At 41.4% G+C, this 72,089-nt stretch overlaps 3 protein-coding genes across 4 annotated transcripts in view; 1 reads left to right on the top strand and 2 right to left on the bottom strand.

Annotated features, from left to right (window-relative positions):
• Positions 1-15,591: 15,591 nt before the first annotated feature.
• Positions 15,592-43,429, bottom strand: golim4a (golgi integral membrane protein 4a). Its single transcript, XM_030765076.1, has 16 exons — positions 42,801-43,429; positions 35,060-35,134; positions 34,431-34,480; positions 33,921-33,974; positions 30,839-30,989; positions 30,355-30,437; positions 29,840-29,923; positions 28,312-28,479; positions 27,691-27,918; positions 26,943-27,205; positions 24,705-24,781; positions 24,166-24,239; positions 19,477-19,659; positions 19,101-19,169; positions 18,858-18,941; positions 15,592-18,100 (listed from the first exon to the last, which is right to left on the bottom strand). Exons 1-16 carry the CDS (start codon positions 43,105-43,107, stop codon positions 17,954-17,956), a joined length of 2,097 nt encoding a protein of 698 aa, XP_030620936.1. The 5' UTR covers positions 43,108-43,429; the 3' UTR covers positions 15,592-17,953.
• A 2,973-nt stretch (positions 43,430-46,402) lies between these two features.
• LOC115804720 (lysosomal amino acid transporter 1 homolog) lies at positions 46,403-53,700 on the bottom strand. Its single transcript, XM_030765227.1, has 7 exons — positions 53,588-53,700; positions 49,802-49,984; positions 49,452-49,581; positions 49,034-49,121; positions 47,658-47,803; positions 46,916-47,104; positions 46,403-46,512 (listed from the first exon to the last, which is right to left on the bottom strand). The coding sequence occupies exons 1-7, from the start codon at positions 53,698-53,700 to the stop codon at positions 46,405-46,407; spliced, it is 957 nt and encodes a 318-aa protein (XP_030621087.1). The 3' UTR covers positions 46,403-46,404.
• A 13,322-nt stretch (positions 53,701-67,022) lies between these two features.
• The window catches only part of veph1 (ventricular zone expressed PH domain-containing 1), a 59,522-nt gene continuing 54,455 nt past the window's right edge, over positions 67,023-72,089 (top strand). For both annotated transcript variants that reach the window (XM_030766519.1, XM_030766517.1), the window contains exons 1-3: positions 67,023-67,160; positions 68,222-68,440; positions 71,024-71,198. In XM_030766519.1, coding sequence (XP_030622379.1) covers positions 67,023-67,160; positions 68,222-68,440; positions 71,024-71,198 — 532 coding nt within the window. The remainder of the gene's footprint in view (positions 67,161-68,221; positions 68,441-71,023; positions 71,199-72,089) is intronic.

The following is a 72,089-nucleotide window of genomic DNA, read 5'->3' as shown; positions in this document are numbered from 1 at the left end:
GTGTTTACTTCTATAGCGATGTCGCTGATGTGTGTTTTATTTTGTATTTTATAGGACGAGATCGGGCGTGCTCAAGGTGGTATGGCCGTTAAATTAACCCAAATTGTTGCGAGTTTTCCATAGAATTTTAGCGCTGTGTTGTTGCTTGTCTGCAGGTCAATTTTGTTTTGCACACCATCATAACTAAACTTTATAAACTTTAAAAAAGGTTTTAAACGTCAACCACATCTTCACAAACCCAACTGTTGAATTTTAAAGGCCAGCCAAGCCATTTTACCAGAACCATGCTCTTTTTACCCATCTTTCTTTCTAAAATCCTCTCAACTTTCCCTACCAACATTCATTTTTTGCAAATCTTCTTCATAAAAGCACCCATCTACTATATCTACTATTTTTGTTTTCTCTGGTTACCTCTACAGGTTTCATCTCGATACTTCAATGATAACTGGTGTTGTAGAAGGTGATTAAATCTTGCAAAACATCTATATATCGCTTAGAATTGACGGCTGTTACATACCTCCACATTCTACCCTTAACTGATCTATGGAAACATTCAACAATGCTAGCTTTTTTTCCTCACTGCTTGTGGCAGAATGGTGAATCCTGTATTTGGCCATTACATCATGAAAATGTTTGTTAAATTCTTTTCCTCGGTCAGTCTGCAACTTTTGGGGGACTGCCTTCCTTCAGTATGGATTCGAACACCCTCGCCACCTCCAACCCTGTCTTGCTTTTTAAAACACGTGCCCATGCGTATTTGCTAAAAACATCTATAAAGTCAGCATATATTTGAAATTGTCATTTTCCCTTGAATATGTGGTCATATCCACTAGGACGGCTTGAAACAGTATGTCAATATTGTGTACTATCACTCTATTCCTCTTATAGTTGATGCGAACAGGTTTGTGAAGCGTATAAGCATCCTCTCTGCCTAACCAATCAGAAACTTGTTTGTCAGAAATGCGCACATCAGTGTCTTTGAACGCTGCCTCTTTTAAACAAGTTTTACCGCCAAAAGAACCAACGCTGGAGGGCCTGTAGTAAACAGATTTCAAAAGTTCTGTCATGATTACCTACTAACTGAATACCGGAACAAATAATGACAAAATGTTATGATTCATATCTTTTATTTTGAAAAAGAATACAAACTCAAAGTATTGATGTAGTCCAAAATTTAACACACAAAGTTTCTCTCAAGCCAAAAGTCAACTAATATTTCATCTACTTTACACACATTTACTGATTCATTTTTTGACAGTTTCATTACACAAACATCTGTTATTTTTGAACACAGACAAGTGATGTGTCCAATGTCAAAACCCCTTTGGCACGAGTCCACACTGCAGATCAACAAGTTTTTCCCTAATTTCCCTCAGTTTCTCAGAAATGTACTGCTCATCCTCAAATTTGTAGACAATAGCCTCCACAGGGCCGTGGATTTTTTGTGGGTGTAACTGTAGTCCGTATATATCCAAAAGACACGCAATGGCTTGTGGTAACTCAGACTTAAAGTTTCTCTTTTATTCCCACGACGTGTGATTGAAAAAGTAGGGATCAGGTTCAAAGAGGCACGAATGCCGTAACTGGCTTGGGTGGTTCACCTCACACCCCAAACAACAATCCCGCAACTTTACGTTAATGATGTGTTCTAGTCATGTATGTCAAATTCATTTTCAAGCCAAGCCAACGGCTGTCTTCAGGTTTTGCTGCTTCATTTACCTGTGACATGACTAGTCAGGACATGACTAGTCAGCAGATCAACAAGTCTTTGAGATGGGGTCCATCTCGGAGGTGTCGGTCTTTTTAATGCTTGTAGAGAATGGGCAGTGATTCCGAATGGACACAATCGCACCCAATGTCGGAGTCACACGTCTAAAAAGTTTTACTTTGATGTCTTGGTATCTGTCCATTGCATCACACCATTTGAACAACCTGTCTGTCTTCTTGAAAACAGCATGTAGAGCAGGCATGTCTTTCCAGAGAAACATAACTTTAAGGTCATGCATGATCCTCTCAACATCTATATCTTCACCCGCATTCACAGTCATGTATTCACATAAACATAATCATCAGGATCCTTTTCAAGGCGATTAGCAAATATGTAGTTGCTTTTTTGTGGTATCACGCTATTCCACGCCGCATTGTAGACACCGTCCAAACCAAAGACTTCAAGGTCTCTCCAAACTTTGTTTCTAAACAAACTCTAGTCTTTCGCAGGGAATGGTATGTGTATCGTGTCCTCTGTAAATGTTTCCCCAGATTCAACAGTGCATAGCTTCACAGAACGTGCAACTTTGTCGAAAACATATCCACTAACACGTCCATCAGACAACAGCCATTCGTATTTCACAGTTTCGTTCTGATTTTGAAGAAAATGAATCAAACTCTCGAATTTCTTCATCTTTTTTGCCGCAAAAGTCATTCTGTTACCTGCAATAGTAGCTGTAATAGTAGTGTGAGGCATCCTCTTTACACTCTTTGTTACTGTAGATGCAGACATTTATGATCTGCTAACTAGTTAGATTTAGTCGCACACACAATGATACGAACAAAATGCTGTTTCCTGATCAATCATATTTATAACCAGCAGGACTGGCCCACACAAGTCCTGACTTCCCGCCAACCACACGTGCCCTGTCAATCATGCCGGCTTAGGGAGGGAGGTTGTCAGTCACAGGATGGGGTCATAGATCACTAGGATACATATTACTCACCTACATACAACTGCCTTACCTTTGTTCTTTGTGAAGTCCTTGCCTTGCTCCTGCTGTGTTGCTGTGCCTGTTTTTCGGCCTGCTCTTTGCTCTATAAAAGCTGGTAACGTGCATGTGCATCCACTCCCTCATCCAATTTGTGACAAGTGCAGTATAATCACGTGTAATCTGGCTCTTATTGAAGACTAAAGAAATTTTGTTGCACAGGTTCAATAAACATGCATCATGCTGTGATCAAAGTGCAACAGAAACTTTCTGCTGTCACTGTTATGTGTCATCTATAAGCACAATCTACTTTCCTCCACTCATTCGCAAACCCTATATAAGAAAAAGAAAACCAATGTAACCTGTGCAACATGGTTAAACAACTGCCTGTCTGAATCTGTAATCATAAGGCCATAAGCATGCTACAGGGCTGTTATGTAACCACAGGCCAATAAGCCAGCGACTGGTTCCTCCAGCTGACAATGAACAGAAGCTATTTGCAATGATAGTGCAACCGTATTTGGCATCACCTCAAAAGCATTAATTGTTGAGCATATGAATAGACCGAGTACTCCTTAGCAGGAAAAACTTATGTAAAATTATTTACACTGAGCCCAGTGGGGTCATCTCATTTCTCCAGAGGCACTCTTAAAGGCAACACACCCCATTTTCAAACCAGATAAACTCTACATCTTATCCTTAACTCTCCTGGATATTTGTTTGTTACAATCTCTGCTCATCTCTTCCTCCTCCCTGAGAAGAATCATTCCCTTCCCCAATTATAGACTGGTCTGCTATTCCTCTCATTTCCCTCTCTTCTCTCACTGCCATTTCATTTAATTCCCTGAATACATCACAGATAGCTTCTGTATAGTTAAACATGCCTCTTTATAGAGTAGTCATGACTAGTGTCAGTGTTTCATATGTCCAGCCATTTCACTTTGTGAGGAACTGAATGTGGTGAGGTCAATATTGATTTACTAGTTTGTTATTTCTTCTGTATGAAGTTCAGTGTGAGAAGTTTTTGTTCATGTATGTTGTGACTGTCCTATAGTTTTCATTTAAAGCTCCTTTCATTCAACTACAAGTTCTCTCTGTACTCTGAATTTAATTTTAATAAAATGTTGACATTCATGTTTCTATATGCTCTGTGTGATAAATTTCCTAGTTTACCAAACCAAGTTCCTGGATGACCCATTTACCTTATTTTAATGCTACTACTTAGAGCATGTTTGCAAAATGAGTTATTTGGAGAACGTCTAGATTTTGTGTTGAGTGCTGAAGTATAAATAGTTATTCAGGGTAACTGCATCTTGACTAGATTCAGATTCTAGACACTGGAAATAATACTCAACAAAAGTATGAATTGAGAAACAAAAAAATAACCGTGCAGAATGTTTCCACTGAAAACCTAAAGTGGCTTCCACAGAATCAAACCGAGGTGGAGAGAGACAGCAAAGAACCATGGGAGAGGTGGGTTTTTATGCCCTTGGATAAACCAGGCCCAGGTGTGTCCCATCAGTGCTTATCTAACCTTGAGTTCTGCCTACCTTTCACAAGCAACAGTGGCTTGCAACATGAAAGTAGCTGGACCGCAAGTTACGCAACATGTCGTTTTCATGCAGGAGGCTATATTACCTGTACTGCAACGGATTAACCCAGTATCACAAATTTCATTACAGATGCAGGATATTGCAAAACATGAATGGTAATAATAAATCTGTAGTATTTTCCCTTAAATATGTTTTCATTATATTTTTTACTCATTCACAAATTAAGACATATTTATTCAACAGGTATTATTCAGAATTCAGATTCACCACCACTTACAATATTCACTTCTATTATGAGATCAGAAGTGTCACAGCATTTATCCTATTACTGTAGTATCTCTGATTTAACAGTGCTTAAATTTAAAGGTTTTGTACACAACTGAATGTGAGAACATTGAAGTGATAAAATACAACATTCATTCAACATAGGTTTTTATTTTTCATACAGATTTCAGAAAATGACTCATATTCAACTTTGAATTTATTTTGTGAAAAATAAATGAAACAGACACTAAACATTTTCCACCGAGGCTCAGAAACTTTTTTGGGACTGAAAGAGTTCCAGATTTATCCAGAATAGGAGCTACACAATTCCTGCGCACGTTCATGTTTGGTTTCCCACTGCACCATGTAGATGTAATTAGGAGTGAGAGACTCCTAAAAGTAAAAAGTCTGAATCTGTCTGAGCCACCTCAATTATTATGTTTTTTTTTCCCAATAATCCATTTTTTGTTTGTTTGTTTTCTACATTTTCCTGGCACCGCTTTGCACTATGGTGTAAACCAGCTGTATAAAAGGGCCACCAGCTGGGAAGCTATGCTTCAGAGACAATGCCTGGTTTGCTTGCTCCTTGCTCAGAGAAGTATAAGCAAACTCATGAAGATTTAGCCTGCACCTTAAACCATCTCACACTCCAATCATACAGTTATCACGTGACATCACCCTTTAAAAGTATCAGGTGTGCCTTTCTGTGTTTCCCTTTAAAAATTTGATCATTAATGCAATGTGCAAGTTCTGTGTTTTCTCTATCTCCAGCAGAAGCAACAAACAGGCTGATATGTACTTTGGTCTCTCTCCTCCAAAAAGCAATCCCATCTTTTGGACTCAAGGGTAACACAATGGCTTCACAGCTTGCAGTGCAATTTAAACATTGCTTTCAGAACACTGAGCAAAATTTACCTCTCACAGTAAGTGTGCTTTTGAGCCTTCGATTCAAAAACATTGTGTTTTGTGACAGTGGAAATGTGGAAACCATAAAATTGTGACTCATCAGTGAGATGCAAACCCTACACATGAGCTCTTGTCACGGACAGGCCTCTGTATGCAACAACTAGTGAACCTGCCTCTGTTGCTTCAACCACCACCTTCTCAGCAACTAATTCCTCTTCCATAGTAACAGACCTTTCAGTGACTTGAAAAGGCTGATTTAATTTCTGCACCTCGTTATTTTAAGTGTTTTGCTTGATAAAAACTATTCATCTGGTTTGGCACCTTATTTATTTTTATCAGTTCTTACCATGTGATGATTTATCCTGTATCCTACTAACAGTTCTTCTACTCATTAGTAGCATACTTCAGATCCATTTAGTCTACTTTTTACATTCAGAATGCTTCTATGCTATGTGCCTGCACTAATTTTCTTTAAGGAATTCAAGTTCCAAAAGGCGTGATGTCAGAGTGATCAATTGTGATCTGTGACGAAGACCATGCTGGCCTCTATACCTGTGGTTGCTCAGAGATTTCCTCTCCTTATCAGTCTGCTTTGCCATAGTTTATATTTATATAGACATGCTGGCACCAAAGTAACCTCGTCAGGAGCCGGAGTGTGAGAACTGGACATCAGCTATGAAGAGGAGGATCCCTTGACAGCTATATAACCACTGATTTTTTTTGCTAAAGGCTCTTATTCTTTATTCTGATTTTTTTCCTTTTATTTTTGTTCTGATTTTTTTCCCTCTCTCACACTCTTATTCTGATTTGTTCTCTCCTTCTCTCTCTCTCTCTCTCTCTCTCTCTCTCTCTCACTCTACCCACATTTTTCCCTGTTTTACTGTGTTCCCTGATGACACACATCTTCTTATATTTGGATCACAGGAAAACTTAGTCTCGGGTTACTTTCATATAAATTCTTACTGGCGAATTTGGGATAGACAGCAAGTGTCCTACAGACTTCAGCAAGAACACACAGGCCAGCCAATACAAACTTTAACACCCACATAACTGCTTTTCAGGGGAATCACACAGCAAACACTGCTGTGTATACTGAAATGCACAATTTCTTGGGAGAAAGAGTTATTCCAAGGAGACAGGAGCTTTTGCTTTTGTGGTAAAAGAAATGAGTGTATATTTCCAGTCCTTACCGAAATGGCAACGAGAGATATGAGAATTGTTGCCACTACGGCAGCTGTAGAAAAAAATGTTTACAGACGCTGGAGAGATACTTAGTTGGAGGCAAATCAGAATAAGTATGAAAATGTTAACGTGCTACGTTTAGTAAGCATCTAAAACTTAAATCAAGTGGAGCTAAAATGTCACAATCTTCAGAAAACTAAAGAGTGGAATGTTAACTGAAAATTTAAATGTAGGAATATTATCTGTTTTTTTGTTTGTTTGTTTGTTTGTTTGTTTTTTAGGAAACACTGCTGTTCGGAAGGCATCAGTAGTTGTGGAAAATGATAGCCATATTTTAACAAGTTTAAAAGTTCGTGTTAAGTTTGCTTGCATTTTTATTTCATTTTGCTCATATTTATTGTATAATACATTCTAATGGTGGAAAGCTTGTGTCATGTGATTCACATTTTAAATATAGGCCCGTTAATTATTATTGTTGTTTAAATCCTCATTTAAAAACATTCAGTTATTGTTAATAGTGTTACATAAAATACTTATATCGAAAGCGAATTCAAAAATTGTGGTACCGTCTATTCCCACGGCTGTTCACCTGAATACTAGCTAAAGGGAGTGTTAAGAGTGCTACCCACAGCATTTTCTGATTAGTCCTTCAAGTGCAACGAACTGACAAATGGGGAGCGGCTGTCATCGAGCGCAGTTAGAGTACTCACATGTGGGAATAAAAATTAGCAAAAATGCTTCGAGTAACCGGGAACTGTTCAGTCCTCCCCACGAATCACGGAGATAGAGGGTTTTTTTTCTGGGTGTCTGGTTAAGTAACTAACCACTCAGGTTACACTGTTGTAAAATTAAAAAAAAAAAAAAAAAAATCAAGATATTGCTGCACAATCTGCACATGGAACAAACCATGGGAGCTGGGCCCGGGTTGGCAGAGGGTGGAGTGCTTTGATGTATTCATTTCGATCAGTTATTCCTAGGTTAGGAAAAAATAACCTGTTCACGTGTCACGCATCACTGTATTTTCTTTCTTTCTTTGTTCATTTATTTCTTTATGCATTTCTTTCTTAATTTTACCACGTGCCACTACAATGAAATTCTTTGACAGCCTATTAGACGTCCCGTTGCTTAGCAACAAGTATACGCACTTACTGATCTCCCTCCTCAGGTTAGCTAAGCCAATGTCTCGCAGCCTCTTCTCAGTACCAATGTCACAACAGCAACAGTCCTGTCTCGCTTTTTAAAGAGAAAATCAGCTAGTTCCAATGGGAAACCATACTGTTTTCCCACTGAAGCGACACCTCCACCCCATGTTAAAGGCCAAAGGAATTCATAACTGCCTTAGGACATGTCAGAAAGGTAGGAAAAGGTTTTGTATGGCTTCTACAATGATTTAGGTAGGGCTGATTACTGTAATTCTGTCCGCTGACAATGACAGTAACCTTTTAAGAGAATAACCTCTCTGACACTGATGGATTTTTTTTTTTATTTTTATTTTTTAATGACTTGGTGGCGCAAATAGTCAGTTCAGCGTCTCTTGGATAAATGTTTCAGATTTCATATCTGCAGGTTAGCGCTGGGTCTTTCTCGGAATTTCAGGGTCGTTGTCTGGTGTCGGCTGCTGTCACACTCACAGATAGGACTCCCAGAAGAGCATTTACAGAAGACGCGGGAATGTATTTCATGTTATTATTTAGCATGCCTGCCGGCGGATAGAGAATCACAGGAGCATTTAAATCCGTAGCGATATCGCTTGCGCATCTATTATAAAGGAATGACACCTGCTCAAGTATCCCCGCTGTTATGGCGACGGCTTTAATCCGGTACAGAGTGCAGAGTTCACGGTAACCCAAAACGCGCCAGGGCAGGTCAGACTTTCAGCACACAGGATGTCGCCTCGTGTAGGGTTCGTGTTGCCTTCTGTAACTGTTCTGTAGACTTCACTATAGGCAAGAATCGTTTGTTGACCTTATTATCTCTCCTAATCATTTGTGAAAATGAAAAAGATGTTGATGACTTTTGATTAAACATTAAAACATACTGTATCAACTTCAAAAACAAGTCAGTAATGCACATACATAAACAAATTTATGATAGCATTATTCCATATTTTTAGTTTTTTCTTGTTCTTATGCTACCTTGTGGCTGCCTCTCTCCACATCTTGTCATTTAAAACACATCTCTCTCTTCAGTTCGTCAGGTGTGAACACAAGCAGTGGTAGCTTCCCCAAATCTCAGTCATCCCAGTATTCAGACCTCAGTGACACACACGCCCCTCTCTCCGTGGAACAGAGTCCAGATTCAGGCATTGTCGCCACTCCAGTGAGTGTCCTAAACTGTGTTTCTCTACCATCCACACTACCAGCCTTTTATGCATGTGTGTCTGCACATAACAAACCCACACACACCACTCTGTGTCTGGAAGAACACAGTCTTTACAATGTGTCCTTTAGTTCCTTTAGATGGTGGACTCACTTGCCCTGTTTTTTAATTTATTTTATTTTATTTTTTATTATTATTATTTTATTTCTTTCTCTCATCATAATTAAGGCCTTATGTTTGGGTAATGTTTGTGTCTGCTCATCAGTTAAATCAGGAACGGTAGCTTTTAGAAAGATAAAAATGACAAAATATGTGGACTAGAGTCACACATCCCTATGTGAAGTCACTCTGACACTCACAACCCTCATGAAGAAGAGGCAGTGAACTGTTTTAGAGAGGCAGTAAATAGGTCTGCTTGTTATCTGGAGCAAAGCTCTCTGGTGAGGTATTCTCATTATTTTTTCCATATGCTTATGCATACTGTTTTGTTTTATGGTTTCATTCTAGAGTTTGTTTATTCTAAGACACTGTCCCTGAAGGTAGTGCTACTGACCATAGCAGTAATACGCAGGTCATGTAGGACTTAAGCCATACTCAATGGAGAGCAAAGAGTCTCATCATGTTACCTGTCCTGAGGGAAGATTAGTGATAAAAATAAATGATAATGATGATAATGATGATGACGATAATGATAAAAATAATAATAATAATAATTAATAAAAAAAACTTCTTTAGATCGCCTGCATTTAATCCTATAGTGAACACACACACTAAGAGCAGTGGGCAGCCACAACTTTGCTCAAGGGCACAAACCCGCTTCTCTAACTTTTAGGCCATGGGCTGCCATAGTACATTCTACAGTGTTTTCATTGGGAAGACACTGTAAAACTGAAGTGGTGTTGGATAATCTGAGTGTAGTAATCTGGAGGGTTCTGTTCTGTTCTATTCTAGCTGCCATCCAGCCGGTTCCGGTTCACCTCGTGGCACCGGCTAGAGGAGCATGATGTCCGTGGAGATCAGCTTGCTTGCCCAAGGGTCAGAAAGGGTAAGGTCCTGACCTCAGTTTCAGTCCAGTTCTCCACAGTCACCAAGGGGAAATCCACTTAGACATAGTGAATAAAAGTGCATTTAATAGAGCATGTATGTTTAGTTATATTACATGAAAAACTCTTTCAACCAGACACAACAGGTGCTGAACACTGTGACCACATCTTTTAGATTTTTTTCTGGCCTTTTCATCTGAGTAACCATGCATCTTATCATAACAATCAAGTATGACCATAAATCTTGTCTTAAATGAAGAACACGACCAGGAATAACTGTGAGTGACATTAAACAGGGCCCTCAGAGGAGGAGCTCTCTCTGAGGGGAGATGAGGATTTCCACACAGATGGCAGGAGGAGGCAGTGGAGGAGGGCAGAGGAAGGCCAAACATGGAAAGAAAGAATGCAAGAGAACTGGGAGAACTGTGTGGTGAGTAATCTCTCATGGACACAGGCACTCAATAACAGAATACAGGATCACATAATGAGACCTTTTCAACTGCAGGAAGTTTTTTTCATAACTTTATCCTCTGTTCCACTGGAGAATCCTGGGCCAATATTGGTTCCTATGCTATAGTTCCTACCCTGGTTTTTACTTCCTACTTCAGATGAGGTACTTTTTGCTGGCCCAGGAACTATTAGTCTTGAGCTTGCAGTACCAGTCATTGCTGATTGGTAAAATGCCAGAGCTTGACAGAATGATCAGGGAGACCAACCACCATTTCCAAATACCAGCACTCAGACATAACAAACGTACCAAGTATCTATTCCCTGAAAACATACTAAGTGAGGCTTGCACTTCCTCATCAGCCCAATTGTCCACCACTTTTGTTGTTGTAGTTTCATTGCGTGCTGAAGTGATGTCCCAAAAGCAAGCAGAAACAAGCCTCTAATTAGAAAGTTAAAACTATAACTAGTAGGGCACTGGTCCAAGAAGAGTTCAGTGACAACAAGACAATGAGCCTCATTCACCAAAATCTTCCTATGTTTTTTCTTAACTTTGTTCTTGAGAAAGGTCCTAAGAAAAAGTCTACGTCAGATTCATGACATGTTCTTAAACTGCAGAACTTTTCGCATTTTTGTTCTAAGAATGATGAATCCCTTTGTCATCATAAATTGAAAACGTGTGCCAGTTGTTCCTAATTAGCATAGGTAGACGCCCCGCCAATCCCCATAAAAGGGCATGAGACTGCAGAGCCGTGTGCACACACAGAAATCTTTCGAAGCCTGTTTCAGCCACATTAAAAAAAAAAAAAGCATTGCTTAACTGTGACCTAGTTTCTCGGAATTCCGACTTTATCTCTCACAATTCCAACTTTATTTCTCGGAATTCAGACTTTTTTCCTCACAATTATGACTTTTTTCTCGCAATTCAGACTTTTGTGTTCTGACTTTGTTTCTCGTAAGTCTAAATTCTTTTCTAACAACCAACAAGTAGTTTGAGCCATTACTTCTTCTCCCACTTTAATGGTTCAGTGCAACGCGCATACAGTAGCACACAGGAGCCATGACTGCAATGGCTGCATCTGCTCTGTCCAGGTATTTTAATATTTATCCATATGTAAAAGTAAAACTGACTGATTCTCACACACCTGCTTTACAACCTGCCTGGTTTCAGATGGAATAACCCATCAGCAGTGTATGTAAAACTACTGCTCACTTATCACAGTCTCCATCAACTGTTATATTCTCATATTGGCCGTTTCTTCATTGTACAAAAGTCTGAATAAATATGCACCACACTCTGGAGTGTTACATGAAGTGTTAGTGTAGTGTCTATTTTAGAAGACCATAATGCTTTGTAAAATAATGAAAATAATTATTAAAAATATTATAAGTGATAAAAACATTATTGTAATTTAAATCTTATAATACTATACAACTGTAAAATTGAAGAAAATGAAATAAACAATTATTTTGCACAAACACGTCAGCACTCAAATGTGCGTAAGTGTGCTCTTGAGTGTGTGTAGATTCCATTCTTACCTAAGAACATATCCCAAATAAGAAAACATTGGTGAATGTCAGAAAACTACTTAAGTGTGTTTTAAGAACAAATTTCTTCTTAAGAACAGCTGATGAATGAGGCCCGATGTCTTCACACCTTGTTATGGCAAAAATTAAATTCAGTTGATGTCTATTTTTGCCTGGGCAACATCAGTAATGTATGTGATCATGTATCTGTTAGGAGCTGAATCTGTCCTACCAGGACCTGGGAGACCCATACCAATTGGAGAACTTCATGCGTATCCTGAGGCGGCTGATCCGTGTGGAGAGGCTGCAGCTGGTGGAGAATTCGCTGAGAGACCTGAGTTCTGTCCGACTGCCAAGGTGTTGACCATCGTCCTACTCTGAGAGGCAGAGAGGGCTATGGACAATGTTATTTGGAATTAGCCTAGATGAGAGGCTGTTGGGTGCTACTGTACATTAGATTAAAGGATGTTCAGGCCCATTCCCACTGCTGTGTGTGTAGTTCTGAGACAGTCAATGACTAGCTGATAGTGGTTTGCAGAAATAAGAGCAGGACCTCTGGGCTGGACTGCTTGAACTAGGAGCCCATGTGTTAGATGGGGAGGAATGATCTGGTATCGATGCTGAGCAGTAGCAGCCTAGCCATTAGCAGTGCATAAATTGTTCAGTGGCATCTTTTTGCCTTTTAAACTCTAGGGAACAATTGTGGTAGAGCTTAAGCAAATAGAAACATTTTTGGCTGCATTCAAGGCAATCAGCCATAAAGAGAAGGCATTCCTGTTCCTGTACATGTGCGTGTATTTAGAGGAACAAGGACACCGTGTTTGCTGATTAGACTCCCCTACATTTTTGTATTGTTTAAGCTTGAGAACACCATGTCTTGCTATCAAAGACTGTAAATCTTAACTTTAAACAAAAATTGAAAGAAACCCCTCCAAGTAAAACCCTTCAGAATATATATATATACACATACGTGTGTGTGTATGTGTGTGTGTGTGTGTGTGTGTGTGTGTATATATATATATATATATATATATATATATATATATATATACACACACATATATGTGTGTGTGTATATATGTGTATGTGTATATATATATATGTATCAAAAAGTATCTAAAATATGCTGAACCTCCGTTCCAGATGCAAAAGCCTAAATCTACACCGAAACCATTTGACGTCGATTCGACAGCTGCCAAAGGTCCCTGAGATCCAGCACTTGTGCCTGTCTGAGAACTCCATTTCTACACTGGGAGAACTGGCTTTACTGGGAGCTACACCTCTCCAGTCCCTAATTCTCAGACGCAACCCCTGTGAATTCCTACAGGACTATCGCTCACGGTAAGAGACATTTAAAAGCAGGGAGAGTGAAACCACGGGGGGGTCATTTAGACAAGGTCCATATGAAAATTGGTTTTTGCTGTGTTGTTTTTCTGTGTTGTGTTACATACATAATAACTCACTAAATTGTTTATGCTAATGGATTAGCAAAACAGCTTTATCACAGTAATAGAGTTACTGTCAAAAGAGTGAAGTGTTTAATTATCATAATGCCCAACAAGAACAGGCTGCCTGTCTCTATAGTAAAATGTAACTTTGAGTCCTTGACTTCCTCTGCAGGGTGTTCTCCTGTTTGCCAAAACTCAAAGTTCTGGATGGCATTCCAAAGCTTCCGGAAGATTCTGTGCCTCCCCAGATTCCAGCTTCATCCCGACTTTGTACCATATTGTGACATCAAGAGGGAGAGCGACTTCTCGAACAACACATTTGATATTTGATAAACTTCTGTACTGTATGCACCATGCATAGAGGTGTGATGGACACTGCTGTGCATTCATTATACATTTATACCACAAACTGAATGAAATCTTTTTGTTAGCAATCCCTCTGTCGTTTTTGAATAATATAACTATTTTTATGCAATGTCTCTATAAAGAGCATAGAGAAAGAACTGTCTAAATTTGAGTTGTCGTCCTGAAAATAAAGTGTATTTATTACAGTACATTTGTAACTCCAAAGACTGTTGCACTGATTTTGAACCATATACTTTTTGTACAGTCTCTCTGGCCTACTTTCTCCAAAGCCAAACTACACTCTGTCAGTCTGGTACACAACAAACAATATCGCACATTTATGACTACATTTCTGTTTTATCTAGGATTATTTTTTTCTCCTTAAATCTGCTTGAAGAATATAACCTACTGTTCTTTGTGTTCACTTCCAAAAGCCTACCTACTGGTTTTGGTTCATGTGGCGCCACGTCTGGAGCCCTAACTGTGACAAAGTCAGTGGGTCCTTGTCTGATAAGGTGAGGATTTGGACAAGCACACTAACATTGGCAAACCTGTGTGAAGATTCAGAAATATAAAATTCAAAGCAGAAGGAATGCATTTCAGTTCAGATGTGTATCTGTAAGTCTAGGATTGAGCCCTTAGAGACAAGGACACACTCTCTCCCTCACATACACACACACACACACACACATACACACACATGGATTCATAACCGCCGCTCTGCTCTGTGATACCTGGCTCATCTTTTCAACACTGTTTTATTAATTTATAAGCAGTTCAGTTTTTGTTGTAAATATGGTGTCGATTTCAATTCCACCGAAACCTGAGCTGACAGGGAGAGCTTGTGCACACACCAATGCAAACTAACAAAAAAAAAAAAAAAGAATTGGCAGACACAGACTGTTATAAACTTTATAAACTTTAACTAAAGCCATGGAGTACACAAAACTCCACTTACCTCTCTAAGCAGCTAGAACATAAACATTTAATAATATGGTAAACATTTCCAGTGTCACCACTGAAACATCCAGAAGTCAGTATGTGGCTAGTAATATTCCATTGTGTTTCATTAATTCATGTCCTAATCCCTGGGTCAGAGAACTATTAGATAATAATACATACAAAGACATTTCAGAGGTAAAATCTCACATCATTTGCATATGCTAACGTATTGCTGTGTGCAGAAACCAATGACTGTTGGCATTCCAAATACCAAATGTTGCATGAGTTGAAACAATTACAGTTTGTACTTGCCAAAAGTTCTTAGCAATACATCTGCATTTTACTGTTGGACCAGTTCAGTGGGTCAGCATTGAGTTACTACAATAATACTGACACATCTCTGACACAACACTAGACCTGTTAGTCTTCTAAGGCCTATGGCAAGGAGGTCTGGCTGAATATATGGCTTGGATAAGGATGTACTTTGATGTAATAGAAGGAAGAGTAGTAGTCCCTTTCCAGCTCTGGTTAAGGGATGATGGTGTGAGTGTGAAATGAGATGAGAGAGAGATAACAGGATACTAACACAACTACATGGGAAGAGAAGAATCTGTGGGATGGCATTAATATTTCCTCTCATTATAATTTCTTAAAATACTTGCAGACCCCTTAAGAGATCAAACAGGGGCACAGTAATTTACACCACTCCAAATATCACATCAGAGACTGTTCCCATGGTGACAGGCCTGTGTTTTCCTTAGCAGTGTTCACAGCAAACATCCAAATCTCACACATTTTTCCCCCTGTTTTTCTTGTGTTTTTCCTTTCTTTGCCTGTTCTAACTAATTTCCTCCAGTCGGTGAACGATTACATCAGCTTCCCACAAATAAACACATTTCAGATAGGAAACAAACAATTCCTTCACCAGTCTTTATTTGAACAGTCTGTTCAGTCCCATAAGATAAACACAACAGCAATATTAATCCCATTCTCATATCCCACAATCCTATACACTTTTACAATTCAGTGTTTAAGGAAAAATATGTACAAAAAAATCAGCACAGTTTTTCTTATACAATGTATTTTACAGTATTGAACATGTACCTGGAAGACAAAACAGCTCTGGGGTAGAAACTGAAAAATTTGCATTTTATAATATGATTGTTAAAGCTAAAAACATGTATTAAAAAAGTCTTCATGACAAAATAAATATAACAGTTTTGTAGTCAAATCAACATACATTCCAGAATTACACTCCTTTACACAACTGCTCTGTTAAAATTGTCTCATTTGGTGGTTGTCAACTTCTTGACCTAAAAATGAATTTTTACCTTTCCTGCACAACTGGTGACTGAATATACCTCCCCCACCACCACCACCACCATAAAAAAGGAGCAAAGAGATATGTAGTTTTTTACAATTACTTGTTTGTAAGAGTGCAATACTTCATCTCCCATCAGCCCATGCTTACATTCAGGCATAGACTGTTGGTAAGAACGAAAAAAAAAGACCTAAACCATGCTGTATAACCAGAGATCATTATGCATTTTATCTTTTTATTTATAACTTATGGGTCACATGTGAAGGCAAAGTTGGCTCTGGATGTGGCACACTGGTGTAGTTCAACTGGAAATCCTGTCCCCCCATAAGTTGAATGTTCCTGGCCAGTGGCCAGTAGCACAGTACAGGTTTGGGATCAAGTTTCCCTCAAAATCAGTCCATTCAGATACACAGAAACAAACTGAAATTCACAACATGAACTGAAAAGTGTCTGCGGTAAACGGTGGACAGGTCTAAAATCAACATGATGAAATCTGACTTTTGACTCTGACTTTAAAAGATGATGTGAACTTAAACAGGGAGGATGCTAAAACCTCGGCATTCAAAACAAGGGATGGGCTGTGGCCACGATCAAGGCTTAGCTGGCTAGAGGGAGGTAAGACATGAATACAAGACTAAATGAGTGGAATGGACAAATGGATGGATGAATGGAGTGACATTATATCTGGACTTTTAGAATGTCTGGTGAAATTCTCAGAAATAGTATCTCTGGTATCATAAATGTTCCAGGATAGGCTGAATAAAAAGCACAGAAGGCACTGACTAAGGCATAGATTTGAGAAAGAGATAAAGCCAATGAAACCTCTCTATTTTACTAAACAAACTCTTTCTGTTCAGTCACCATTTTAGATTCCAATAAGTTAGTCCACCTGTGCATTTACACCATACTGTAAAATTCCATGTTTGAGATGATGTCATTGGACTGAAATCAGAATACTGGAAATTATTCATATTACTGTGAATTGGTTATTATCAAGCCTAGGCCTGATGGTGGAGAAAAAAAAACACTTCACAAGGTCACAAGAAAGAAATTTCTGAGCTACAATCCCGAAAAAAATGACACCAGTAACACATGGTTATAGTTACGTTTTTTAAAGGCAGGGTTATTCTCTTGCGATAAACAAAAACTTGTAGGCTATCAGAGTAACAAAACTGTCAGTAACAGGTTTTTACTGTATCCCTGATAAACAGTGGTACAATACTGCAGACAGGCGCTCCTGCTGCAGAAATATTCATCAACACTGCACAACCAGGAACTGTACACCAGCACTGCATAGAGAGTGTGTGGCTACAAATGTACCCACTCAGGATTATTCAGACAGTGGTGATAACTGTGTGTACTCAAACGTGCAGAGACTGAAGCTGATTGATGAACGCTGGTTCTATACTTTCTCAGTACTCTTGGATTCTCTAATTTCGTTGTTATAAAAACATTTCAAAGTTTAAAAAAGGCAGAAAAAGACAGACACAATTTGTGTATTAAGAAAAAAAAACTTAAATAGCTTTAGAAAAAGAACATACAGGCACTTCAATTGTAAGTCTTCCTGTTCAGGAAATCTGTCCAGCATAACAGCAATAATTTAGATCTGTAGGACTAACCATACAGGATTTTTGCTTCAGTGTTGACTGGATTCAGCTCAGTAATAACACACAGATGGACAGGGAGACAGATAGTAGGCAGAAGAGGACAAACATGTAGACATTCAGACAAACAGATGACAGTCTCCTCTGAAGTTAGGTGGCCTATCTGTTGTCATGGTTACAAAATTTAGTTGCTTAACCCCACCCCCCCCACCCCAATGGGGACAAAAGAATCCATTTCCTTTTGATATGACTGTCCCCAACATCAAGTTTTCGTTCTTTTTTGTCTAAAGGTTTAGGTTGTTTTGAAAGGCCTCTGGAGAGACAGTACGGAGGGCTATAGTGATACGGTTGCCTCACATCTCTGCCCTACGATTGGTCCGTTTGTCCCTAGTTTCCTCTTCCTCCTCTTCCTCATCTTCCTCATAGTTCTCCTCTTCATTGGGCTCTTTCACAGGCTCCTTCTCCACCCTTACACCCATGTCTTGTTCTCTCACATCATCCTAAAGGAAAAATACATTCCAGTGTTACACTCCTTTACACAGCTGCTCTGTAAAACTTCTCATTTGGTGGTTGCCAACTAAAGGAAAAATACGGGTATGATTTAAAAAAAAAGTTCTGGGAGAGAGAGTACTCTTGGTGCTGTGTTTTTAGCTGAGGCAGCTTAAGCGTAATGAGAGGGACAGGCTGTCAGTAAACAGACACCATGCTGAACACTGCGACACATCCCTCTGTTTAGCCACCCGTAGCATGGCCTATCAAGTGTATAGTTACAGCAACAGCTAACAGGAGAACTGTGTTCATACATGGATATGACTTTAAAACACACACACACACACACACACACACACACACACACACCCCATAAAACCACTCCAGCTCCCACTGACACAAAATAGGGCTCAGCTGCATGCTCTTCACTTTCAATCACAAACATTTTACAATAAAACATCTAAATGAAATTACATTACATGGAATTACAAGGAAAAAAAAACTAGCAGGTTTACAAAGTCACCTGTTCATTACTCCGATTGGCTTGTAAAACTATTCTGAAGTAATTCAGACAGATTTACGTAAGTGTGATGTAATGGTGTGCTCTCACTGTGGAAGAGGCTGAAATTCTCTGATCCACATCCTGTTTTATTAAGTCAGGTTAAGAATTAGAGTCCACACCCTCAGGTCACGCATGCAGTACTCTCACTCAAGACCTCCTCTAGTCTCTCTCTTCAGAGGGTTTCCTTCAAAAGAGAAGCACATTACCTGTTCTCCGTTCTCTTCGTTGTAGGGGTCTGCTTCGTCCCCCTGATCCCCCTGTTTCTGCTCATCAGCCAAGTCCTCCTGACCCTGTCAACAAACAACATATGTAAAACAAGTCTGTGTGTGTGCGTGTCTGTGTGTGTGTACATGCAGAAAACTCAAATCTGACAGACTCAGATTTTCTTTGTCTTGAAGAGAAAGACGTGTGTGTGTGTAAATCCTTTCGGAGTGTGTTGCTATTCTTACCTCGTCATCTCCTTCTTCCTGATATTGCTCTTCCAAGTTGTCTTCCTGTTGGTCTGGGTTTCCTGCCATCTGCACACACAGTAACAGAGTCACACCAACTCCTCTAAACCAAAATAAAGTGTGCATATTTATACAGTATTTCTAAAATGTAACTTACTCAGTGATAATACAGGATAAGCACCTTTCAGATCACTGATTCACAATTGAATCCAAATTCATATTAATCCTAATTTTCTGAAACTCAAATTTGATCTCAGCTGACAGCTATGAACATGCAACTGACATCAAAACGTTGAATTAGAATTTCCTTTTTCCAGACCTTTCTACATCTTTTTTTTTTTTTTTTTTACCCTCCACCCTGGCTGCAGTCACTCACCACCAGTTGTTCATCAGGTGGAGGCTGGTGTTGGTTCCCTCTGTCCAGGTGGTGGTCTGCGTGACCTGCTGGGGCCTCCTCTTCACCCTGCCCTCCATGGGGTTGCTGCTCTGCCTCCTCAAACTCATCCTCTCCCTGGTTGTTTGGGTCATCTTCAGGGTCAACGTCTGTTTCAACCGGCCGCTGAGGACATGGAGAGATCAAAGAACCCGACTGTTAATTAGTTGTTCACATTCTTGCCTTTTAAACACACACATTTAGTGAAACCTGGGCCAGACAAACACTACACAACTCCTGTGGGAGACTAGATTGTCTGCGGTCTGTCTCACATGTACCAGTTCAGTGAAGTCTAATCAAACTTAACCAGCTGTCAGTGGCCTGTGCAAACCCTGAGGAATCTCCACAATCATCACTGACAATTAGTCAAAGCTTGAAAAGAAACTGATCTTCCTCCGGTTTAACTATACAGGGAGCTAATACAAAATGTCAGAAGAGATTTACATAATAACTTCACACACTAAAATTATTCACACATACGAAGATCAAAGACATGAGTGTTTCGATTCAGAACAAGTACAGCAACCAGCCAACGTTAACATTACAACTTTGGTTTGGTTTACACAATCTGGATGAGCTTAAAGACTTCAGTCAAGGTAGCCCCGTGATGTCACATCAGAGTCATGATTCAACCTTTCATCATGAGAAAAGTAGAGTCTAGGATGGAAAAGTGGAGCTGTTCTGAATGTAAAATATGATCAATTATAAAAAGTGCTCTGCTTTCAGGTGACATCTTCTTTACATAGGGCTCAGGGTTTTTTTTCTCCCTATTTTTTGGTCGTGTTGTGTTTGTCTTGTGGTGGATAGGTGTGTGAAGAGTCCTCTGCTGGGTGTGCCTGATATGTTCCCGGATGCATGTTCGGGTTGTGTTATATGAGGGTGCTAGTTTACCAATTTCACTCTCCCTGGCAGCTCCACTTAAAACAGTGTTTGTATTAAACTATTTATGATATTCAATGTTTTGTTTAATCTTTCAATTTTTTGCTATTCATGTGTGTATTGTGTGTATTCATGAGTGTAATTTCAGTTAGTAGAGGATGGGGTTTATTTTTTACTTGCATGTTTTGTTTTCAGTTAGAGTAAACCAGATGCTCCTTGAAAAGCAGATTCCCAACAGATTAAGCCTTTTTCCGACAATGGGACCAAGGTAAGAACTGTAGTGAAGGCTGGGTAAAGTTTAACACCGGTTTAATACTTTTCTACTGGTCCAGCTCTGGCTGGAGACCATTTATCCCTACTCATTTTTTATTACTGCTACAGCCATGGGTCTTCATTGTTTGTCTTTTCTTCCTGTTACCATAAATAAACACTAACCCAGAACTTGATTAAGAGGGTGTGGTTTCACTTGACAGGTGACCTGTTTATCCTCTGGTCATTGTAACAGGGAGCGTTCTGGGCCATAACAGAGTGTCACGCCCTGGTCCCTCTGTTCTCCTGGTCCCTCTGCTCTCCCTCTAGTGTTGGGTTTGGGTTCTGTTTTCTCTTGTCCCCCCCGTCCTGTCAGGTTTTTGGTTTGTTCCTATCTAGTCTTTGTTCAATCATTACTCCCACCTGTGTTTAGTTAGTGATATCTTGTTTAGTTTGATATAAGTACTCCTAGGTTTTCTCTGTTTCCTTGTGTTGGCATTGTGTGTTTTGGATATTGCCTCCAGGTCACGTTTATGTTCTTGTTTTGCTAAGGTTCTGTTCTCGAGTCTGTAAGTAAGATTCTTGTTTCTTCAAATAAAGAGAAAGTTTGATCTGCAAATGCATCCTGTCCCTTTCGAGAAACGTGACAGAATGCCAACACCAAAGATGGATGCAGCAGTTCAGAAGCCCGAGATGTTTGATGGGTCCTCTGACACTTGCAGGGGTTTTCTGGCAAGATGTCTCCTGTATTGTGCACACGTGGGGATCGACGGGTACCAGGAGCAGATAGACTTTATTATTGGTAACATGCGGTGGAAGGCAGTGGAACGTTTGATGTATTCCCCACCCGGCTTCATGGAATGTTTCAGGCAACCAACCCTTGAGCGTTTTCTCACCCAGTTCCTTCTTACCTTTGACCACCAGTGCATGGCTTTGGGGAATAAGTTGGGAGGAACTGGGGTCTCTCTGCCCCCAGGACGGCTCAGCGGAGGAGTCGTCGCCTGGGAGTCTGACGAGCGGGGTTCGAACCCAGCTTGGGCTCTGCCCTCAGCACGTTCTACACCAGATGCCTCCATGCTGCTGCCTGCCACTTTTTACTCCAGTCCTGTAGCTGTAAATCTTGGTCCTACTCCTGTTTTTGGTCCCTTGAATCCCCAAGAGCCATTATCTGTAAGGCCTACTAAAGAGAAGTATGGCTCACAAAGACTTCAGGTCTTCCCGCTGCCCAGCGCCATGGAGGTCCCGCTGCCCAGCGCCATGGAGGTCCCGCTGCCCAGCGCCATGGTTCAAGCCTGTCCTGCTCCAGTGTCCCAGCCCGGTCCCGAGCCCGCGCTCGATCTTCCCAGCGCCACGGTTCAAGCCTGTCCTGCTCCAGTGTCCCTGCCCGGTCCTGTGCCCGCGCCCGGTCTGCCCGGTCCTGTGCCCGCGCCCGATCTGCCCGGTCCTGAGCCCAAACTGAAGTCTGACCAAGGGCCTCCGTCTGTCCAAGAGTCTGCCCCGCCCTCGGCTCCAGCTCCTGTCGCCGTGGAGGCGGCGGCCTCGGCTCCAGCTCCTGTCGCCGTGGAGGCGGCGGCCTCGGCTCCAGCTTCTGTCGCCGTGGAGGCGGCGGCCTCGGCTCCAGCTCCTGTCGCCGTGGAGGCGGCGGCGGCGGCCTCGGCTCCAGCTCCTGTCGCCGTGGAGGCGGCGGCCCCGCCCTCGGCTCCAGCTCCTGTCGCCGTGGAGGCCCCGCCCTCGGCTCCAGCTCCTGTCGCCGTGGAGGCGGCGGCCCCGCCCTCGGCTCCAGCTCTTGTCGCCGTGGAGGCCCCGCCCCCGCCCTCGGCTCCAGCTCCTGTCGCCGTGGAGGCGGCGGCCCCGCCCTCGGCTCCAGCTCCTGTCGCCGTGGAGGCGGCGGCCCCGCCCTCAGCTCTTGTCCCCGTTGCCTCAAGGACTCCTCCAGTTCTGGACCAGTCTGTTCCACCGCCAGAGCCTCCTGACGCTCTAGATCCCTTTTCGAGAGCTCTCCCTCTGGATCCACCATTACCTGCCCCACCTCCAGCGCCTCCTAACTCTCTGGACCCACTGACCTCTCTGCCTCCAGAGCTTCCTGACCTCCTGGAACAATTGTTGCCCGCTCTGCCTCTGGATCTCTTAGTTTTGTCTCCTGCTCTGGATCCCATTTCCACAACTACTCCTCCAGCTTTGGACCCACCATTGCCTGCACCACCTCCCGAGCCTCCAGATCGTGTAGTCCTGTCTCTCTGTCCACCTCTCGACCGCCCTGCACTTGCCCGATTTCATGTGACAGTTGGCATCCTCCCTGAATCTCCTGGTCCTCCCCTGGGTCTGTTGGTGGCTTTCCCGAGTCTCCTGGTCTTCTTGGTTTCCCCATTTCTTGGTGTTGGTGCCTTGCACGGCAGGAGCCGTGCATTAGGGGAGGGGTACTGTCACGCCCTGGTCCCTCTGTTCTCCTGGTCCCTCTGCTCTCCCTCTAGTGTTGGGTTTGGGTTCTGTTTTCTCTTGTCCCCCCCATCCTGTCAGGTTTTTGGTTTGTTCCTATCTAGTCTTTGTTCAATCATTACTCCCACCTGTGTTTAGTTAGTGATATCTTGTTTAGTTTGATATAAGTACTCCTAGGTTTTCTCTGTTTCCTTGTGTTGGCATTGTGTGTTTTGGATATTGCCTCCAGGTCACGTTTATGTTCTTGTTTTGCTAAGGTTCTGTTCTCGAGTCTGTAAGTAAGATTCTTGTTTCTTCAAATAAAGAGAAAGTTTGATCTGCAAATGCATCCTGTCCCTTTCGAGAAACGTGACACAGAGTTTATTTGACTAACACACAGTTAACAGGATCTGCATGGTTATGATGGAAAGCTGGGGAAAAAAAGTGTTCTGTGTGAATTTAAGAAAGGGAAGCATCCCCTCTGTGCTTAAGGAAAAGAGCATCTACTCTGAGGCCAAATAAGGAAACCATTATCACTGAGATTAAGAACAAGAGCATTCTCTCTGAGGTTGGAGAGAGAGAGAGAGAGTGTTGACTTTGAGGTTAAAGGGAGAAAGAGCATTGTCTCTGAGGTCTTTGACTGTGAAGCAGCAGGGATGTTTCTCATATTTAACCCCTGTGGTCAAAGCATACTCCAAACAATGCCTGGTCAGGACTATAGAGTGAGCTCCTCAAAACTTAACTACAAAGAACAAATCCAAACAGAGAGAGGTTCTGCTACCCCAGCACAGAGAGAGCACTGCAAAACCTCACATATACACCTACAGGCACAGAGATCCACACCTGTGCACCCACACATGCTTTGGAGAACAAAATAAAGAGTAAGTTAGTGTGTGTGTGTGTGTGTGTACTGTGGGGGCTTGTTTGTGAGGGAAAAATTCTGCTCTCGTGAGAACAGTGGAAGAGTGTATAAATCTTAATAAGCCTCTTACATGGGCAGGAGGTACACACATTAGCTCAACAACAGAGCAGCAAACACCAGCTGATCTCTGCTCACATGGTGCTTAACAATTCAGACGTCACACACACCTCTACCTCCTCTTGATGGATGTGCTCCTCCTCATCGAGCCTCTCCTCCTCTTCCCCTGGTTCTCCTTTCCTCTCTACAGAGAGGAGAAAACACACAAAGATACAAAGTCATCTCACCTTACTCAATTTAACATCACAGCATGTGTCGCCAGTGGGCTTTTCATTCTACTGGTGACACATGTCAGTTTCTTTCCCAACACCAGAACTCCTTCTCCATAAAACAGTCCTCTGAATACTATCTCATTATGCTTGTAGCATTATGTTTACAGCAAAGGGACTCATTTTATCAGTTTGTTTGTGCCAGCAATCCATTTTACAGTTCATCATGACTGCTGGCACTGAATAGTGTTACCATGCATAATTTGAAATGGGGTGGGGGTAATATCAATGTGATTCTGATATCAGTGTGGATCTGATATGATATCTTTAGTCTGATATGGCTAAATGTATAGATAGAAATAAACTGTGAGTAATTAGGAGTAATTAGTTCTTTGTAAAAATGATCAGACAGATCTGGGGAAAAAAAAGATTTTTCTCACCTTCCTCCTTCTCTATCTGTGTATCCTCCTCTCCTTGAACTATATCATTGTCAATGTTTTCATACTGGTTCTTTCTCCTGTAGTCGAGACAGTATTTTAAAAAAGTGAGTCAGTTAATACATATGTTTAGCAGAAAAACTTACAAATACATAGCCCAAACACACATGCGCGCACACACACACACACACACACCACACACACACACAGCCGTGTCACTCTTAGCTCATATGGCCTATAAATAATATTGAGATATTTTTAGGCTATAATCGCGATACAAGATATCGATATATATATCGATATTTTGAAATCTCCCCTAAAGCACTTCATAAATGCTTGACTTAACCCTTTGATGCATACAGTCACACCAGTATGATGATTCTAATAGTCCCTGCAACCTATGTCTGCATTAAAACATTCTTGTTTATATTCATTAGTGGCTTCTATTGGAACAAATTTTAAACCTGGATCCAAAAAGGGGGAAAATCAAAACCTAGTTAAATTTAACAAAACAGTATTTATTCAACATCTTCCTTGCGATACCCAAACCACCGGCAGACGATGGATCCAGCACTGTTTCTTTTCAGAACCAGTTCATCCACCTCCATCTTCTATTACTGTTTCCGATCTCAACATGTATGAAGTCGCTTTGACACTTCACTTCTTTCACTCTCTCCAGATTCTTTCCCTGTTGCCTCCAGATCAGCGTTGCGAGAGTATTGCACCAAAGGCTTAAAATGATCATATTTTGAGGAAAATTGTTGTACATGACTCATAACCAAGAGAACAAAGAGGCATAAATATGTAATTTCAGAAAACACGTATTTACTGAGACAAACGACTTTTTGACACCGCCTACAAATCTATCCACATTGGTGCAAACTCTCTTCAAATGTTGATGAGCTCAATTAACTTGTAATATTATAACAATAACTGCATTGCACTGGGTAAACGTAGCACTGGCCCGTAAGTTACTGCATTCAATATAAAATACCTAAAATTTCTGATGTGTAAAGAGGATTTGCTCAATGGTTAAGTTAACGACAGCCGTGCTCGTGAGTTACGTTCATCATCACAACAAGCATGACTGGCTGGAAAGACATCATGTGAGAAGACATGCGTAAACACAAAAGTAGGATCCATTTTTTACTATCCTGGGAAATGAATTCAAATGAGATAGTATTAGTAGTTGTAATCAGTCTAGGCTAAGTGTCACAAAATTATCAAATTATCGTACATTATGGGACTTTTGGCATTATTGATCGTACAGAGGGCAAAATTATTGTACAAATACAATAATTATCATACATGTGGCAACGCTGCTCAAGATACAAAAACACGTCTCACCTATATATATCACACACTCGCCCAGGAGAGTGGTCTGGATGGGTGGGCGAGTGTGTGTGACATGTATGTGAGGTTTTTTTTTCTTTTTGTGTCTGTGAGAGGGAAAGAGCCATAGGAGAGAGTGAGAGAAGCAAAACGCCAAAGCAAGTCTCATGCCAGCGGCTTAAAAAAATTTCGGGACAATTCGTACTCGATATAGTGTTCGTGATATAGTCATTTACTACATCGCATGTAGAACAAGCCACGATACATCAAGCATACTCGAAATATCGCCCACCCCTAGCTCATATATTAATCTTACACACAAAGAGGGCAGAGAAGTGGGCTTGTGACCAAAAGGTCGTCGGTTCGATCCCCAGGATCGGCCGGAAAAATGCCAGTTCAATCTCCTGGACCAGCATGAAAAATTGGGGCACGGGGAGTGAATATGCAGTGCTTTCCCCTCCCTCAACACCCACAGCTGAAGTGCCCGTGACCCTCAAATGCTCCCTAGCCAGGCACAGCACTGCAGCTGCCCACGGCTCCTGCTCCTAGTGTGTGTGTGTGTGCTCCTAGTGTGTGTGTGATCAATAAAGTACTTAAAAAAACAAAACATATTCCAAGTGTGTCACATTTCCTAGCAGTGGTCTGGAGGATCTGTACCCTTAGCTGTGTTCCAGCCAAAAGTATTCTCATCCAAGTGCCTCTCCAAGCTCATCTATCAGTAGCCCATGGTGTGGGGAAAATGAGTTGCTGGCTTCACACATGATGGAGGAGGCCTGTGCCATCTCCAGTCAGCTCAATATTTTAAAAAATAAATAAATAAAAAATGACACACACAGATTTTCAAAGGAAAGTAAAAAAAATCTTACACACTCTCTGTCCTCCAGACTTCCATGCTCCTCTGTGTCTCACCTGAGTTGCTCCTCTCTAAGCTGCTGCTCCTTCCGGTCAGCCTCCCTGTGCTGCTGCTCCTCCCTCTCCTGCTGTACACGCAGTCTCTCCTCCCGCAGCCGCTGCTGCTCCTCTCTCTGTTTCTGTAAAGCCTCCTGCCTCTCCTGCAGTCTCCTGCGCTCCTCCTCCAATTGCGCAGCCATCCTCTGCTGCTCCAGCTGCTGCTCATATGCAGATTTCACCCGCTCCACCTGGGCCTGCTGCACCCGCACCTCCTCCTGCACCTGGAGAGAACGAGCAAAGGGTGGCATCAGACCAGCAAGGGCATGTGTCAGTGGAGGATTTGTATGTCTGGGTACCTCTGATGTGACTATGGATTTATTTATAGTTTTGTTCTTTCTAAAAAGAAAACCTTATGAAAGTTCCATACTCAAACAATTTTGCTGTTAAAGAAGATTTGATTCACTCTTTTTTCAACTTTGAAAGACTACACTAACCAATGTCATTATCTGTATACTTCTGACAACTTTTAGCATAGAGTGTCAAAGACCATTTCGAAAACTAAGAGCCCACTGAAGTTGTACAGAGAAGGAGATGGGGTTTTTTTGTTATTTGTTTTGTTTTTTTAAAGTTGTTGACTGGCTATTCCCTCTGGCACAGACCAGTACTGGCCACTACCCCAGATGGTAAACTTTCCCAGACTGCAGTGTGTGTTTTGTAGAGACAGACAGACAGACAGACAGACGATTAGTCCTATTTGTGTTCTGACCGGTTCCGCTCGGTGCTGTTCTTGCTCCACTGCATTGTCATCTGGCTGGTCATGCTCGGGCTCCTCTTCCTCCTCTCTTTGGTTCTGGTGCTGGTCACCCTCCTCTTCCTCCTCCAGTTTCTGTGGCTGCCCTGCTTGCTCCATCTCTTCTTCAGCTAACTCTCTTCTCCTCTCCTCCTCCTGGACTCCCTCCATCTCTTCATCCGCAGGCTGCTGCTCTTCCTTTTCCTGTTTGAGAAGAGTGTGTGTCATACACTGTTCATATGAGCGATGCAAATATTTCCTATTGCGTATGAGGATGACTACTGCTCTAGCTGTGTCTGTACTGCTGACAGTTACACAAGGCTGAAAACTGAAGGTCTAACAAATGAATCAAAAAGCAAACACTGCTCAGACGAATGCACATGCGACAGACCTCTCTCCGTGTTTCCACATTAATGAGATGTCATATCAAATCATTTACATATCAAAAATCACGCTGCCTTCTCTCCCTCTCTCTCTCCATCTACACATGCTGTGCATTATAAATCCTAAGAGTAACTTCCACCAGTGATTACTGGAAGTAATTGGAGGTTTCTGACAGTGTTGGAGGATGTTGAGCAGTAGTGTTGGTTCTGGTACCCGGAGCTGTGTGCCGGGCTGGGCTCGGTGTTCATGTTGGGGGGGGGCAGACTGAGCAGGCTGGGGGTGTGCCTCCACAGCCTGGACCTGGGGCTGCCGGTCAGACTGCCGGAAACTTGGCATCTTATTCAGAGTCTCCTTCAGCTTTTGAAACTCTTCCACCTGCACCTGTTTGCACATAACACAAACAACCAGGCTGTTAGCGTTGGGAAAATGTTAGCAGAAAACATTGGAAAAAAGATGGATGAACATTTAGGAAACATCATGCAGAAGCCTGAAGAGCAAGAAGTCATGGTTCCACAGAGAGTACCAGGCCAGCTGTGGCTAGACAAATCAGTAACTTTCACCATACCACTGTTCTACTTTACATTCAAAACACAACAGTCTGGCTTTGTTTTTTGTTTATTCAAATTCAAGTTTCTGGAGCAGTACTGTGGGGATTTTGACGCTGTTTTGGATGTGTGGCCCTAGCCAAAATTAATTTAGTGCAGGCCAGTTACCACACTTCAAATACTCTCATTTCACATCTGCTCAGGAGGCATTTATGTGTGAAGTTAATGTTGAGTTCTGGCCTTGGTGCATCTCTGGTTGCCATGAGCAACACTTAATGCACCTGAATGGTGTTCAGAGAGAAGTGGACAACATCAGATCAGAGAAGTGACTAAAGACAAAAGTTTACAGCCCCAGAAATCCTGCAAGGTTACTTTAAGGTTAGCAGGGAGTTAGCGAAGCAAATTTTCAGAATTCAAATGAGCTTATGGACTTGTGCATTCCACTCCTGGTGGGCAAGAAACAAGAAACCAAAAAAAAAGTACAGAAAGAATGGTTTTACTACAGATTACACATTATGCAAGCAAATACCCCTGCCATGCTCCTTCACTCCACACCACCGCCCTCCCCAGACCGGTTCAGCAGAATTACCCATAACCCTCCCACTAGCAACTACAGCCTCATCCTGCTACATCCACTTCAGACTTGACTACACTAATCTTTAAACAACCTAATTTCATCCTCTCTCTTCCATTTTCCTGCCTCTCGTTTTCATGGTTACATTACACCAGTAGGAGCTTAATGTGCAGTCTCCTCCTTGAGAACTAGTGAGATACAACAAAGATGATGGTATTGGGGACTAAACACTTTCTCACACACACATCCAGTACCGAACAACAATACGGCTACACACACACAAATGCAGCCTCGCGTCTAATTGGTTATTCCTATACCTGTCCCATGCTGCCAGTATGAGAGAACAGACAACACAATTCCCAAATTAATGACTATGAGTATGCTCATTCAAGAAAGACAGAAACATAGAAAGAAACAGAAAGAGAGAAGGAAAGAAACAGAGAAAGAAATAAACCATTAATGAATTGAAGATTGGCCATCAGTATGACCAGAAATTTTCCCATGGCGTACGGAGTCATGCAAAAACAGTTACACATTCCTCCACCTCTCCCCAGCCCAACCTGAACACATACACACACACACACACACACACACACACACACACGCGTGTGTGTGCCCTGACCTGGGCTGCGGCTAGTGCGCTCTTGTGGTCTTCCAGGGTGAGTAAGAGCTGGTCGTGGGTAGACTTTAGGTCCTTATGCTGTTGCTATTGGGGTAGGATTTTCACAATTAAAGCTCAAACACATCTGAAGACACACACAACTTGACATTTCCCTCAGTCAAAGGCATGTTCAGGCACACGTAGCCAGACACACACACACACACAGATAACACAGACTGAGGTAGGATGATGACACACTAATATTAGTATTAGTATGGGTAATATGTCTAACAATGACAATGACAGTAATGAAATATCCAACACAGCGAGGCAAACAAGATAAACCAAGCAAACCAGGTAAAATAAAATACATTTAAAGCATCGTAATATTTCATTTCAATACAACCTTAACTAAACAAAAACAAACTTGTCTTAGCTACAGTCTCATTTGTAACATTCACACACAAACCTTTGTATTCACAAGCCTCTCATACAGATCTCATACAGATTCTCGGACAGCGGTCATGGAGCCTTACCCGGGTGTCCTGCAGCTGCATGTGAATGTCTTGATGTGCCTTTCTTAACTGCCTGTTCTCTTCTCGAAGATTATACACATTCTCTGAAAGCAAGAGAGGATGGGACAGAAGGTGAGGGGTGGAGAGAGAAAGAGATAAATAATCAAAGACAGACACTGCAATCAGCATTCCACCATAATATGGACCAAGCTTTTGGTTTAACTAACCAATTTGTGTGAGTGCTGAATGTACCCCAATCTACCACTAGGTGGCAGCATATGACAGTAATGTAAGGACAACACTAATGTGGGTGAGGAGACTAAAAAAAGGGGGGGGCAGTGGTAGAGCGATATGTTGTGTTGAAAAAAAGATGTGTGCAACACAAGAGGAGAAATAAAGAGCAAGACAAGAAACTGACAAAGCAAAATAAACAAGTAAGAAGCGAAATAAAACAAGAAAAAGAGAGGGGATGACAGAGTGGAAGAGAGGGAAAAACGGGAGCTACCTTTCAGTTTGGAGACCTCTAGCTCCTTGTTCTGCTGCAGCTGCTCCAGGGCCCGTTTGTGCTCATCCACAGCTTTGCTGTGATCTTCTGTCTGAACCTGATGTCGCTCCTGCAGGTCGTAAAACTGCTTCTTCAAGTCGTCATGCTGATTCTGCATAGACACAATCACATATACATACACTCACTGAGAACTTTGTTAGGAACACCTGTACACCTACTTATTCAGGCAATTATCCAATCAGCCAATCGTGTGGCAGCAGTGCAATGCATAAAATCATGTAGATATGGGTCAAGAGCTTTAGTTAATGTTCACATCAACCATCAGAATGAGGACAAAATGTGATCTCAGTGATTTTGACCGTGGCATGATTGTTGGTGCCAGACGGGCTGGTTTGAGTATTTCTGTAACTGCTTATCTCTGGGGATTTTCACGCGCAACAGTCTCTAGAGTTTACTAAGAATGGTGCAAAAAAACAGAAAACATCCAGTGAGCGGCAGTTCTGCGGATGGAAATGCCTTGTTGATGAGAGAGGTCAACGGAGAATGGTCAGACTGGTTCCAGCTGACTGAAAGGCTACAATAACTCAGATAACCACTCTTCACAATTGTGCTGAGCAGAAAAGCATCTCAGAATGCACAACACATCGAACCTTGAGGCGGATGGGCTACAACAGCAGAAGACCACGTCAGGTTCCACTTCTGTCAGCCAAGCTGAGGCTGCAGTGGGCACAAGCTCACCAAAACTGGACACCTGAAGACTGGAAAAATACAGCCTGTTCTGATGAATCTCAATTTCTGCTGAGGCCCACAGATCGTGGGGTCAGATTTGGCGCATGAATCCATGGACCCAACCTGCCTTGTGTCAACAGTCCAGGGTGGTGGCGGTCGTGTAAAGGTGTGGGGAATGTTTTCTTGACACACTTTGGGCCTGTTAATACGAATCAATCATCGCTTGAATGCCACAGCCTATTTGAGTATTGTCGCTGACCATGTGCATCCCTTCATGGCCACAATTTACCCATTCTCCTATTGGCTACTTCCAGCATGATAATGTAACAAAGCAAAAGTTGTCTCAAACAGGTTTCAAGAACATGACAAAGAGTGTTCTTCAGTGGTCTTCATGAGAACCGATACTTCAGTACAAAGTCGATGCTAAAATTCAGAAAACGTGATGGCACTCATTTTTCTACAGTACCATAGGTATTGGAGATGCAGTCTGCCTTGACTTGTCAAACAGTAAGAGTCGTGTACTTTGCATTTGAGGCGGATCATCAGGAATTAATTATAAATTCGCAAAAACCAGTATGCCAAACAGCGCCATTGAGCTTTTCAGACGAAAGGAGGAAACACTTCCAACTTAGCGAAGCACCTCCAAAGACAGACATCCAGATTTATTCAAAGAGTTCAAGGTGAGTGAGTTACAATTCATGTTAACAACATTACATTAACAACGTATCCAAAGTGTTATCCTTATCATCCTTATCCTGAAATACACGTTACCATTATTTTTGTTTGAGACAGCTGGCATTGCTGTGTAGCCAATTGTGTTCTATACGACATTTGCAATGGCTAATTGCTAAAGGCTACCGTGTTTAGGCTGACGTAATGCAACCAAAGCTCGTAGGCTATAGTCTTTACCGTTCAGTCTGTGTCATCTGTCATCAAAATATAACATTAGCGTTTTAAACAAATATTTCAGGACTAATGGCCTCTCACCGTGGCAGTACATTTGAACTACTGCTTGCACTCCGAGTATATAGAGTTGTGTGTGTGTGTGTGTGTGTGTGTGTGTGTGTGTGTGTGTTAGTCCATTGTGTGTGCAGTCTCTGCTGTCATTGTCTTCTTAGTCATTGAGCTCTACCTGATAACTGAAATCTCACAATTTTCCTTTCACAGTACCAGCCAGAGGAGGATGTTGACCAGGAGAGGCAGCAACTGTTGTTTTTGTAATGTTCAAATGTTTTTCATAAAGGAGTGTATGTTGAAGTACATGGGATTTATTTGGTTTTCTTTTTTATTGTGGTACCAAATTGGGTATTGAGAATTGTGGAATTTCACTGGTACTGACATCGACTACTAAGTTACTGGACCTGAGTCCAATAGAACACCTTGGGGATGTGATAGAATGGGAGATACGCAGCATGAATGTGCAGCTGACAAATCTGCAGAACCTGTGTGATGCAGTCATGTCAACATAGACCAGAATCTCAAAGGAATGTTTCCAACATCTTGTGGAATCCATACCATGAAGAACTGATGCTGCTTTGAGAGCAAAGGGAGGCCCTGCCCAGTATTAGTATAGTGTTCCTAATAATGTGTTCAGTGAGTGTTTGGATGTGCATTTGTGTATGTACATATGCACACACACATACATATGCACGGATGCATGCACGCACATATGTACGCATACCAGCTGGTGAACACAGGCCTCTGCAAACAATTTAGATTTAAATGGCAAAGAATAAACTGCGGGCTGGCTTTGTCATAACTATGGTTATTGAACCAAATAACTGACTAATAAAAAGCCGTCTCTCTCTCTCTCTTTCTCCCTCTCCCTCTCTCTTTGTTTAAAAAGCTTTGATCTCTGATGGGTAGATACTATTAAAAGGAAGAGAAGAGTAAGCGCAAACATTATTGCACAATAACACTAAAACAATTACCTTTTTCTCCCAGTTTTTTCAGTAGTCTTATTAATAAAACTAAAGCCATATACAAACTCTCCGCAGCTTGTTCTGGCTCTAACACAGCCAGCATCACTGCCACAAAGTCAGAGACCGATTCAAAGAGAAACTCAAGCATTCACCCAACAAAAACTTACCTAAAACGTGTTTTGTTTCCATAATTACACTTAACACAATGTCGTCTTTAGATTTAGGGCTCACAGAAATAGGAAATGAGCAATCATCTTTAGTTTGTTTTAGTTTGACATCATTACAGAAATCATAATCAACTCTTGATACTTTCAAAGAAATCTGAGTTGATTACCTCAAGTGTATCACATATACAACATGTGCTCTGTCATCATATTATTGAGTGTGTGTGTGTGTTGAACGCATTAATGAACACAAATATTTCTACTAACCTTCAGCATCTGGTGCTGCACATGCAGAGAGTTTAGTCTGTTACTGGCATCCTGCTGTTGACAAAAAAAAAGTCAAATTCACTTTATAAATAATTGGACTCCATTCACTGAAAGCCAGTGAAGAGCATTCTCCCTGAGCAATCTCATCTGTACACTGAGGCCTGGCATCAAGACAGGCCCCCGTGAACAACACCGGCACACACACAGCTGGGTACAATCACAGCCCTGCAGGCTGGCTAGTCACCCCTTCACATAACCCCACTGTTCCAAGTATGTGTGTGTGTGTGTGTGTGTGCGCGTGTGCGTGAGAGAGAGAGAAAGAGAGAGAGAGAGAGAGTGTGTGTGTGTGTTTGTGTGTGTGTAAGAGAGAGAGGGAGAGAGAGAGAGAGAGAGAGTATCTTTGTGTGTATGTCTTTGGCGGGTCAAACAGTGAGACAGTAACTCAGCTATGACATTAATAACAGGACAGAGGCAAAGACACTGTGACTACTGCAGGCAGACTGCTCTTACCTTCTCTTTGTTCAGAGACTGTTGGGCTTCTAGTTTGTACATCAGAAAATCTGAAAGAAATTCAGGTAAAAAGGGAGAAATTTACAATCCAGCATGACTAGAGTTAAGCCTCAGATGGGATCTGCGTAAAACCCTTTTCAAACTGACAAGAGAAAAAAAATGTGTTTTACTGAGTCTCAATACTGGGGTCAGAGGTTAGATTTAAATGAAGCCGCCTTGCTAAAACAATCCCCCTACAAAGCCTGTTATTCCAATAAAGCCCTCAGCTAAAACCAGCACTCAGTGAATGTAAAAAAGAAGAGGGTTTCGTTCATCATGAGAATCAGTATATTGTGCAATGTGAAAGGAGCCCTACAGCAAATGATTATCACTCCAGTGTTTTGACTGCACTAAGTTCTCAAACACAGTATAACCAAGAGGAGTACAGCACAGACAAAAGAGATATCATTGAGTTTTTCACTGAATGAGACTGTAGGTAAAATATATCTTTAAAAAAGGAGATTTCAGTGTAAGAGTAAGTGAGGCTCTGACAGACCTCTTGTCTGAGACTTTAGGCTACTGACAGATGGATGGAACAAGCACTGCAGGGTGGGGTTCAGCCCCCCCACACACACACACCCCTTACTCACCTTCTTTAGATTTCTTATGTTCAAGACGTTCCTTCTGTAGAGACTTCTCTAGTCTGGAACGATGCTCATACACAACTGAGGAGAGAGAGAGAGAGAAAGAGAGAGGGAGAGAGAGAGAAGAGGCACATGCCATGTTCATTTCAGTATCCTCACCCCTGTCATAGCATCCTGTTTTGGTTAAAAAAAAAACATGTAACATACTTAGAGAATAAGACAAAGTAACATACTGAATCCAAACACAAAGTAATATTTTCAGTCCAAACACATAGCAGCCATTCTGCACACAGGACTACTCAACCTCGTGGAGAAGTAAAATATTGTAACACCGTTAGTTGAATAAATAGGCTTAAATCTCCCTGTTTATGCCAACGCAAAGACCCAATATGTTCAGTTTCTTTTGTGTGAGACATAATATGTGTGAGTTTTTGTGTTGTGGGCTTCCCTAATGATCCACTGCTTGGATATTTCCAGCATACACAGAGTCCATTCAGAGTAGATTTCAAAGAGAAGCCTGGGCCTGCTACTCATACTGCTTAAATTCCCCAGATAACACCCAGCTTCCTGCCTGTCTTTTAATGAGGCATTTGTGACTTCATTAGGGCAATAACCGAACTGTTAGTGAAACACAGGTTTCTACATCAGCTTTAGCTTCCTCTTTCTCTCTAACTTTATCTTCAAATTAGTTTTTTTCTTGTGAAATGTGGTACGTTTGCAGCTGTTAACTGTGGAACAGTGGTGTGCGGTCACACACACACACACACACACACACACACAGTCAATCGGACACTCACTCACTCACACACACACACACACAGGCACGCGGTTGGTCAGTCGCAATTCACTCACTCACTGACACAAGAAGAGAGGCAGAAAATGAGGTCAGTGAGTAATGACGGATTGTCTAAATAACCATAGATGTGGGAAAGACACTCTGGCGTTGTAAAAAGCTGCAGAAAACAACATCAGGAGGAAGCGGAGGAAGAGGGAAATTAAAATCGAAAGGCGGAAAAACACTGGGGCCTGAATGCTGACACATGCACACACACACACACACACACACTCACACACCCCTGAGTCTCCTCCCTCTTCCTGAACACAAACTAGCCATTTTCTATCTCATCCAATCATCCTTCGCACCCTATAATTTCCTGGCCCTACTGCCTCTTACTCCCCATCTCTCCCTTCAGTCTGCCCTTCCGTTCAGTTAGGAGAAAAGTGACACAGCAAGAAAACTGCAACAAGCCAAGTGCCCTTCATCACATAGTGGATAGTCTCTGTCGTTTACTGGTCCCATACACTGTCAGTAAAACACTGCTTTCAGTGCAGTACTCACTTTCTATTGTGTGTTCCTCACCACATGTTTGCAGTTAATTATGAATCACATTTAGTGTGACATTTTGGGCATCACACAACAGGCTAAATTTCTTACTGACTGAACTTCTATCAGAACAGACACCCAGTGACTGGACATACATCTTTTTCATTTCAGGCATGGATAAAAATTCCCATATCTGCCTGAAGCAACATGGTCTAAACCTTAGTGTCCTGGGTAGCCTCAGGGTAATACATTGAACACACATCTTGTATTTGACTACACAACCCATTTTTTCAGTGCAGCTGTCCAGAGTTAGTGTGGGCAAGTGCTGTGGAAGAAACACCGGCATCAATGAGGAGGATCTGAGTGTGAGTGAGGGAGTGTTTCAGGCCGTGGTCCAGCCCATTACAGTCAGCCGGGAGACCACAGACATAGACAGCTTCACAACCATGATCTCAATATCCTGTGAGAACTAAGGAACAAAACACCAACACCCCTGCTGACAGAACAGAGCTGTGTGTGTGTGCTTGCACGTGTGTTTGTGTGTGTGTGTGTGTGTGTGTGTGTTTGTTTGTGTGTCTACATGTAGGGTTCCAAAGTGATGTGCCTGGTTAAGGGACTTTCTTTCAGTGCAGAGGTGGGTCCTTCATTACAAGCAACAGTAGAGAGTGTCGGTAAAACCATGCCCAAATTAAAAACAAAGGATTTCTCTAATGTCTGAAACACACTTTCAAATGGATTAACCATACAGCTCATTTTAAATGAGGCCCTTCCATTCTTCTGAGGGGTGGGAGTGAGCCGGGGTGTACTATTGATCCAGAGACAGGTTCAAAGCATTTATGGCCCATCCGCACTAACCAGTTCATTCACATTCCTCATGTATATCTCTGTATACAATACCATACCCGAGAGGCTGCGCTGCCCCTGGGGCTTGACCGGACTGGTTCTGCTGGTTGTACTAAAGACCATAGCTTAATAGACACAAGACCTCCGAATTAAAGCTTAAGTCAGGGGCTGCCTGCAAATCTTTACCTTCCAAAGAGGATTGTCCTTCTTTTAATATTTGTCACTGGTTCATTTTGTTTGTTTGTTTGTTTGTTTTGAATAAATGTAATACAGCATCACATTCTGCTCATTCATTGAAAGTTATGCCTAATTACCCAGGGCTAAGTGAGATTCCTCTTTATGAATTAATGACAATGTTGGCTTATGGAAGTACATGATAGCATGGAATGTTAAACAGACAGGCTGGGAATACCTAACACAGAATTGTATCTTATTCTGAAGACAGATACAGCTGATACCTGGTGCATTGTTAATTACAGTGTAATTAAACATTTCAGCATAACCCCATTGCCAGACATTGCTAACCCCATTGCCAGCACAAAAGTTTTTCTGAAAATAACACACACAAACGAGCAGTTGAGACTACGAGAGGGAAATTAATCATATAAAAGGAAACGATATCAGAGCACACAGTTTAATGTACTCACTGGGGATATTTGGTTTTGACTTACATGACTATTGTTTGTGAGGGAACTGGTTAAAAGTTTCTGAAGAGCCAGAGTGTAGCCTGCTGCCAGGGCTCCAGTGGGAGTGCTGAACAGTGAGGACTGTGCCAACGCATGCAAACTGCCAATCTATGAAACACTATCCACTGCACAACTGAAACTTCTGCTACTTCATGAATAGAGAGTGAGAGTTAAGGTGAATCCAGCCACATGGCACTACATCCACAGCTGTTTATCATGACTGCCATGCTATTAACATTTACAAACACATGCAAAAATGTCCATACACTTCAATGTGGAAGAAACCCACAATTAAATTCAGAGGTTTAAGATGTCCACTGCATCATATCATTACAGCTGTGACAAAATTCATGCTGAGAGCATACAAACAAATCAGTGTGTTTCTCACTGTATGTTACACTTTCTCTCCATGGGACAAGTCAAACTCCATTATCCACTTTTCAGCTCATGTGCGGGGGAGTCCAGCTGCAGTCTAAATAAACACTGAGTTTAACAAGACCAAAGATGCATCACCTCATTTTTCATTCTTCTGTCTTATTCTCTAATTTGAAATATCTGATATCGTCCTCACAGCCCTCCACTTCAGTCACGGTTAATAAGACCAGTTCACATTCCTTCTGTAGTAAATCATTGCATCTTTTTACTCTTCCGCAGTTTAAGGCTTTTTCATGGTGGTATTTTCTGTTTCCATCACGTGATGAGAACTCTGAACAGGCAGTCAGAAAAACTAGAAAAACTGCATGCAAAGCTTTTTTGCAGTATAATGGGATAACACAAGCCAGTGCATGCAAATCATTTCACTGCTGGATAAAAAGTTTTTGGTTTGTTTTTTTTCAGTTCCTTCAAGGAAGCATAATGTCATATTAGATGACAACACAATTATGTAGTGAACTTCAGCTGAGAAATCAGGACATGCAGAGTAAATCTAGGTCAACTTCATGTGTCTCTGTAAACAGACAAGATCTCATATTGTTCATTCATCTGATATTAGACTGCCAATGTTTTCTGGGGTATGACAACAATCTGGGACTAGAGAACTGAGAATGAAAATGAAGCCCTCACAACAGAGAAGGGAAAACCCTTACTCATTTCATATGCGCTGTCTTGTCTTTCCTGAAGCATGTTCTCAGGAAAATGAACCTTTCCAGTATTTCCGGCATTTTTGGAGCTTTCAGACCTCACCAGTTTGACCAGCTCAGAGCTGGTCCAGCAAAATGGCTTGAGAATCAGGTGGCCTGCCTTCCCAAAGCTCTACATGAATGGAGAAATGGATATTGAGAGCTGAGAACAGACAGGACCCAGGAAGTAAGTCCTGTCCCATGCCTTCTGTAATCCAACTCACCTTGGCAATTCTAGAGACCTGGGACCCTCTCTCAGGAGGACTGAGCACTAAAGCTGAGGTGGACTGAGGAAAAAGAGGATGGGTATAGGAGTGGGCAGAACAAAAATAGTTTCTCTTTTCTTTTTTTTAATACCAGGTTACAGCTGAACTTCCTGACCTTCTCCTGCTTCTCCTTCCATACATTTCATTTCTCCAGAGGACACTGGGCCCAGTAGGAACCAACATGCTCTTTTCTATGGGGCTCTATGAGCAGGTGTAGCAGAGACTTGATATGCTTTCAGGCAACACTGCTGAATGAGCTGAGAAAGACCTGTCAAATTACACTAGTGTAAATGGGATACTGCCAGTCTTTCAAAACGGCTCTTTTCATCACCATGCACATGTTATTTCACAGCAAAGCTCTATCCAACATAAAACACAGAAAGGTCTGTTTAGTTTTTAACAGATGTTCACAAACAAGTAAAACAAATGTCGAGATTGAAGATCACCAATCAATCTAATTTCAGGTATGTGTGCTGCTGGCATGACAGATGGAATGGCTGTCTTCTAACAGGTCCTAAAACGAAAAGAGCTGCGGGTGAAATTCTGTGCTCACAGAATGAGTAAAAATATCTTGTCATGTAGTCTTTCAGGTCTGAGAGCCTACAAGTCTCTCTTAGAACATCAGGTTCTCTTCAAATAAAATGTTAGCAAAGTGTCACGATAGCAAAATGTAGAAGTCAAAACAGGGACTATGGAATACTGTTATATAAAGCAGGGTTTCCAAATCCTGTCCCTACAACTCTGCACACTTAAGATCTCCTCTTATTCCACCACAACCTCCTCCAGCTAATCAGGGGCTTTGACAATCAGCTGATGAGAGGAAATCAGGTGAGGTAAGGCAGGGAGTGGTAATCAGGTGTGTTGAAGCAAGGAGAGCTCAATATTGCACAGTGCTGTAAGCATCTAGGTGCAGAGTTTCCTGAGAAACACATGGATAAACCATTGCTAAGTCTGTCAGAAATTAAAAGAAGAAGAAGAAAAAGAAGAAGAAATTAAAGCAATATCCATTTTGCCTGCTGTTGTTGTAGTTGTTGTTGCCGCACTTTAATACGACGCCGTTGGTGAGTGAATGTGTACATACGCGAATGAGTTCGTACAGTTGTTCAATGTGGTTGAGTTCGCGTTCGCGTTTACACTGCTATAAGAATGTGGCCATAGGTGGTCCAGACCACCTCTGAATGTGGTCTGAGTGATCAGATCTCGATGTGACCTCAATGGGCATTGGATGCGTTTACACCTGTACTTTTGAGCTGTGCACTTGTGATCAGTTCACCAAAATCGGATCTTAATGCAAGGTGTAAACAGGGCCTTAGAGTCACAGAGGTCACAGCTTCAGTGAGTGGACACAAGAGGAGGAGGGTATAAGAAAAGCACATTACTACTCTCACTCACTCACTCACTCATTACCTAAGCCGCTTATCCTGGTTAGGGTCGCAGGGGGTGCTGGAGCCTATCCCAGCGCTCATAGGGCGAAAGGTGGGGAAACACCCTGGACAGGTCGCCAGTCCATCACAGGGCAGACACACAGACAAACACACTCACACACACATTCATACCTAGGGGCAATTTAGCGTCTCCAGTTCACCTAACCTGCATGTCTTTGGACTGTGGGAGGAAACCAGAGCTCCGAGACCTTCTTGCTGTGAGGCGACAGCGCTACCCACTGTGCCACCGTACTCTACGATTTAAAACTGAAAAGCAACCATACCTGGCTTGTAAGAGCAGAGACAAAAATGCCTAATCCCAAACAATGCTCTGTCTTCTCAAACAAGGTGCCAGGGTAAGCAAGCCTCCTCTTTAATTCTCCTCAATAAAACATGCAGGCTTTCTGTCCAACCCAGATCCAGCACACCTCACTGCAACACAGATCTCCATGAGGACGCTGGTTACCTGAGTCAGGTGCATCTAATCAAGCCTGGAAAAACATACACTGTAGGTTCCAAGAAGGAAGATGCTTACATGTGGCTTATGGGACCTCTAAAGACTGCAGAAGACCATGTTAATGGTCCTGTTAGAAGACTGAACTAGTCTGAACAGTAATGCAAACCCAGTATTAAGACACCTGTGGGACAATATAGAGTAATTATCATGTTACTCCATAGCTATTCAGTCTTTTCAGATCAGCTTGGGAGAGGCAGATAGGGATCAGTCCTCATTGAAGTGTACCCTGGAGCCCGATAAAAGCAGCTGTGAGACACAGAGCTACTTAAATGGGGGTGACAAAGGTCTCTGTATCAGTTGAGACACAACTTGTGAGAAAAAAATGAGATTGACAGCATGCTTTGTTAGAGTAAGAGTGGGTGAGAGAGAATATGAGAGTTGTGAGTATGCACACTTTCTGAGAGGGAGATTAAGTTAACACAAACTTATTTACTTACAAGCTATAACTCACTAGATAAGCGAGGGTAAATGAACACTGTTTTTACTTGGCAGGTAAAGTTCTGTGACCTCTCATTTAATGTGTCATTCCCCTGGTTTAGCCAAATTCTTCAATATCCAAACTTCATAGGAAAAGTTCAGTCATAGCTCTAAACAACAGATGTTTTACTTTAAAATTGGAAACAGCACACTGATACTACAAGTGACTCCATGGGGCTTAGTTTCTGATGCCTTGGATAAACCATATTAATTACCATGGACGATGAATGGAGTACAGGGCTTCTAAACCTAACTATGACACTATTGTGTTGCCTCTTGTAAATCCAAAGTAACCTCAGTGCTATTTTATCCACCACAGAAGCCCCTGTTTGATTTGGAGGACAATGAACTGAAAGTATGAAATATTTAAGACTAAGATTTTCGCCAACCACCGTGTTAATGAGACAGGAAAACTATGAGTGCTGCTTCAAAACAAACTGGCTGGAACTCGGACCAAAGGATCACGTCAGAGAAGCGCCCATGTTGACCTTTTAAACTTTCTCAGCACTTCTGATGAAAATCGTGGGTTTGTGAGGGTAGATGAGATTGGACTGTGTTCGGTAGAACGGGAAAACCTAACCCAGCAGTCACTCAGCGGTACTGAACGGCAAATGAAATACGGTCAAAATTGTCAGACGCTCCGAATTCCTGTCGAGACACAGCACCGCAGGCAAAGTTGAGACTCTCAACTGTGTGGACAACCCGACATGCATTATTTCAGAGATGCAATCGACAGAAGTAACAAAATGCAATGTTTGATGCAATGTTTGACTATGGGCACATAGAGTAGACTTGAATAAAAACCTAACTCAGGTGAATAATTATTGTGAAGTGAATGCAAATGAAATGCCAGTCAGCAACTTGGTCTCCATGAATTATACGTGTTGAAATTAGGAGAACATGAATGTTCTTCGCTTCGCTTCTAACTGGGCAAGGATGGCTTCGATTATTCAGAACTGCGACAAAACTTAAGAAGTTTAACAAAGACTGCCTCGGTGTAGTGAAATGTCAACAGAATGCAAATGCCAAACACACGATAGACAACGAGGTCTTTATTTGTGACAAATCTGCTTCTCTCGCCATACTGTTTACCTTGAAGTTGCGCTGATAAGGATTCTTGATGCTGTTGGTACTTCAGCGCCAGTGCCTCCGTCCGCTTCAGCTGTTTGTGCATTTCATACGATACCATTGCTCCGTATATGCCGCCGAATATAACGGTGATGGCCAAAAGAGACTGAAAAATCTTCCGCTGTCTTCGAGAGCAGACCCCGTTACCCATGGTCTCCTGCCTTGTGAACCACGTACACTTCTGAGATTGCAGTGAAACTTCAACAAACTCTCTCCGCTTGGCTTTTTTGCGCCCCTTTGATGTGTCGCTTTCCCCACTTAATTTCCTCATCAAATCATAGTATTCCAGCCAGGTTTAGTGACATCTCAGAACAGAATAGAATACATGATACTGTACTAACGGCAAAGTCTAACACATTGCCTTGTTACTGAGCTCAGAATCCTCAAAGAACGCGTCACACAGAGCCTCAGGTTTGAAGTTTCAAAGGAGACACATCAGTAGTCGTAAACGACCTTTCTACTAACATTTGGCATAAATAATAAAGAAAAGCATAACTGTCCAATGTAAAGTCACTTAATTAATAGCGAACTTCAGTAAGTTTCACTAAAGTTGCAGCCTAATCGTGAGGCCTACACGGCACCTTTAATTTTAGTTACGTGTCACCGAGCTTCAGCTGCCATCCAACAGCAATCCTCAAGGAAGTCCCTCCTCGAATATTCCTACGGCCTCGCTTTGCCAAGGACCGTACTTTACCATTGGCTGGCGCTTGATTCCGTCAACCGTAACTTTGTGCGTAGGCTGTATGTGTGTGGTGTGAGCCTACTCTACGCTTGGGTCTAAAGGCGTGGTTGTTTAACGCCCTGTCCACGAGGACCACCTGTGCCGCCCCTTCCTAAATAAAGTATCAGCGTTATGGATACCTGTTCATTAAATATTTAATTAATTAGATAAATCACTGGAAACAATTCCTACTTCAGTTGAACTGGTCGAGATTCGCAAAGTATGCCCATCAACAGAAAATCAGCAAACGCTTAATAACTAATGCTAAAAATCAAATGAAAGATTTGAGCATTTAAAAAGTATGTTCTTTAAAACTACACGTCAGCTTGTTGCGTAATTATCCTATAAAAATTTCGTTGAATCAGCCATCTTGTTGAATATAGTATTATTCTGGAATATAGTCTCAAAATACGAATTCCTTCGATTCCATGTCGATTTAAAGCCCGTTGAACACCTAATGTGTTGTAAAATAAAAACAAATAAAACTTATCTGCTTTTAAAATGTAGAAAAAAAAGGCATAGCACAAAACCAGATGGATTTATATTGCAATTTATTGACACATCTGGAGTGAAAGGTCACGAATACATGAAAAAAAAATACATTTTATCGTGTCGTTTTGCGAATATAGTGTTAAACATTCAAGTCCCGAGGGTTCCATCAATATAAGCATTTGATATCTCAGAAGTTTTAAGTATAATATATTGCCACAGTAAGTAGAGTGTTAAAACCAGGCAAACAGACCATTACAAACACTTTTAAATACTGCAACAGCTGGAACCAGTGAAACAAAGAGTAAATTATTATTTAATATTACAGTAAGTAAATACCGTACCCCTTCTTTGAATCATTTACAATAAGCCCTAAATGTTAAATACAGTCCTAAGGATTTTATACCCAAGACAAATTATTTGCATAAGATAAAGGATAACATGCTAAGTACATTATGTGTCTCATTCTGCAGGCACTCAGTACATGCAGTCATAAAGCATATACTTTAGGCACTAACAGTCTTACAGAGAGACTGAGGATGTCTCCATCTCCATCTGCTTTCACAGATATATTTCACATTATAGACCAAACAAAATTAAAACCACTTTCCAAACAAATTTATCTCTCTGACACTGAAAACAGGAGGTAGGAAAAGAAACATGACATGTGCACTAAAGTTGTGCCCGGTACTCACCTTAATTTACAAAAATAAACAAATAAATAAATAAAAGATCTTCAACATCTGGACTGAAACATCTCTGTCATTAAATGGCATGGGATGCCCAGCCAGCCCAAAGCAAAGGGACAATGCAAAATAAAATATTTACACAGAGATGTTAAAGACTTCAGGGAACCGTCACGAAATGTCCTGCTTCAATAGATAGATAGATATTCATTCCTGCAAAACTTCATATAAATATGTTTTAGTACATTCCAAATCGTCACAAAAAAGAAAACCCTACCTGTTATTATACACATTCCATATCTTTAACAGACCTGCCGTATTTTTGTATTGTACATAAAAGACAGTCTGTGTGACACATTAGCAGGTGTTAATACTATTAAAGTATTTGTAAGTGGTGAGTTTTTCTTCACACCGAAGCTGTTAGCAACCATGATTCCATCTTCAAAGTGCTTTTACACAGTTGAATCTCAAAGAATTTTCTTCTTGGTACAATTAAAGAAGACACTAACCTTGAATATTTATCTTTTAAACTTGCCTGATGAAACTTGAGTGACATTTGTCATTCACTCTAAAAAATTGTGTGTGTGTGTGTGTGTGTGTGTTTCATGGCCAAGGCCAAGTGTGCAGCTGTCCTCACATTCTATTTTTTTGATTTGTTCTTTGTTTTTTTTTTTACAAAGATCTTTCCTATTACTTTTATATGCAAATAGGGAACTCCAAATAAAGTTGCAGTCCATAATTGATTTGACACAAACAATACAATGAATTTTGCCTGAAATATAAACACTGTCAAAAATAATACACTAACAAGATTTCCGAGACTGAATAGTTTGTCACTACAAAAGCAGTACATAGAAAAGATGCTAAAACCTAAAGACAAACCACAGTTAAGGCACAAATCTACAACGAACGTTAGAGCAGAGAATTCATCTGTAACTGCTGAAACACTTAGCAGAGACAAAATACTCCCTTGGCCTCTCTCTAACTGAACTTTAAAATGTTTGTTCGTCATCAAAACATCTGACACATAATGACTAGTCAGTTACTCTAAAAACAATATTGAAGTCAGTAGTTTAAAAGACAAAGTACCAAACATTGTATTGCTTGGATCACCCTAAAGCTCATATAGACATAAGAGGCATGCTGGCCTCTGAGGGTGAGTCTGGCTCTCAAACTTAAATATTTGAACATATTAAAATTTATTATAATTAACCTCTATTAACTAGAGCCCATCTTCAACAGAAGCATGGCCACTACCTCCATACATTTCTAATCTTTAATAGAAACAGAAATAATACAATAAAAATAAATTAGCATCTGAATATTAAATTAGCATTGTCAATGAAATATAAGTTGCTAAAAATATTTTTAAAAGTCTCATACAAAATATATCTTGTATCACATTTTTAGAGTGTAAACAGTATAGTGCCCTGTACTGGGTTTCCTGGAGACTCCTGGAGGTTTCTAAACATTCATACTATAAGACCCAGAACTGTCAGTTTCAGTTACACTTAAACTGATCCAAATTGCCTTGAGTGATGACACTAGAAGAACAATAGAGGTATTAAAAAATTACATTAACAATTTTGTCTATAGGTTTACCCATGAGTTTGAATGTGTGAGTTGAGAACCAACTAGTTGGTATCGGTGCCTCTTGCACTTTTTTCATATTTCATAGCTCATCTTCCTCGCAAAGTAGAGGTTCCACTTCTGGAAAGTTCCACTGCTGTTCCGTTTTACTGGATTTGTTCTTTCTGTACATAATGAACTGGGCTGTGACCTGAGAAGCATCATCAGTAATTCAGAAAAAATAAACACACTACAGCTTTCAGATGAATCCCTTTTTGCATCTCCTGTCCTCTCTATTTTTGTTTTATCTCTCCTTCTACAGCCTGACAAAGTTCTGCAACACACCAGACACTTACAACATGTGAAACTTTTATCTCTGCTCCCTCTTACCGCTCTGCTAAACTTCATCTTTATGGCAGACTCATGAAATGAGTGATACATTTAGCGATACAGCGATATATTTACTGATCAAAACAATGTACATTCACCAAAAATCCTTCTTAATCCATAGCTGTTGGCTGTGTTTACCTCCCTGGATCTCAAAATGTAAAAATTCCAAAAAGGAACAACGCACACCCAGTTCTGTAGTTTCTGACACACAGTCAAAAGGATACAAGGACATCGAGGAAAAGGAGGCCAAAGCTGCCAATGAGCCATGCCAGTCGGTTTAGGATGAAGGGTGCCCTGGCAGCGGGTGTGAGTGCAGGAAGAATCACTATCAGACTCAATGCATATGTCCCATTCCCTAACATGGCCAGAGCAAAGAGCAGGTACGAGGTCCCCTCTGTAGACTGCCTCTTATACTGTATCACATCAAACAGAGATAAACAAATCAAAAATCAAACCAAATATGTGCCAGTGAAAATGAAATCAGTTTACTGGTTTATTCATATACAATGGTTGAGCTCTAGTTTTCCTTTTCCTCTGAATGTCCATCCTGAGTCAGAAATTTATGTGTGTGCATTAGAGGGAGGGGGGAGTGAGAGAAAGAGAGAGAGACCCCAGTGAACTATCTTGAGAAGTTTCCAGTCTCTGAGAGGGATAAAAAAAAAAACAAGGCTGTGAGTGTGCAGTGAATCACAGAAGGAGTCAGCCTGGCTGGACCTCCACTACACTGCGCACAACTCCTTTATCTTTGTCCTTATGTTTCACATTAATCAGTTACACAACATCTCTCTCTCTCTCTCTCTCTCTCTCTCTCTCTCTCATGACGGCTGCTCACAATCTGTGGCTAAAACTGATTTCTGACTTTCCCTCCTCCCCACCTCATTCCTATACTCCTCTCACATTTTTCATGCCTTTAGACTTCACATATTCAATGTTACTCCATCCCCTCTCTCTTTTTTAGATACATACGTTTTTGTAGAGCTGCGGGAAGCGTGAGCAGAGGAAGGATAAGGTGGAGAGGTATCCAAACACGTGTCCAGTCATCACCGTACAGTCAGTGGCAATTTGTGCCTGTGAGAAACACCAGTTACAGTCATTCTCATCCATGTCAAACACTAGAATACAAACATATATAGCATATTTGGTGGTCTTTTCATAGACATTTGGTTTGCTCTCTGATTCCTGAGAGCTCCAAACCAGAGTTTTTCATCCACTTCCTCTCACACAAAACAAACGCTAAACCCACGGGCACACATGCACATAAAAGCATAGACGTGTCTATATTTGAAAATCTTTATTTTCTGTCTCTCTCTCTCACACACAGCACAAGCACTTACAGATTACTAACTCATTATCTAAGCCTATCCCAGCATTCATTGGGTGAAAGGCATGGAAACACGAAACACCCTGGACAGGTCGCCAGTCCACTGCAGGACGGACACACAGACAAGCAAATTCATGCACACCTAGGGGCAATTAGTATCTCCAATTCGCCTGACTTGAATGTCTTTGTACTGTGGGAGGAAACCCACGCAGACACGGGGAGAACATGCAAAGTCCAAGCAGAAAGGACTCTGGCCGCCCAGCCAGGAATCAAACCCAAGACCTTCTTGCTGTGAGTCGACAGCGCTACTCACGGCGCCACCGTTCGCCCACTTACAGATTACAACGGACAAAATGACCTTCTCAGACACATAAATGCAATGTACAGATATGCACATATATGTGATCTATTTCACTCTCTCTCTCTCTCTCTCTCTCTCTCTCTCTCTCTCTCTCTTTCACTCACATACTCTCTATTCTTTTCAGTTCCTTACCTGTAAAACGGTGGGTCCAGTGTTATCAGCTATCAGTTTCGGGAGTACCACACAGGTTCCAGTGCCAGCCAAAAACCATAGCAAACACACCCATGTCAGCAGAGGTTTTTCTAAGTGAAAAAAATGCTGTGAGCTTAACACACTCTTTTCTCTCTGTGCATCTATCTGTCTCTCTTTCTTCAACACACACACACACACACACACGGAGGTGGTTTGGCTTTGAAAAGATGGATGCTGCTCAAAAGACGGCAATCTGCAAACTATGTCGGAAATCGGTTGCTGTTAAAGACAGTTCGACAATAAATATCATATTAACAAGAGCAAGCGAGTACAATATAAGACTTTTAAAAACACATTTTTGAAGGATGCAAAATATTGTCTACTCATCATTATCTATAAAATCCTAGAAAATATCAAGATATCCTTTTTTGTCAATATCGAACACCCCTAGTACCAATATGTACTGACATATCGATAGGTACCTCACATATACACAGAGAGAGAGAGAGAGAGAGAGAGGCTCCTCACTTTTGTTAAAGCTGTTTTTGATCTTGTAGTAGTAGAACTGGGAGACGAGTATGGCATCAGTGTATATGTAGAATACAGCAGTGACAATCTATGAGAGAGAGTGAGAGAGAGAGAGAGAGAGACAGAGACAGAGACACAGAGAGAGAGAGACAGAGAGAGAGAGAGATTGTTACTGGTATGTTACTGTATTGCGCCCTCTGCAGGCAAAGGAAGAATATTTCCTTGGACACTGACCTCATCACAAATAGCGCACAGCTATCTGTACAGAGGATCAAGAAGTTGACAAATACCTGCCTGGACTCGTGTTGCCATGTGTGAGTTTGTACTCTTTCATTCGTAGGAATGAGGAAATAAGCCTTTTGTTCTGGGTCTCCACCTGCACTTTTTCGTGTACGTCAAATGTTAAAAGTACCCATACCTGAATGGGAAGCTGTTTGGTCAGGTAACATGCGGCGAAGTTGCTGAAATCCCCACCGAGAAGGAAAAGCACAAAGCCCGCTGACATAGCCTCGTCCACCTTGCCACTCCTATATGATTCATAAACCTGCCTGAAGAAATAAAATAAACAATTAAAACCTTACGGAGAAAAACATACATTGCTCTTACAGTCTGTTCATATAAGAGCAGAATGCTCTATCTTGGGAGCAACAGTCAAATTTTAAATTTCAGACCAATTAGTAATTACCCTTCGCAATAACTAGTGACTTGGTGAAGATTTTTAAAGTATCCCCAGCGTACACTAATGTATAATATTAAAGTAATACTTACGGCAGCGTGGACAACAGAAAACAAAGCATAGAGATGAGACTAATAACTACACTCCAATATTCCCAAACATTCTCAACGCACTCCTGGAACAGATAAAACATCCACGGTGTTCCGTTGACACACAGCGGTCGGCCGATAACTGACAAGTTCCCGGCCCCGGCGACGGAATTTTTCCCCAAGTATCTGGCATGAGCCATGAAAATATACCGTTCCGTTTTCGCGTCCTAACCCTGGACGTCCGGATGTGCTCCGTGGCTCGCCTCCTTATGAACAGTCAATCAAGTCTCTAATGTAGTCTCTACGTAGTCTGAGTTTCTTTATAAATACACAGTCCGTCCACACCCTCCTTTAAACAAACAGTTTTGAGGCTCTCTCATACCGCTGTCGTCTGATGGGTTTCTGCAGGCAAGAAAAAGACCGACAAATTGCGGTCTCCTAAGTTCACTTCGTGTCCAGGTTTCTGTTATAAAGTCAGAAGAGTCCCTACTTGACACGGTGATCCCTGCCATGTCCACTGAAACTGTCATGCTGTACTTTTAAAAAATGGATGTGTGACCATGTCTACTGGCTAAACAAACACAATGGTTTAAATTAGTTTGAGGGGCTTAAGGAATATCAGAGATGGTGGTGTTTAAGGCTTCTAAATTTACGTTGTCATTCACTGGCGCCCTGTTGCAGTGATGCAGCAGTATGCAACAACTTTCCAAAGCGCCATCGATAAAGGACACAAGAACAAATGAATAGTTTCTTATCTGTATTTTCCGTATTATCGAAAAAGCCTCATTTGCAGTTGTTTAAGATTGAACGTCAATAATGATCTCCGCCATGCAAACAAAGAAATTCATTAGGGAGATAAGAGTCATGGGCATATGGTTGTGTTCACGACAAAAAAATGTTGCTCTCACTTGAACAAAACACGTTGCCTTCTCCTTCGTGGTGTGAACCATTTCTACATGTTCGAGATTGCCTGTACAGTCGAAAATGTTTGGCACTTTTCGGTATGTTCCGTCATTTTCTGTACGAATGAGAGAAGTTGTGAGTAAGGAGCCTTTCGTGAAGCCAGGAAATATGGGCAAAAATAAAAAACTGGATAAAAGTCCTTCAACTCGGCAGCACTAATAGGCCATATTTTGTGTTTAATATTTTGTATGTAATAAACTCATGCACTACAATGGAAGTAGTTTAACAAAGGTACAGGTAATATTTGCTACCACTTACGTTATGCAGTATAATGTATCTAGTACATTCAGATAAATACATATAATAAATGTAAATTATGTTTTATGAATGTTAAGTGAGGGGTTTTCTGGTGTCCTATCATGTTTTAAGTGATGTATGAGACATGGACTGCTCTGTAAAATATATATATATAGTATTTGGTTGTGTGCTGATTTATTCCTAATGTGCATTGCTGTTGGTCTGTAGGGGAGTGGCCAAACTCAGATCTTTATTACACTGTTGTAAAGACTTGTTATTATTAATTTGATGTTATGAGATTTGTAACACAATTACTGACCAAACACATTTAAACTAAATGTTCATCATGGTTTAGCATGTTGTCCAGCAAAACTAAAACAACAGCAACAACAACAACATGATAACCTTTGAATATTTTCAATATGTTTTCATAACATCACATATTTTCTTAACCTACAGAGTATCCATAAATATTACACTCATCAAATCACATATCGGCTTTGTGTTTCTCATTATTTCACACTGATGTCTACTATATCTTAGAGTAGGCCTACATTATGACGGTTCTCTTGTGCTGAAATCCACGAAATTACTCATCAAAACCAGATAGTTCTGGGGATGTTCCAGAAAGTGGGTTTAGTGAAAACTCAGAGTTACTTAACTCAGAGTAAGTGGTAAACCTCCTAATCGAAGAGCCTTATGGCTTCATTCTCCTAGCAAGACAAAGCCATAGGGCTTTTCTATTAGGACGTTTACCCGCTCTCTCCAATACCCCCTGATCTTAGGACTTTTATTTTGAGAAATTGTGCTTTAAAGTTCCTGGCTTTGCCTCCTGTCGTTTCCGTTCCACTGGAAATCGGCTAGTACAACTAAAGCACTAGTGCCGTTTGGTGGACGTAATTTTCAATAGCAAGGATAAATGAACTCTGGGAATTTAATTTGTCAATTAATAATAGGAAATAAAAATCCGGAATTGAATAATTGCTATTTTATCTGTATTTATCACTGATAAATGTCGAAGCCCTTTAAAATTTTGCACCTTATTATAAAACATGGATTGTCCAAAACTGTTTTAATGATACGGTCCCTCCATAGTTTTACAATCTATTTTTGTACTGAAACTGTTATGGAGTACTTTGAAAAGATGAAAACAATTGAGCAGCCCGCGATGTCGGTGAAATTTTTACTCCTAGTGAGAAACAGAGCGCTGTTTATTTGGATCGGGTCTACTGAGATCAACTTAATGCTACTAAAATGAAAAACTGTATATAATTGTGGATATTTTTACCTTTCCGAGACCTGAAGGGTCGAATACCGCCGTTCCATCTATATATTATGCTGGCACAAAAACATAAGCCTACCCAGTATGGCCTGCTGAAGCAATTTCTGAATGTCTGATGGCAGGTTCCCTAAAAAACGAAGGAGAAATGTAAGAGAAATGTCCCGTATGTCCAACTGTCCAAAAAGACAGAGAAGAAAAGAAAACAAACAGCTGCCGTAAGGCAATGAAGACATTTGACCTTCATCATATGAATACACCTGTTGCTGAACCTTGCTGATGCTCCTAGTCAACGCTGGGTGGCGAACTGTGCACATGTCCAGCCACTCAATAATTTGAACTCGTCCTGCGAGAGAAGTTAGAGCAGCGGGCGAATACAGTGGAGTGGACATTTACGAGAACATATTTTCGTCATATTTACATGGTCGGTTTGGAAACAAATGTCGTTGATAGAAGCCGGGGTAAGTGATCTTGAGAAATCTGAATGCCTTTGTGGTCTGTTTGTGCAGCTGAAATCCTTTTGTCTGTCAATTTGTGCACTCTCATAGCCATGACAGACCGCCACGGTAAAGTTTCTCCGCGTAGTACCGCTTACTATCATCAACTTTTACCGATACAGTAGCATGCCACCATCCAGCGCATTGACACTACTGTGGGATTGAGTACTCTTTAAACCCTAGGACTTCGGGCTTAAAGAGTACGAACACCGACAAGAGTGCGAACACCGACAATTCGACTCGCGTAAACACAAACCCAAAGCATATGAAGCAGGCTTTTTTATGTAAAAAAAAAAAAAATGCCAGTGTTCTCATTTTTACGCACGGGGTAAATATTACTTAATCGTTTGGTTTACTTTTGTAAGTGTTTGGGAACATGTTCTTTTAGCACGGCTATTAAATCGATGTATTGGCACTTGTTTCTTCCTCTACTCCAACAGGATAGTTTGTCGACACAGGTTAAAAGAAGAGCACGATATGCGTGAAAACTGCAGTCTTTCAGCAGAATATACGTACTTCATGTGCGCTGCGACGTTTTGCGTCAGGGAACTTTAGAATAGCCTGCTTTGAGCTAAATTAAACATACCCTGCTTTAAATGCGCAGTGTGACACTTACGCGATTGACGCTTTTAATGTGAGATGAGATCTCATTGAAATGGGGACAAACTGAAGGTTATAGCAGCAACTAACCTCAGTTATCCTGACCCCTAATCTTTTGGGTTTGGCGCTAACCTTAGCGACTGATGTGTGTTGAACCATAAACTGTTATTTGCGGTGTCATCAAAGCCATAACCTACAACATGTAAATTTTACGCGACATCCTTTACGTTCTGTGCGGAGTGGCCCACGATGGTGGGCCCACAGATGTTCTCACGCGAGACACGGGCAGCTTTGGTTCCCGTGCCGCGGAAAAATTGTGCCGCCATCGTTGCCCGTGACATCACTCCTGTATGGCAAAAAATGGTGATCTCGAATTCCATGGAATCCTCCCAGGGTTTAGCTCACATTCCTTGCGGAGCTACGTGGGGTCAAATTTGTCGGTTTGAGGAACAGCTTTGAGAGCGTTCTCCAGCAGGGGCAGGGAACCCATCTAATCCTCTGCATGCCTCTGCGCTTAGCTTGAGCTGCAGTGTCGAGTCAGCCCATCACCCCGCACGAAACAAGTGGCATTAAGAATTAATACCGTGGGAAACAGGGAAACAGACGCTGGAAAATCAGAGAGAGAGAGAGAGAGAGAGAGAGAGACAGAGTTTGCATGTGCAGAATTAGTGTAATTTATTAGATTGACTCAAGAGATATGAAAGGATGCAAAATCTTGAATTGTTTTAAGATTAAGTCTCATTCTTGGTTATGATGTACGCCCATTTCTCTTTGATGCTGTGATACTGAGAATGACTACTTCAGAGGCTTATGCTGATGTTCTTCCATTGTGATAGTTTGGTTTTAATTTCTGTTCGTGTTTAAACTGCCTGATTTACTTCCATTCTCCTGCCCTCACTTCCTTCATCCTCTCTCAGTAAAGCCGTCAGTGTAAACCCACCTGTGTGTGTGTATGTGTGTGTGTGGAGGTCACAGATGAATGTATTCCTTTATATCTCTGTTTGAGTTCATTTCCCTGCAGTGTCCACGTTTTGCTCTTCCCTCCTCCCCTCCTCTGTCTTAATGTAGGTGCAGTGCTGTAAGGCACAATTAATACAACATCCAGAAACTGTGTAAAGTGACAACAGTAGCACTGCCCAGCTATGGCAAAGAATCCTATTAGTGTTCTGTTTCTTCCCTTTTTATTCCTTTGTTCTCCCCTTGGATCGGCATATGAGTTTTCAGGGAGCATGGTTTTTTTGGGGGGGGGGTTTTGGGTGCAACATGCGCTAGGCGGAACAGTCGTCTCTAGTTGCATTTTTAGCACTAGCTGCATGATTAATTAATGAGCTGAAGACAATGTGGTTATAAGAACGGTGTGACCCATTTTTTCTCTCTGAAAAGAAAGTCAAAAACTGTAAGTGGTTTATGTAAGCATTGTTAAGTAGCGGCCCAGAAGTAGTTCCAGTCCTGTTCCCTTCTTTTAAGCCATATACTCTCACTCATTAGCCTGTCAATACTAGAATGCTTATCCTCCATTTCAGCCCTGGGCTTGATAAACAACAAGACATTGAAAAATGTCTTTGGAACTGATCACTTGTCCTTGTTCCTTATGTAAATGCCCTGGATTAAATCACTGTCTAACATCAGTGCAATGTCTCTGTAACAACAACAACAACAACAACAACAATAAAATGATAATAGTGATCAAGGGTACGACTGACAGTTTGTAAAAAGTCTGATATATTTCACTAATAAATCATGAGTTTGAAAATATTTAATAAATTTGGTAAAATATTTCAAAGCTGAGAGATGTTTCGAGAGAAAGTGAACACTGCGTGAAAAGAGGTGTATTCGGCCTGGAATACTCCTGTATATTCCCTGATACTCCACAGATTATCGGCTGTATCCGGCAGTTTGCAGCTCTGTTACGCGGCATGGAAAACTCCTGAATATGTACCGTGTTTTGGGGTCTGCCTAGAGCCCTTAGTTGCCATGGTGAATAATCCCTTGGGGGTGCTTGGAAGGGAACATTTGCACTTCACACCTTGGGCCACCAGGTATCCTGCAATTGGTCAAAAGTCTTTCTTTGGATTGGTGGAGCAATGTCTTGCCCCTCCTCTAAAACCCTTCCCCATTGGTCCATTGTGGGTCCCCAGACATGAATTCATATGGTTTATATAATAATAATAATAATTATTATTATTATTATTATTATTATTAATAATAATAACAATATTATTATTGGTGGTGGTGTTGTTTTATCTTCATAGGTAGATTGTATAGATAGTCATCAAACAAAAATGAATTACACAAATTTTATTATAAATAAAGCAAATACAGTATAATATAAGGCATATAAATTGACAATTTTATATATATATATATATATATATATATATATATATATATATAATCAATGTACAATATATAACAGAATAGAATACATTAGAACAGAATATACTGTAATATCATAGTATATAATACAAATGCTTTTGGGAGCATAAATGAAACTCTAAATGTTGAGCATTCCCAAGAACAACCCAGCTTCCGTGGTCTCTATTCTGTAGCACCCCACACAGTGCAGACAACACTGTGCTAGGCGGGAGGCTCCACGCTGGCCTTCCATCCAAGATGGCGGAGTCCCCGTCAGAAATTATATCTACTGATGCGGTCCTCCATATGGCAGCCTCTTCCTCAGTTTAAACAACACTAGCTCTGGCCTTGAGCAGATACAAAACACTGTGAAAACAGAAATTAGATCACTGAAAATAGCAAATGGAGAAAAAATCTAAAAACTACTAGGGAAATGATGTTTTGACTTACTCTTCTCCTCCTTTGCCTCGTTCGAGTGGCGATCCTGTCCCCCTCTTTGTTCTCTGGATTCACCCGGTAACTCTTTCGAATAGTCTCAATCGGTCTTTCAGGATGCTAGAGAGAGAAAAAAGCGGAGAAGAAAGGAAGATTGATTAAAAGTTCGTTTAGAATTCCAAGCACTGCTATGAAACAATCGCGACGATATAGTCTACCAACAAAACACGCTGTCCTACCTTGTCCGTGGATCATATCTGTGCGTGTTGTTTTCAGCATTATGCATTCTCCGCACAGCTTCCTGTAGAAGCAAAATTAATACAAGAGTTAAATTCAACCACATTAGAGGATAAAGCAGATAAAGAAATGTGAACGTATCAGAATGCGCGGCAGTCAAAGACGAAAGCCAGAAGGCTACAGAAATAAATTTACCGAAACAGGGTTATTCCCCGCTCGTCTTCTTTTCTCGGGCAGACTCCTCTTGCTCCTCTTTGATGGGACTCCATCCTGTCCAACCGCCGAATAACATTCTCCATGAACGTTTACTGCTGTTGAGACATCTTCTTAAAAATGCATTTAACGGGGACACCAGTTGTTTGTTTTCGTTCGGACTCGGCATTGGAAAAATTGGATATTCCCGGCGCACGAGTAGCCTCTCCACTCCACTGTCCGATCGAAAAGTTAAGTGTTCTTTTGCAAGCCATCTTCAAAATGCACACTATCGCCAGAATACGGAGTACAACTTCTGTAATCCTTCAGTGACTCGCTTCTCCTTACCTTACTACAGGTAACCCCTTCCCCAAAGCAAATTTCGCGCTGCAGTTGCACACAATGCTATTGGTTACTGTCACTCTACGCCATGCACGCACAGAAAACTGATTGGACAGGACTCAACCTTAGATTCTAAGTGGGTGGTTTGAAAACGGGGCGCGTCCTCGTACTGAGGAGAAACATTCCGAACAAACAAGCGAGAATCAACAACAAAAACTCCTATGCCCTGTAAACTTTTTTTTTTTTTTTGAAGTCCTGTATCCTTTGTCCCGCATCCCTCATACTGAGATAATGTCCCGCATTTTCGCTGGTCGTTTGGTTTTTAACTGTCAGAAATAAAAAATATATGGATCCATTATTTTACCCGCCCGCACATGAGCATAGTTTCTAATCTATTTAATAGCGCTATGTCAAAAGCAGTGAAAATGCAACATAGGCGAGTTTTTTTAAAAAGCCTTGCTTTCGCCCAATGGCTGAGAGGAGAGCGCTGAGGGCGGTCATCAAGAGTCTGTGGCGGCTGTCAATCAAACTGTGCAACTGTGGGGCCGACGAATTTCTTTGCTACGTCACAAAAACCAAACTTAGTAAAACTTTACAGATATGAATATAAACGCTGTTAGCCGACGTCATGGTCAAAAAGAAAGGGAAAAGTTCTTTTCTCCCTTCTGACCATGCTACAAGAGAGATTTTGGCTTGATATAAAGATTTGCATTGAAATTGTTTTTTTTATGTAATATTTTATGTTGAGCCTTATTTATTCTTATAGTTGGATTTGGTCAGGGGTTTAACTTGAAAGACTTGAGCTGTATGATGCCTGCTGCTTTGCTTAAGTACAGTTGCCTTTGATGGGCCTGTAATGGCCAATGCATGTTTGATGTCTACCAATACAAGTGTATACAAGTGTTTCTTATTCAGTTAGACTGACATTATATCTAAGTTTTACATCATCTCTCAGCATTAGTAACATGTCCCATATTGTCCCACACAAACTTATTACTTGTCCCCCATTTGGTCTGTTTGCATCTGGTCACCCTGTACCTTTGACCCCAAGTAAAGGACAGTTGCATAACCATCAAATATGTAATTAATGAACCTCTCATTTAGACTTTTTTTAAATTATGTTTTCAGTGTGTTTTTGTATGCTCCATTTGAAGTGTCCATTGTAATTTAGCTGCGACAGAGCAATGACATTAAAGGCTACATGGGCCTACCACTGCTATATTATATACCATGCAACACCTAAGAAGTTTGTGTGGTTATCAAAATATAGCCTAAATATTACATATAGGCTAACTGATAGAAAGTTACAGTGAGGAAGGGGGGCAGGCTTCTATACCCAATCCCACCTAGACCACTGACTGTTATAAGCATTTGAAAGGCCAAGCCATCAGCTAACGACTGTGGTCACGTGGATGCCTGAAAACTGCCGTCTAACAGCTGTATTCGGACATTTGCGGGAGTTTTCAGGTCCGCATGACAAAGTTCTGCGGGCATCCGAATACCTCCGGAAAACAGCAGGTTTAGCGGAAGTTTACTTTGTCCGGATATTTCCGAATACACCACTTTTCACGCAGTGGAAGTTACCTGTCTTCAGGCGGAACCTGATGTAAGATCCATTCTGCTCTGTAATGGACAGAGGACTGAAGGACTGAAGTCTGTAGATGAGCCAGAGTTTCATGTGGTTTTAATTGTTCCCCTCTGATTTTTTTTCCTGTCTCACTGTAAGATGCAGGAAACTGCAGTAAATTATTGATTCGGAGGAGTCCACGAACAGTACATTGATAACTGTTGTCTGTCATTGTCATCCTGTTGATCATCTGGACTTTGTCATTTCAATTTGTAGTCAGGTGTTGCAAGGCGATTGAGAATTCATAGGCTCATTGTTGACATTTCTCAGGTGAAGTATAAGGAATGTGCAGTGGTTATAGGGATATTGATGCTGTGCAGACATCGTATCAGAGGCAACACCAAACTTAGCAGGTGTAATGAGGAGGTTGAAAGGTGGGACCCCGTGGTATTGAAGGAGAGCTTTTCATCATCAAGCTCTCTTAACCATTCGGCTTTTGAAATAACCATTGAGGCCATAGCACCACAAACACTTGACTGTTCCAGAAGATCCTCAGGTTGTGTTGTATCTAAAAAAAAAAACCCATCTGTATAGTTCGTAAGGAGATGTTCTCAGATAAGATAAGGACACACTGAAAAGGTAGGGAGATATTAACATAAGGGCTACCTGCACTAGAGTGTTTTATTCTCACTCAGATCATCAGCTTCAACAACCAGCGTTGCAGTGTATGTTTGTTTCATTTTACCACTGCCATACTTGATTTACTTGCTGGAGGCCTTATTTAGATTAACTGAATGTGATTTGATGTTGCAGGACTGACAGGACCATAGAATGTGTGAAGTTTGTCCTTGAGAGATGTAGGGTTTGAGTATGTGCATCTGGTTCATTAGTCTACGTGGTGAATATGCTGATTGTTATGGTAAAGCCCCGTGTTGAATGGATGTTAAGTTCCCAGTCACCCCCTCCCTTGCCAGGCCAGACAAAGCCCCTTTTTCATTGTCTGACAGGGAAAACCTCCTCCTACCAGCCAGTGTGATGACTGCACACACAAACTCTGTGTGTGTGTGTGTGTGTGTGTGTGTGTGTGTGTGTGAGAGAGAGAGAGAGAGAGAGAGAGGGAGAGAGAGAGGGAGAGAGAGAGAGAGAGAGAGACAGAGAAAAAGTGAGAGTTCATGGTGGAGGCAACCAGGGCAGAGATGGTTAAGGTGTGACCATATGTTTGTGTGTGTGAAAGAGAGAGATATACATAGATGGCAAAGAGACTATATGTATGTTTGTGGTGTAGGGGACAGGGACAGAGACAGTTAAGGTGTCAGGGGTTTTGTATGTGTGTGTGTTTGTGTGTGCGTGTGTGCGTGTGCATGCGTGTGTATGTATGTGTGTGTGTGAGAGAGAGAGAAAGAGAGAGAGAGAGAGAGCGCATGTGTATGTGTGTTTCTGTGTGTGTTTGAGAGAAAGAGTATGTGTATGTGTGTTGATGCTGAAGTGTTCTAGTGGACAGGGAGAGAGAGAGAGAGAGAGAGAGAGAGAGACCCAAACAGAGTACAGCCTAAATGTGTTCAGAAATGGCTACTGTGTTCTGCAGGTACCCATTACAGAGGAGTGGGGGAACCGGAAAGGAGACTGGTACACAAAAGGTTCAGTGTTCTCTCTCTCTCTCTCTCTCACACACACACACACTCTCTCTCTCTCTCTCTCTCTCTCTCTCACACACACACACACACACACACACACACACAGAGTTTGTGCGTGCATTGGTATGAAAATGCAACTGGTGTATATTTTGCCAAAAATACATGCAGTGTTATACAATGTTGATAGTACATAATCCTGGTTTTTAGTTTGGTTGTTTTTGCTTTTTACTGTAGAAAATTGTAATAAGATCCTAAGGTTTTACCTGCCTCACCACTGTGAAAGATGATATAGCCAATCATGATATATTGAATCAAATGTTCTTCAAAGCTTCTCCATCTTTTCTTTGTTCGTTTTGTTTTGTCTGATGGGTTAGATTTTTGGTCAAGATGTATTTACTAAATAAAATTAATACTGCTCCCGTCAGGACATTGAAACAGTACCTTCACTTGGTTATACACAGATCCCACTGCCATTTACGAATGGAACATATCAGTGTGTGAGAGTGGATGTCAGGTAAGCCTTCTGAACACTGTGACAGGTGGAGCAGTTGGAGCAGAGCTGCCTACAGCTCCAGACTGCTGTTTTCCACCATCTCATTCTCAAATTCAGCAACAGCTTCTCTTGATTTCAACTTTTAATTTGTCAGATGCTAATTAGGTAGTCGAATGGATTTTGAGCTTCTTTATTACAAGTTCAGTTTAATTACTTATTCCTTGCCAACTTGACCAGAGTTCAAATTGTGAATTCCTTTGTATAAATTCACTAAATGGGTTTTCCACATCATTTGATCTTGCATGGCTAGTCCCTGTGGTTTGCTTGGCCTCATCAAACGGGTCCGCATCTCCTAAGAAATGATTTTTGGTTACTCATCCGGTATTTTAGTGGTTCAATTAGTTTTTATGGCTGTCTTATATCTTAAGCATTTAATATTTATGGTTTCAGTGTATCATAGATGTTTTTCAGGTGCCTTTTCAAACACATCCCACTCTTTCTCTCTCACTCTCTCTCGCTCTCTGATCATAGCTTCATATGGGTAATATGGCCATGGAGCTTAAGCTCCACCTCTTTCTGCACCACCACACACCCACCTCACTCTACCACACCACCACACACCCACCTCGCTCAACCACTCTCTCTCTCTCTCTCTCTCTCTCTCTCTGGGTTATTTAGGGCACAGGAGTCAGAGGTCACATGGTTATCCATGAGGATGGCTGTGTGCCAAGACTTTTCTCTCTCTCCTCCCAGAGGCTCTGTATGTTTTTAAAGGCTGCATTCCTGAGATTGCTGAACCGTAACCTGGTGATTAATTACAAAACTGGCTGATTGTTAGAGAGCCTAAAACTAGAGGCCTGTTTTTTCCCCCTTTCCCCCTCTTACTCACATATTAGACAACCTGGTATATGTGTGTGTCTGTGTGTGTGTGTGTGTGAGAGAGAGAGAGAGAGAGGTTCAAGGTGAAACAGACAGGATGGCTGGTTGGTACTCTCTCCGTCTCTATCTCTCTCTCACACACACACACAAACACAAACACACACACACACACACACACACACACGCACACAGTTCAGTTCAGTTCAGTGAGGGTTGTTGGCATGACCTTAAAAAAAGCTACACAAAAAGTATCAAAGCCACGTATGATACATATGGTCAAAGATATATGTACTAGATACTAGAAAGTCATTGCAAAGATACTGATAACAGTTTATGTGTGTGTGTGTGCGTGTGTGTCTCTCTCTCTCCCTCCTTATTTCATTCGAGTGAAATGCCTTGTGGAGTTACTGAAAAGTCCTCTTTTCTCTTGAAATCAATATGGCAGTATTTATGGTTTAGTTGTTTGGCCAGAGTTGTGTCATGGGCCACTGCGCATTCCTGATCTTGTCACCTAGCAATGTGTCTCTGTGGAATGCATGGACAGGGTGTGAAGAGCACTGTCTGCCACATCACTGAATGTGACAGACTACCATTGGCTGCTTGCTGAATGTCACAGAGTGCTATTGGCTGTTTGTCCTGCCCTGTCCCATGATTGACAGAACTTACAATCTGTTCTGAGAAGTTACGGAAGACAGAACCAGCAAAGACTGCTAAAAAGGAAGCGGGTCTAATGTTGTATTTGCTAATTTCTCAGCAAAAAAATTAAGTGCTTTTGCATGCTATGCTACATACAGGGTATGGGGATAATAAATATATGAATATGTATGAATTTCTCGTGTGTGTGTGTGTGTCTGTGTGTGTCTGTGTGTGTATGTGTGCGTGTGCAGGGTGCGTGTGTTTGTGACATGGTTATTCCCTGTTGATGTCCTGTTGAATTCCATCTGCTCCATCATCATCATCACTCCTGCTGTGACAACACAGCCTACAGCTCTGACTCCATTCACATGGCCAGTGTTTCCAAGGAAACCAAGCGGTCTGTCTGTCAAAAGCAGTTTATTTGGTTTCCACCATTAACAGACCCCAAGACAGGGGTCTTGAGGCACATATCTGAAATACAACTGCAATGAAACGTAACTCTTCAAAAAAGAAACATTCTGCCAAAATAGAATTGTGGCGTGTAATTTTTTTCACCATTTGGTCTACTTGTTTTTTGGGTTTTTTCCATTTACATTAGTCTTCTTTTACTCTTCCCTTGAAATGTGACATTTTTATGATTAATTCCAGCTTAGGGTTTAGATGTTAGAATTTAAAAGGATTTGGAGTATGAACTGTGAGAGAGACTGTTCTGTGCTCACAAAGCCCTTTGAGACTATAAATAGTGATAGTGGGCTCTAAATAAACTTATAATATTATTATAATTATTATCATTATTATTATAATAATAATAATAATAATAATAATAATTATTATTATTTTTATATTATCTCAATGTCATCGACATGTAAATCCCAGTCTCTATTCTGAGCTTGCAGCCACAGCCCTCCCCACAGGTGTTTAGAGCTGTCTGTAATTAAGTAGAGACAGGGACAGGGGATTGAAAACTATTCAGCCATGAAGGATTCACTGCCCTTTGCCATTACCAGATCAAACAAATTAAATTATTGAGAGATGGACAAGAGTGGCCGTAGCTCTGGGATTTGACTGTTAATTTGACGTGTGTTCATCAAAGCCATAAGATGGTGCAAGGACTGAGTGCTGTAAAGAGGTGGGTCTGAACTCCAGTTCTGGGACGTCACTTTTTTAATAGCACATTTTTGTTAAAGCAGGTGAATCACACCTGACTGAACTTATGTACTGATTGTCTAGTCCTTGGCCCTGAGAGCAAAGTGTACTGCTGCTTCATACTGTGCTGCCAGGTCTGGGGTAGAGAAACACAGTTCTGTAGCCCCTGCATTTCTGCTGGTTGTGCCCAATGTTTCTAGTTTTTTAATTGCTGCAATTCTTGTCACTTGTCACTAGATTTTCCAGCTTGTGTACAGTTGGAGTCAGAAGTGTCAGAGCTGAAAATGAGTTTTTGGAAGGTTTCACCCTGTTCCTGGGGAAAACGGAGATTTGCCATTCTGATTCTGTGCTGGAAACTTTTATGATTGAGAACACTTGTAAGTCATGTAAATTTCAGATGAATTAAACAGAGAGGAAACTTTGGATGAAGCCGGGATAATGACAGTTAAAATGAAAGAATTTTTGACTTTGAGAATCCAGTGACTGGCAGATAGGCACCATCACAGAAATCCAACTTGTTCTCCACAGTTCTAGGAGACTGGCATTTCTGATGCTGCCACTTTCCAAATGCCCACCTCACCACTGGCCAATTCACCGCCAAATTCCTCTAATGCCCTAACAGCTATGTGTATCTGTTCCCATCAGATTCCAGTCTGTTGATATGGAAACATATGGATATCCATTGAGCATACCCTCAGAAGTTATCTGATTTATCACATTTCCTGTCATTACTGACTAGTGCATGGAGGGTTGAGCCATGCTTTGTTCTGTGTACAGTTTGATAAAGGCTCATTATTCTGAATTAGACTAAATTAGTTGGTGATGAAGTCTCTGGCACGGTTAATAATCGTAGTCTGTTATTGTTTGCGCTGGCGTGAGTTTTACAGTTTGAAACAGTAATTCTCAGTGAATAAGACCTGAAGATCAATAGTGTTTCTGTTACTGATCCTCTTGGCTGAGTGTCAGTGTGGCCTAGCCAGAGGAAAGCAGTGGAAACTGGCCTGGAGGTTACACACACACACACACACACACACACACGCACACACACACGCACACTCACACACTATGGCCTAAATGGGGACATTCTCTCATCTTTATTTAATCAGTCAAATTCAAAGCAAATGCTTCAGAAGTGCCCAGAATGATCTCATTTATCATATTATTATTTGAAATATAGATCATATTTGCCATTTGTATTTATTATCAAATTTGTTTGATTGTTTTTGACAAAGCATTTTTCTGGTTTGACCCATGCTCAGTGGACCCTGGGTAGTGAGACTGTGGCCCAGGCCAGGTTTGTGATTTTTATAACGTTTTTTTAGACTGCTCCAGTTATTTTCATAAAATAATTTGCTTGGTAACAAGAGAGGACATGGACATCTATCAGGATCCTGAGATATTGTTAAACAGGAACAACATTTTAACATCAGAGCAACACAGCTGAACTCTCTGTTCAGTAATAATGCACTTAAAAAAAAAAAAAAAAAAAGAACAGTCATGAACCCAGAACTGTATTTCTGACGATTTGGATCATACTATACCAAGAAGCTTAAGTGGTCATTTTTTCCCTCTCTTTTCTTTCAGTTTTGCCCATGTTCTCACTTGAGCGATTTTAGCGGATTTAGCATCGGTTGGTTCATGTCTGGATGTTTGGAATGGGTCACACATTGCCGAGGGCAGAGGTTTAACACATCACAGATTAACAGAGGGAGCTGACAAACTCTCTGAGCAGGAGAGAGGAGAAACACAGACAGGATTGTTCTCTGTACATACACACACACACACACACACACACACTACATGCTTCAGTTCTAGGTAAGTTTATGCTAATACCACAGAACACTGTGTCCTCTCCAGGATCCACACTCACCATGTCATCAAGACCGAGTGTTTTTTCTTTCCCTCATGATCATCCCTTCCATACACTGTTAAAAAGATATTTTATCTATCTATCTATCTGTTAGGGATGTGCAGAGAGCCCAGTATTGTATTTGTATCCGTATTTGTTGAGGCAGCAAATTTATTTGTATTTGTATTCGAATAAAAGTGGAAATAGGCATAACGACGCTGTTTTTGTTTTTATTACACTTCTAATTTTAGGATATTAAAATGTTAATATAAGTGTTCTTCAATAAACCATTGTAATAATTATGAACACTTAAATGTAGCCTAATATTGGTTCATGGTTTTCATAAACCCAGCAATAAACATGTATAACCATAAACATCATTGAAAAGAAAATCATTTTAAAACTAACATTCAGATCCTAATCGACACTCAAGCCTATGAACTAAACTCTAAACTAATAAATGCCCACGTGAACACTGTGAACCCTGCCACCACCCACTCTAATTGGAGGACTTAACCATGTGACACACAGGCTGACTGAACAGTGAGCACAGCTTGTAGGTGAACTAGCTAGTAACTACACTGCCAGAGCTAATGCAGGCTAATCTCCTACGTGGAGCATCTTGTGAAGTTGTACTTTAGTATAGGTTTCACAAATATTGAAATACTTAATCTTTTGGCACATCAGCACCACATTATCATAAGTATCAGGAGTTTGAAAAGATTGTGCAAGAAAATGTGTCTTTTCCAAAGAAAGAACTACACAGATTTGGAGTAAATTGCCACGAGAATAAAATCGTAATTTTACAAGGAGAAGTAATAATATTATGAGAATAAAGTTGTAATTTTACAAGAAAAGTGATAATATTACGAGAATAAAGTTGTAATTTTAGGCTACATGTTATTTCAGAGGGAAAGTATGAGAAGAGCAGCCTGCCACCTGAGTTAAAATGAGGAATGTGGAGCGCCTTGTGAAGTTATTGTTTAGTATAGGTTTCACAAATAAGGAAATACTTAATCTTTTGGAACATCAGCACCATATTGCAGCAAGCAGCTCTTCTGATCCTCTTCTGCTCTTCTGAAATTACAGCTTTATTCTCGCAGTATTACTACTTTATTTTCAAAATCTCAGAATTTTTTTTCATCAGTGTGGCCCTGGCACTCTGTCGTATGGGGAACACCAGCTATTTGACATTTGTTTTGGGGGGAAAAAAAACCAACATAAGTTTTAAAATATTTGTACAAAATAAATATTCGTAAAAACGTACTATTTGTGCTTTGCTGAATACTGTATTTGGATTCGGCTCCACCCCTACCATCTATCTATCTATCTATCTATCTATCTATCTATCTATCTATCTGTCGGTCTGTCTGTCTATTTCTATTGGTCTGTCGCTGTCTGTCTGTCGGTCTGTCGGTCTGTCTATTTCTATCAGTCTTCCGCTGTCTGTCTGTCTGTTTCTATCTGTCACTGTCTGTCTTTCTATTTCTATCTGTCTGCCTGTCTCTGTCTTTCTGTTGGTCTGTCTATTTCTGTCCATCTAACTCTGTCAGTCTGTCTGTACCTGTCTGTTTTGTCCCTGCTTTCCTGTGTATATTTCTCTTGCCTTTCAATTTCTCTGTTCCTCTCTGGCTTTTTAAAAACCAAATTAAGTTCTATATCCCCTTCTTCCTCCTGCTGACTCTCCTTCATTTGTCCTCCTCTCTCTCTGTCTGTCCTGCCATCCCTCTCCTTCCATCCTCTCTCTCTCTCTCTCTCTCTCTTTACAGATGGGGTTCTGATGTGAGTCAGCACCTGTAGTGCGGCTGCAGCAGAAGCATGCCAGGTCACCACGGTGACCCAGTGTGGGCGTGGTCAGTGTTCAGACAGGCCAGAGCCTGAGGATGCATCAGCTCTTCCGCTTAGTGCTGGGCCAGAGGGACCTGTCCCGCGCGGGAGACCTCTTCTCCCTGGACGACAGAGAGATCGAGGACTGCCTCTCCCAGGCACTAGAGGAGCTCAAAACCATCTCCTGCTCTCCTGTAAGTGTTTTTCGGCCTAAGGTGTAACTCAGCGTGGAGTCAACCCATACAGACAAGACTTGCATCTTGTAGTGATGGACCACCGTTTGCTGATTGGTTAAAATCTGAAAGGTCACACAAGATCTCAGCCAATCAAATATGACTAGACACCCCTGTGTTATTGAGCAGTGTCTGTCCTCCAAGTCTGCTTCATGGATCATGTGTTTGCTCAGGAAAAAATAGCCGGTGTGAAATGGCTGAGGTGCTGCTTACTGTGCTTGAGGAAAGTGCTAGTTAGTTAGTGCCAGGTCAGTCAGCTGCTCTTCAGTTTTGTTTGCTGTCTTTTTTGAGTTTGTTGTGTTGAAATGAAATTTCTGTGTCTCTTGCTCTGTGGTCTGCTCAATAACAGACGCAAGCTAACCCAGACGATAATTCCCTACAGCATCTCACGTCCCAATTTTCTGAGACCTCACAAGTATTTAATTATCAGTCTGATCAGCAAAAAATGCCGTTGGCCTCTCACAGTGGTGAAGCTACTTAAACCCAGTCCTGGTGTCGTCCTCTTCAGATCCTCACTCAAACTAAGGCCTCTTCACTGTCTCTCTTGTCCTCTTCTGACAACACCTCTCTTTAGACCAGTTCAGGCTTGTATGACTTAACTTGAAGTTGAACCAAAAATAGATCAGGACCTTGTTAAAATCCACAGCCTCGTAAAATTGATTCACATTTAATGAGAACACATCAAGCATATTAGGACATAAACAAAACACAGCTTGTCAAGAGAGTGACTAGAGGACTTTCCAAAAGTTGTAGAGGAATTTCCCAAATCCCCACATCAACAAAACAAGGATCAGTCCCTCAAATAGGGGAGGCAAAAGAGGAAAAAAAACCATCTTACTGATTTCATATTTAGGCCAAAAGATAGGGAAAGGAATGTTTTGGCTGGTGACATTTCAGATTTTCCATTGGCCTATACTTAAACATTTACTTTCGGCATATTTTGTAATCCTAACCTCTTTGAAAAATAGATGTTCATTTTTTGTAATTTGTTATCATAGTTGATTGTGATTGGCTCATTCCAGGACTACCTGACAAATGACAATGACCAGGCAGTGGTGGAGATCTGCATCACGCGCATCACCACTGCAATCCGAGAGACAGGCTCCATTGAGAGGCACGGGGCGGCGCTGGTGTCCCTGTGGGAATCCTGCCTGGAACACAACCTCCAACCTCAACACGGCAAGGATGAGGACACCCCTCACGCCAAAATCGCCTCTGACATTACCAGCTGCATCTTGCAGGTCAGTACACACTCACACACACAGGCACACACACACACGCACAGGCAAAAGTGCAAACACACACAGGCACAGGCACAGGCACACACACACACACACACACCTATGCGAACATTCTCATGTTTGGGATGTACTGAGATGATGTGTATGCCTCCTACAGCTGACCAGACCTGGGTCAAAACTTGGCCTGGGTTCCAACATTCTTACCAGGCTCCTTTCTTTGTACTGAGATTTCTGTCAGGAAAGAATGTTTAACATCTTTATCTTGTCCACAGTATGATTTTTAGTGGTCAAATGCAGCAGTTACAGATTTGAGCTAGGTTAGTATGTGACGCAACACGTTTAGGGTTGAGCTGGATTTGTTTATGGTTTGGTTATAAGGTCTCTCTCACTACTCACACACACACACACACACACATTGTTAGCAAACTCTGGTTCATAAAGGAGCATGCACAAAAGGCTCGGTGCAGGGTTCAGTGAAACAGAGTGGAGATTAAAATGTGACATAAATGAGATCTCAGCAAACACTGAACAGTCTGGCCTGAGACAAACATCAAATATCAAACTGACACTTCTGGCAGCAGCCATCATGCCAAGTTCCTCACTTTTTAAACAAGTTTAGGCTGTTTCTTTCTTCCCTCCCTTTCTTCCATCTGTTCTCTCTTCCATTTCATTCTCTCCCTCTATCTGAAGCGCGCTGAAACAAAGATACACACAACACTCTTTCACTTTTTTAAACCAATACACAGCCACAAAACAAAACAGTGTGGGCATAAGCCTTTCTCTGTGAGGTTTTGTTTGAGACAGCGTACCTCAGACAGGGCTGCACACAGTGAGTAATCATTAGAGAGCTTCCGTCTCTGCGCCTGAGCCCAGTGCCTGACTTTGCCAGAGCTCTTTGTGGAGGGATGAGATCCTTTGATCTGAAATGGAGCCTGGCATTGATGTGGCTGCTCTGTTGTTAGTGTGGAGCTTTGGCGCACACTTTTGAGCGAGGACAGAAAACGTTACGACAACCGTGTGGGACACATTAATCTTTGCATGGGGACAAGACAAGAATTGAAAGACAGCTCTCATAAAAGTTATTAAAAAAACACACAAACAAAACCGAAAGAGAAATTCCACCATGTCAATGTTAATTCATTTGTCACAACTGCGTCCTGATCTAAGATGTTTGCTCATAACTGCTTATGCAGTTTAATATTTAATATGACGAACATGAATACCACAGACAGAGTGACTAGGCGACAGAGCAGTCTGCAGGGTAATACTACATGTACTGCTGTGCCAAATATTGTAACGAGTATTATTGTGGTTTATTTGATATGAAGGGTCAAAAGGAGTAGTGATGCTTTATAGTAGAACGAGTCGTGTAAGGTTTTTGTAATAGCAACCATATGAAAACTGTACGTACTTACATCCAGGCCTTAGAAGCACTGTCACACTATCACTCTGAGTGTGTTAAAAGTTCTGTGGACACAAGATATAAAATGAGCAATAAGAAAAAGGAAAGAAAACAGCTTTCACGTTAAATGGTCTTTCTTTTGGAAGTAATTCTCTCCTTTGCCAGGTTGCTTATATTTCTCATAGATTGGAATAGATTTTGTACGGGGCTTCTCTGATGTAATGCGCACTATATCCCCTTGGGGGCAGTGTGGCCTCACAGATGACTGTCCTTCACAGAAACACCAGCAGCAGACACACACTGCAGTTAGTCCATAAACTGCATCTTTCATAGTTGTGTGTGCGTATCTATCGTATCTATGAAAGAGACCAGTAAACCAAACCATACTCAAATCCAGCTCAATCCAAAACCAAGCTGTTCCTTGATTCTGACACATGTAAGTCCTTGAGAGTAACCAGTGGTGATTTGTGGTCACAACTGTCCCGTCCTCCGTCTTGCATTCGGTCACTTCCGGAACTCAGTTTGTTAAACAGTACTCACTGTGTTAAGTAAAGTCATTCATTCTTTTTTTCTTTTTTTTTTTGAGATGTTCAGAATGATTTGGTTGAGAAAGACTGTCATTTTGATAAATCTGTCCAGGAAGAGCTGGCTTTTACACACACACACATCTTTACTCTAGTTGTCCCCTTCCTGGAGCAAATTCTTTTGATTAGTTAACCAGAAGTTCTCTGGTCCAACTTTAAAGGCTCATACAGCTATTATAATATAATATAATATAATATAATATAATATAATATAATATATAAATAATAATAATTATATATGCCTCCTCTAATGCCAGTTGTTCAGAGGCACTAGATGTCTAAACAAATAACAAACCCATAAATCATACCATACATCCAGTATTTTTCGGCTCACTCTGGTTCACAGACAGAAAACATATTAATACAGCTTGTATTATATTTTTATAACTTATATAATGTCAGTGGTGTTACCACTACTTTCTTATATCCTTGCATCTACTTGAGGTTTTTCATATGTCTGTGTGTGTGTCTCTGTGTTTATGTGAGTGGGTCTGTGTGTGTGTGTGTGTGTGTGTGTGTGTGTGAAACTTAGCTTTGTGTTCTTTGCATTACCAGTTTACAGTCCTGTGGCCCTGTCTCCTGTTCTCCTCCATGTAGAACTACAGTCGCCCTCCTGTGATGGAGCTGGCGGTTCCCGTGGCGGTGCGGTTTCTACGGCAGGGGAACAAGGAGCTGAGCCGTAACATGTCCAGTTACCTGTCTCTGGCAGCCATAGCCAAGGCCGAGCTCCTAGCCCCTCACACAGAGGCCATGATCCACAGTGCTCTGGGAGGTAGGGAAAGGAGTCACTCCAAACAGGTCAACAGCGTGTGCGCACACACACACACATGCACACGCACACTGCTGTGACAAGAAGACTGCTCATGAATTTTAGATCTGGTTTCAGAGTAAGTTCAAAGACCACATTATATTGCACCAGTTAATTGTATTATAGCCTTTTTTTTTTTTTTGGTCTGGTGCTCTGTCAAATGATTTTAATTAGCTGAGCAATGAATGTTGGTTGTCTTAAGAAGCTAGATGCTAATACATCAGACAAGGAGTTCTCCATTGTTACGTTCCCCAGTCCTGGTGGCCGCCTAAATACTTGCAGCTAGGCAGCGCTGGCAACCCCTTCTGGTGGCGATTATGTTTTTGTTTGTTTTGTTTTGGTACTTTTTTTTCTAACCTTTCGATTAGGAGCACCTGAAAGCTGTGGGCTGAGCCTATTTGTAGACCCTCCTGGCACCGTTCCCGTGAGACGCGCATGGGTGCCCTAGAGGATACTGGTCCATCCCAGCACAACGCGATGGTGTTCCCGCTTCACTTCCCAAATTCGCTTTGTTAATTCTTTGTCTACTTATTTCGGATAATAAAACCCCTAGATATTGACCCATTATCGTGTGCGTCTCCCCCTTTATGCTACGAGCTGGTGATCGGCCGTAACATAATTGGGCGCTCGTCCGGGATCTTTTTGTAGAGGTTACAGATTTAGACATAGAGTTTTAGCGGGACTATGTGGATTAACCACTGGCTTTGTATGTACTTGCTGGGCAGTTTCTGTTGTACACCCTAGTTCCCTAGTTAGATAGTGGCGGGCAAGCAGGAAGCTTGTCAGTTTGTTGTTTTCTTTATTATTTTTGGTGGATATCTCAGTGGGGGTACGTTTCGGAGCTGCATTGTGGAC

This window comes from Chanos chanos, chromosome 2 (assembly GCF_902362185.1).
Source record: "Chanos chanos chromosome 2, fChaCha1.1, whole genome shotgun sequence".
NCBI lineage: Eukaryota > Metazoa > Chordata > Actinopteri > Gonorynchiformes > Chanidae > Chanos > Chanos chanos.
This window is presented reverse-complemented; position numbering and strand designations above follow the sequence as displayed.

What these genes read in the sequence shown, in the direction of transcription:
- golim4a (XM_030765076.1), bottom strand. Translation starts at nt 43,107, where the DNA reads ATGAGGAAATTAAGTGGGGAAAGCGACACATCAAAGGGGCGCAAAAAA. An exon ending in CTTAGAGAGGAGCAACTCAG is followed by an intron (nt 24,782 to 26,942) that starts GTGAGACACAGA and finishes TCTCGACTACAG; the next exon opens with GAGAAAGAACCAGTATGAAA. An exon ending in ACGAAGAGAACGGAGAACAG is followed by an intron (nt 18,101 to 18,857) that starts GTAATGTGCTTC and finishes TTTTTCCTTTAG; the next exon opens with GATGATGTGAGAGAACAAGA.
- LOC115804720 (XM_030765227.1), bottom strand. Translation starts at nt 53,700, where the DNA reads ATGGCGGCACAATTTTTCCGCGGCACGGGAACCAAAGCTGCCCGTGTC. An exon ending in CAGAACGTAAAGGATGTCGC is followed by an intron (nt 49,985 to 53,587) that starts GTAAAATTTACA and finishes GGCTCATGCCAG; the next exon opens with ATACTTGGGGAAAAATTCCG. An exon ending in TCCTTTTCCTCGATGTCCTT is followed by an intron (nt 46,513 to 46,915) that starts GTATCCTTTTGA and finishes GATGCTTCTCAG; the next exon opens with GTCACAGCCCAGTTCATTAT.